Below are 72,089 nucleotides of genomic sequence, written 5' to 3' on the forward strand. Positions count from 1 at the left end.
TTTTATTTTCTCCTAGGATAAACACTTTCTAGTCTGAGACATTTATTTTCATTTTCTCCTAGGATAAACACTTCCTAGTCTGAGACGTTATGTTTTATTTTCTCCTAGGATAAACACTTCCTAGTCTGAGACCTTTATTTTCATTAGGTTAAACAGTTCCTAGTCTGAGACTTTATTTTTTACTTTCTCCTAAGATAAACACCTCCTAGTCTGAGTCTTTATTTGCATTTTCTCCTAGGATAAACACTTCCTAGTCTGAGACGTTATTTTTTATTTTCTCCTAGGATAAACACTTCCTAGTCTGAGACCTTTATTTTGTATTTTCTCCTAGGATAAACACTTCCTAGTGTGAGAGCTTTATTTTCATTTTTTCCTAGGATAAACACTCTCTAATCTGAGACGTTATTTTTTATTTTCTCCTAGGATAAACACTTCCTGGTATGAGACCTTATTTTTCATTTTTTCCTAGGATAAACACTTCTTAGTCTGAGACGTTATTTTATTTTTATTTTTCTCCTACGAAAAATATTTTCTAGTTTGAGATTTGTTTTTTTCTAAGACAAACATTTTCTAGTCTAAGATCGTTATTTTTATTTTTCTCCTAGGATAAACACTTCCTAGTTTAAAAAGTTATTTTATTTTCTCTTAGGATAAACACTTCATAGTCTGAAACCTTTATTTTTTATTTTTTTCCTAGGATAAACATTTTCTATTGTGAGATCGTTATTTCTTATTTTTCTCCTAGGATAAACACTCCATAGTCTGAGACGTTTATTTTTCATTTTTTCCTAGGATAAACACTTCCTAGTCTGAGACTTTTATCTTTCATTTTTCTTCTAGGATAAACACTTCCTAGTTTGAGACCATTATTTTTATTTTTTCTCCTAGGATTAACACATCCTAATTTGAGACGGTTATTTTTTGTGATTCACAATTGCTAATGACTCATAAAATATTTCTAGTGAAAGCTAGGGAATTTGTTTTTTAATTTCTATGATTTGTAATGATTTGCAGGTTTCATCAAGCGAATGATGGATTTAAAATTCAGGAAAGAAGTCTCAACTCTTTCAAATGTTCATTCTCATGACAACCAAAATCAACTTTTTAATGCATGCAAGTAGCCTGACTTCCTAACATTTGCTTCATTCAGTTACTGATCAAGAAAGCATGCAGGCATTCAAGAACCTATTTGAATTATCATTTTGAAGAGTGTCAAAAGCTAAGTGACAAGTTAAGTCTTTAATTCAATTCAAGATCAAGATACTCATTAAAAATCAAGGTGATATCTGAAAGTCAAGACTCAAGAGAAGCTGCATAGATAGATGCTTATACTTTTATTTCTTTTTGACAATTAGCTTTCATTTTTTATGTAAGGATAGGAGTTGCGACCTGAAACCTCGATAGGACCTCACTTAACTTCCAACTCATCATTTCATCTCTTTGAACTACACATGACCTGATTTCCTTATAACCCAGGATATGGAGGGTGTCCAAAACAAGGACTCGATCGTAGATTTTTCTTTCACATAAGAGTCCAGTCAAAACTTGTCGCATTGTCTACTTCTTTGTCTGAAAACTCTTCGTGTTTCCATTCAAAGAGGGGCAAACTGTAGACACGTAATTTTTGACCGAATATAAGATTTTACACCATTTTTATTCCTTTAATATTTCTTCTAGGTCTAAATTAAATATTATATTTTTCATCGTATTTTATTAAGTTTATTATAAAAGATTTGAAAAGGACAAAAATATATATATGTTTCCTTTTAATTTAAATTTTAATAAATAAGCTAGTATTTCTTAATTATATTTTTAGACTAGCTATTTGACTTTTCTTATATTTTATTAGTTCAAAATAATTAATTAATATTTTTATTATTATATTTTTTAGGCATAAGGGTCTGAAAACTACCCTAATTTTGGTCGGATTTGTTGTTGCGATACTATACTTTCATGAGGACCTATTACCTCCCTGAACTATTTAATACCATATTTTAAACATATATGTTTGCCCACGTGGACATAAAAAATAATGCAAAATTATAAATAGTAATGTGTCCACGTGGACACATATATACCTTTAAAATACACTATTAAATAATTCAGGGGGGTAAAAAATACGGTATTAAATAGTCTATGGAGGTAATAGGTCCTTATGAAAGTTTAGTATCGCAACAGCAAATCCGACCAAAGTTGGCTATTTTTCAGACCTTTATCCCTAATTTTTATATGTATATTTAATCTAAAAAAGTTAACCTAAACTACCCACACTCTCCCCACTACACCTATCCTCACCCCACTTTCCCTTCAAATTATTCCACAACACTCACACTTCCCACTATCCCCCTATAACTCCCACATACAACACGCACGTACTATATACATATATATATACAACACCACTACTACAGAAAAGAGCACACCAAGAAACCATTCTGCAAAGTAAAACAATATACCAAAAAAAACTCCACTTCCCACCTACGCTCACCCTTACATTACCATCAGCAAACAACCTTCCCAAACACTCACGCACAACGAAAAAAGAGAGTCAGAAAATAATATTGTGAGTGTTTTAATCGAGATTTGGTCAAGATTTTGCGATACTTATTTCTTCATTTGAGGTTCATCTTTACCTTATCTCTTTCATTTATTTATGAAATTTAATGTGATTAAGCGATAAGTTTTTCTTATAGTTTTGTTTTATTTATAATTTGATTGAAATGATTATTGGATTAAACTGTTATATCTCTATTTAATGAATGAAGTCTTATTATTATGTAAAAACTTTTTGTTGTTGTTGTTGTTGTTGTTTAACTTTATCGTGCCTAAGCCACTATTTTTATGACATTGTTGTAACTTAATGTTAATGCCAATTGCCTGGTTTAATTTACATATTTTTGAATGACTGTCATTACCCAATAAATAAACAAATGAGTTATGTTGTTAAACTTGAATTTACTCCATTTTAGATTAGTTGAATCCTTTGATATGGAGCTTAATTTAATTAAAAATATAATCAATTAATATAATAATGGATGAAAAAGATTAGTTGTCTAAAAATCACAGAATTAAGAGTAAGTACTTTTAATACTAGGTGAGTTTTAGGCACGTTAGAAATATTTGTTTCAATTAAGAATGTTGTTACACATCTTTTTTGAAACATTAAAAAACAAAATCAAGGATGTGGTGACGCACCTTGTGCAGTAATATAATTAACTTTCATTAATTTAAAGTAGAAACGTATAGACAAAATTTTTTAAGTGTGATGCAAAGAAGGGAGTTATGCCTCTAAATGTCAAGACCAAAAATGTAGTTACGCATCTAGGTTGAGACTAATAAAATTCAACAATAAAAATTTGATCAAATCATGGCCTGTAACACAATTTGTCAATTATTAATTTAAGACAATATAAGTTGATAAAAGAAATTGTGCTAGACACATGAGACTCGAGGGATGCCTAATACCTTCCCCTCGGTCAACAAAATTTCTTACCCGAATTTCTATTTCGCAAACCAAACTAAAGAGTTATTTCCTTTTTTTTATTAGGGATTAAAAAGAAAAAGTGACTTGGAACACCATAACTCAATTCAAGTGGCGACTCTAAATAAAATAAAATAATCCTTAATCAATACCGTCACTTAAATTGGAAAAATACTTTCTGTTGTCCAAAAAGGGGTGTGACAACGCCTAGCCGTACCCCTGTAGTTCTTATCATATGTTGTTTATTGTATTTTGATTATTACACTATTTTGTTGTTGTTGTTGTTGTTTCTCTCTGGTAAACTTTACTATGATTTTCTTATTAACCATTATACTTTCTCCATTATTTTCTTCTTCTTTTACTTGGGTTTGATGCACTTGAGCCGATGGTCTTTTGAAAATATTCTCTAGCTTCACTAGGTAGTGGTAAGGTCTGCATATACTCTATCCTACCCAGACCCCACTTTGAGAGATTTCACTAGATATGATGTTGTTTCTCATTGAAATCAAATATAAAAAGTTTTCAAAATCCTCCTACATACATATGAAAAAACTATATTTGAAACTAAATTATGATAAATTTCCGTTAGAATCAAATTAAGAAAAAAAAAAAACTCATTGAAATCTAATATGGGAAGTTCTTTGAAACAGCACTTAATATTTGCGCCAGAATCACAAGTTTTATATCATCAGATCAAGCTTCTGGATGCAATATTTGTTCTTAGGATTGACAATTGTGTAATTGACGACCAAATAAAACTATGATTTTTTAAAGTCTTGATAACATCGTTTGATACAAAACATTATTTATCAACTATAAAATGACAAATAAATGCCATGCAATATTCTCCATAAGGTGGAAAAAACTCAAATCGAAAAAATGATCGAAAGTCATTTCTTGTAAATTAGATAATACCGCTACAAAAAATAAAAGACTCTGACATGTATTAATTCGGATGGTTCCAACATGTCGGCAATCGATTGCAACACAATGAAAATGTTTGAAAATAGTAAAAGTCATTCAAGTTTCAATATTTTAAAAGAGGTCGATAACAAGAAGTAAAAATAATAATATTTGCTTCACTAATACTTCAAATCCTGTCTTTTAAGGTTTGACAAGTCATGCGCCTCAACAAGCATTGAAGCTAAAGGGCATTTGTAGACATTTATTTATTTTTTGAAAAAATTATATTAGAATTAAATCTTAAATTCATAATATGTCAACAAAGTCAAAATTACTGGCTAATAAAATTGCATTAATGTTTAAATAAAAATTATTTGACTTAAATGAAGTTCAATTGCATTTGAGTCAATTTGTTAAGTTGACAAGACGAACCTAACCCATGCTCTTCAAGCCAAAGGTCAACTAAAATTACTTGAAGATCAAAATACCTTCAAACCCTAGCTTGTGCAGTTTCCTATTTAACGGGTCTTCATAAGACCAAAAAAAAAGAAGGGAGAAATACATAAAGAAACTCTACTCTTCAGCGGGGTTATGCAAGTTCCGCATATAAAGAAGTCTTTGTCTCCAAGTGGTGATCCGCAAGTTTTGTGCATATGAAAAAGTCTTTGTCTCCAAGTGGTGATCCGCAAGTTTTCTACATACAAAATATTCTCTGTCTCCAAGTGGTGATTTGCAAGTTTTCCGCATACGAAAATTTTTGTCTCCAAGTGGTGATCCCCAAGTTCCATACTATCACGATTGTGATCAAAGTTTGCCTCCACATTCGTGGTGAAATTCCAACAAGCATTTTGGAGATTGAAGAACCAAGCAAATCTCTTGAGTTGATAATCGTGAGGAGAAGAATCAGAGAATTACATATTTTTATATAAGATTTTATAAAGAGTGTAATCCCCTGCATAAATCATTGAAATCAAATATTATTATTTGTCGCTTATTTTTTCTTAATTACTATTTCTTAGAAACAGAATTCAGTCGATTATAGGGTGGCTAGAAGACAATTAATATGAGATGTCACTTGTGATACTTATTTTTTCTATTTTTATTGAAAAAGTTATTTTCCCACTTTTAATAGAAAAAAATCCTTTTTCCAAATTTTGACCAATCAAATACATATTAAAAAATGGTTTAATTTTCTAATCCACCTTTGGTGCCTTTGAGGATCTAAATATGTTTCTCCCTAAAATAATAGCAATTTATTGTTTGGATTCACGTGACCACGAACAGGTTTATTTTCTATCCCCTAATTTCTTTAAGAATATCAAATGCAGAAACAATACTAATTAGTTTTAATCCAGCTATTTAAGTTATATCTATTTTTTTGTCAAATTATTTAACTTGTATTAGCTAATATTAACAAACTTCAGATAAAAATGTTTCTCCTCCCAAGACTTCATATTCGGAGAACCAATAGAAAGAAAGAATTAAATATTTTCTTTGTCTCAGTTTATATGACTCACTTTTTTTTTCCAGTCGATTGTATAAAGAATGACACATTTTTATATTAAGTACTCCCTCCGTTCCATTTTATGTGGCACTTTTCGGATTTCGAGATTCAAACAAGTCTATCTTTGATCGTTATTTTTCATGAATCTTTTAAACATTTTGAATTTTCAATTACTATGACTTATAGTACTTTTTATGTTGTTTACAAATATATAAATTTCATTTCAAAAAAATTGAAGATTTCATGCGCAAATTTTTTGTCAAACTTAAATAGTTTGACTCACGAAAAACGAAAAGTGCCACATAAATTGGGACAGAGGGAGTAATAATTTAACTTTAAATTACTATTTTACCCTGAAGGAAATTATTTATAGTCACACAAACATCTATCACTTATTTTAGATCACAAGTTTCAAATGTTTTTTTAAAAACTTTGTGTTAAATCAAACTAACTCATATAAAATGGGACGGGATGACGTACTATGTTTCACTTTGAGGTGGAAACAAAAGAATTTGGATTTTCAAAAGGCTCACAATTCAATCCTCCCTCTACTTATGTTTCAACAAGAAATTCAATCACATCGCCAGAAACATTGTGAGATAATCGCATTGATATCAGAGAAAATATTAATGAAATGGCCGGTGCACTTGAAAAATACTCCTTTTAATTTTTATTAAGTGAATAGTTGGAGTGTGCCACATTTTAAAAAATATATATTTTAATTGAGGACATAAATCACCGATTGTTTTCCACAATTACTCTTTTCATTATTCTCAAATTATCTTATTAAAAAATAAAAAATAATTAAGAATCATAATAAACAAAGACTATGTATATATATATATATATATGCGCGATAATTTTCTTGAATTTTTACTAGTTCATTTATTTTAAACTATAAAAAAATATCAAACAATTCACTATGGACTGGAGTAGGACTGTTCATGGTTATGGTTAAAAACCAAACCGATTAAAAAATCGATATATGGTTTGATTTGGTTAGGTTTGGTTTTAAATTTTGAAAAACCGATACTACTTGGTTTGGTTTTGGTTTTACTAAAATTTAACCGCAAAATAATCAAACCGAACCGAGAAGTTATATATATAAATTTATAATTATTTATAAATAAAATATAAGTATTTTGATAAATTTTAGTAAGTCTTTAATTTTACTATTTTTTGAAGTCCAACACTTAAAATGTTAGCCAAACTATTAAAACCGTAAGTCTAAATCCCTCAACATTCATTACTTTAGAGATCACACTTTCTCTGTTCTTTATAAAATTTTCTAACGCAACATTGAATAATTTAAAGTTCAAGCCAAAGAAGATGGTAATTGATTAGTTTTGACTATGGAATATTAGTTACTTTTTTTAGAAGTAATTTCTCAATATTTTAAGGTGTAATTTTATTGAAAACTCTATTGATAAAATGTTGAGATCTCCAGAATATTGAATCAAATTTATGCTATTGACAATGAATATTTTTAGTTTCTGAAATTTGGTACATGGATGAATCACTTTGTTCGTGTAATAGCTTTTTTGTGAATTATTCTTATACTAGGTATTTGTATCTATCGAGATGCGTATGTCCTTAACAAACTTATTACTTTCATATTAAAAAAATCGAATCAAATCGAACGAAACTGACAATAATTAAATTAACAATTATATTTTTTATTTGGTTGATTTGATCTTAGAAATTTAAAAATTAATTTAATTAATTTAATTTTGATTTTAACTAATAATTAATCCAAATTAAACCATGAACGCCCCTAGACTGGAGTACCAACTCTCCGTCCAAAAAGTAGGACTTGGGAGTTGGGAATACTAAAGGATAGAAGTATGGTTTTGTCAAATTTAAACATGCTCTCACATGCAAACAAAGGGCGAAAAAAAAAAAAAAGACAGTTTGTCATTTGTCTTATACTACAGCTAAGGGTGTAATCCGTTTATTTCATGTTATTCCTTTCAATATTATTTGTTTATATTATTATATAAAAGTAATATATCATAAATTATTTATTAATTTATAAATTAAACAGAACTAAAGTTTTAAAAGAAATTTCTTTATTATTAAATTTGATGTTAATGTATAAAAAGCATTAAGGGGGTAAATTAATAAAATATTCTTTTTATTTATAATTTTTTAAATGGCATGTAAAAATAAAAGTAGACAAATAAAACAAAATAACGAAAGAAAGTCAAGGTAACTGAAAATCATGTCACATCAGATTTAAATTTTAATAGAGACGAAAAGAAATTAAATTCCTTTTCTATGTCAAGTTGTAATACGACAAAAGGTAACAAATAAAAATAAAAATAATTGATCTTCAAAGACAAGATAAAATAAAAACAGGAAGCACATAATAAAAACATAGAACAATGCAAATGCAGCCCAAAAATATAATAAATATTTTCTTTATTTTGTCCATGATAATCCTACCATTCTATAAAAATAAAAAAGTATCTCGTCCATAAATATATTAATAGAAACTCTATATTTCCTATTTCATTGTGAACTCTTTCTGTATCATGTTTTTTTGTTTCTTTTTCTTACTGTAGGGGTACTAGTGGATGGCGGAGCTAGAATTTTTAATAAGGGGTTCAAAATTTGTAGAAGTAAATACACGAACTAATCGAAGACTATTCGATATCTACTATATATGTCACGACACAGGAATACCCACTAGATGTAACATGGCATATAGAACCCCGAAGGACTCCATACTAGCCACTTAACTATCATAACATAAGAAATAAAACAAAAAGAGTAAAACAATAGTCCAAATCCAAAACATTTTATAAAACAAAAAGCGGAAATCTAGACTCATGTCTCATCATAGCCATCTATTACAATAGAATGAAATTGGGCTAGCCCATACATCATGTTCAAAAAAGGAATACATGAAAGAAACTAAAACAATAACTCCGTCCTTGAAGCATGAGGACTCACCAAAGCTCGGAAAAATCACAAATCTACAACTAGCCACGAGCCTCAGAAACCTGTCTGTCGGACCCTACATTTGGGGAAAATGTAGGTAAGAGTATGCGTTAGTACAAAACAATGTACCAAGTATGATAGCTATGCATAAAACATTTAAAAGATGCTAAAATGGGACATTCCATTTCATGACATGCAATTGAGCAAATTAAACATCATATGAAAGAGTTATAAAATATAAGTCATAAGTCATGGTCAATGCAAGCTAACTTCTTCTTTAACATCTTTGAACACTACGTGATACTTCTTTAAACATGCCTTAGTTCATTATTCATCTTGTTGTGAGAAATATCCTTAACCGACATGAGACCATCTGAGCTATAGCATGAAGTTGGGTGTCTACCCCACACCAAAAAGAGGTGTTCTACTTACCTAAGGTAGAACCTTGAACTTCTAGCTTAAGTGGATCCACTAGCTAATGAACCTATGTGGGAATATAGTTATGAGATAAGGAGATTGCTACTAGAAACCTGGCCTCTACTAACGGGGGAGCTTCCATCTCATGAGATTACTTTGGAAACTCGGCCTCTACTAACGGGAGAGATTCCATCTCACTATCAATATCCACTCGGTGCTAAGCATAAATTCCCACGGAATAGTCATTTCTTACTTGACTTCATTACTCATGAAAGGGTGCCCTTGGCCTACCGATTCAAGCTAGATTCATTAAGATAGGTCCTACTCTTTGATTCAATTAGATGAGAAAGTCTTTTAATCTAAGAATCCTTTCTATGTGAGAACACCTTTCACATCATGCTAGTATGTGTTTAAGTGAGAATATCCCTTCTCAACACAACATCATCATAATTGGTACTTTACTCTCAAAGCACATCTAAAACAATTGCATAGATTTCATAAGAAAATTCGTAAGTCCATAATTTACCTCCTTGAGGTCAAAACCTACTTTCAATCTTCAATGCTTAGAGAACATAGGTTAGATATGAATTTCATCATAAATTCATGTAAAACTAGTAATACATGCTCAATTCCATAAAATTCTTCCTTGAAGATCAAAATCCCTTAACTTAGGGTTGATAACTTGAAAATATAGGTGTCACATGGGTTCATAGGGGAATTCATCATAAAAGCATTACAATTCATCAATTCATGCATAGAAGATCACAATTAACTCATTTAAATCAATAATCATAAGAACACATGATAATAGACCAAAACCCTACTCAATTGGGGAAATCTACCTTTTGAAATAGAGATTTAGGAACTCCATGGATAGAAGGGATCCATGGATGAAAACTATCATACCTTGAGTTCAAAAGCTTGCCTTCAATGGAGAGATTGGAACTTTAGCTTGAAACCCCAGGTGAATCCTTCTTCTTCAAGTTTCTAGAAATAGAATATTTGAGTGGAATTGGTTTTCTTTTGGGAATTTGAAAGAATGAATTAAATGGGGTGAATTTGGGGGTAAAAAGACTCATATAGGGGGTTCTAAATGAAGGCAAAACAACATAGTATAGGAATTAATTATTTAGAAAAAGACCCAACTGCCCCTGAAAATAACTGCCAGCAGCTGACCCATGACCACCACCGACGGACCGTGGGTGGACCTACGGTCCGTCCTACACATCTATGGTTGGTGGTCAGAGAGTTTTGTCCATTCAACGGGCCACTTGACCACGGGGCGTGGTCCTACCTACGGTCTATAGGTTCTACTATGGTCCATGCCTGGACCTTTTCTAAGCGGTCAATCCATGGACCCACCTACGGTCCGTGGCCCACACCACGGGTCGTGGTTGACCCCTGAAAGGTCTGGAAAAGCTGATATTTTTGGTCTTTTGCATACAGGGTGTTATAATATCTCCTCCTTGGGATCATTCATTCTCAAATGAGATTTAAACAGGTTTTAAAAGAGTATGAGAGGAACTAACAACCCAACCTACAATGCAACAAATACAACCAAAGAGGAACTATCGACTCCAAGCTAGGACGTTCTCAAACATCAAAAGAGGGGTGAACTAACTCTATCAGCTCATTATGCATGCAATGCACCTAAATAAGTAGGAAACATCAACTCCAAACTCAACATACTGAAATGCAACATAAAGAAGTAGGAACTACATCTAGCAACCAATATGCATGAATTTTCAAAATTCCTTATGTTCTAGGAGAAACTATCTTCTCCAAGCTAAAAGCATGCTCAACACAATCTCATGGAGCCTCAAAAAGCATAACTAATGCATGTTCATTAATTCATCTCATGAAGTCTATAGGAAACTCACACTCAATGCACAAAAACATGAGGAAAATCAATCATATAAACTAATTTTCTTCCAAAACATGAGTTTTCATTAACATGCATAATCATAAGGAAATCATGGAAAACACATAAAAACACACGAATCACAAAACAAGCACAACTCAAGAGGAACTCATTACCTCAAGCTAGAATAGGAGTAGAAGGAAAGATATAAGGGTATTAGGACTTCATATCGGCCTCGTTCTCCCAAGTAGAACCCCCAACTAATTGGTTCCTCCACAAAACCTTCACGGAAGCTATTTCCTTGTTTCTCAATCTCTTAACTTGCCGGTCCAAAATCTCAACCGAAACCTCCTCATACGAGAGTCTCTCATCAACCCCCAACCCTTCTAGGGAGACTATGGATGTTGGATCTCCAACACACTTTTTAAGCATAGAGACATGGAAAATGGGATGCACGGTTGCCAAATCATTTGGCAAATCTAACTCATAAGCAGCCTCAAAATCTGATATGGGCCTACGTACCGGAGACTAATGTAACAACCCGTAATTTAGTGAGTTGAACTAGTGAGTTCTAGAGCCTTTGGTAAGAGTTTTAGAGTGTCGTATGAGAGTTAACACTTGTAAAAATGGTTCCCATACTTAGAATAGGGGTCTTAGGGGTTAAACATCGGGGTACGAACCCCCAAGGACCACCCAAGGGGTCCTTGAGGAGGACCTCGAAACAGTCCCCAAAACAAAATTTTGGTGACCTACGGATGGCCATCTACAACCAGTAGATCAGTCCACACCCCGTAGGTCAAGGCCTGAGTTGACTGCAACATTTAGGCCTCAGACCCCAACCACGAGACCAAACCACGGACAGTAGTCCCATCCACAGTCCGTGGATGGGTGGGCATGAGTCATGAGCAGTTTTCATCTTTCAGTTTTTAGTTGAGTGTTTAGGGGTTAAGTTAGTTATTAATTAGGGGTTAATAATAGGTAGGTTAATAGGTTATTTAACCACCTATATAAGCTTAAATAAACCCTAAAGTAATCATTAGAAATCATTCATCTAAAGACCCCAAAACTCTCTCCAAAAATCATCTCTCTAGAATAGAAGAAGAAGAGAAGAGAAGAGGGCAGCAACTTAGGGAGATTTTCCCCACTGATTCAAGCTTTGTGTAGGGATTTGATTGAAGGTATGTGAAACTTAATCATCTATGGGTTCTTCCACCCATAGAGCCCCCATAGTTCCCCCACTTGTGAAATCAAAAACCCAATTCTAGCTAGGGTTGTGCTTGCATTGTGGGTAGGGTTTGGGTGTGATTCCAATCTAGTGGATATCACCCAATTATGATTGATTTAGCTTTGTTTAGTGATATTATGATGAATTCATGTGATTTCTATGGTAAATCCTAATTTAAATTGATGAATGTGATCTTTGTGGGTTTATGCCACTAGAGGCAAAGTTGAAGGTTCAAAGGTGATCTTCCTAAATCAATGTCTTGTATGCTAATTGATCATAGTTAGGATTATTTAATCATGAATTGAACTAGACTTGATTGAATAGGAAGGATCTTGACTTGTAAATTTAGAATTGAACCTTTATGAATCATCTATGACTAGAATCACTTAGTAGCAAAGAATGTGATTGAATAGCTTGTAATTTAGACATGAATCATGATAGAATGAAGTTAAGCTTGAAAGTAGGGCTTGTAGCCATCATTGTTAGGGATTTGGGGGTAAAGTCAATATGATGTGATCTTGTTGTGTATTCTCTTTCTCTTACACACTTAGGCATGAATTTCTAGGAGATCAAAGGGTTCTCTCACATAGAAGGATTCTAGGTTTGCTTAATAACCTAAAATGAATCAAAGCATATTAAACTAGAATAGCTTGAAGTTGTGACATATTTTCCCTTCATGTATAGCTTGGCTTAGTAGGATAAGACCAACGTTAATAGATTGGGATGGAGGATATATACTCTCCTAAGGGATAACTTGACTTAGCATTGTAGAATGCAGGTCATGGTAGCATGAGTTAGTAGTAGCTATCATAGCCTAGGATTGAGGATTTATACTCTCCTATGGGTAGCTTGAACTAGCATTGTTAGGATGCTTTCATGGTAGCATGACTTGGTTTGGCCAAGACCATTTCATGGTAGCTTTGGGATAGAGGGATTATACTCTCCTAAGGGTAACTTAGGATTGAGGATCCATACTCTTCTAAGGGTAGCTTGACTATGCATTGGAAAGTGCATTTCAAGGGTAGCTTGAGTTAGGTTAGTCATGGTAGCTTGGGATTGAGGACTCATACTCTCCTAAGGATAGCTTAGGGTTGAGAATCATACTCTCCTATGGATAGCTTGCATTTGTAATATAGTATACTTGTAAGGGTAGCATGACTTAGTTGGTTTAGGACTATTTCATGGTAGCTAGGATAGGACACTTGTACCTTTCCTAGAGTAGCTTGGACTTTCATGTTAGTGTGTCTTCCAAGGTAGTTTGCATAGCTTAACCTAGTTATGTTAGTAAGATGATAACATGGTCTAGCCTATAAGGGGGTTATTCCTTGGTAGCCTTGAATTGAGAAATAGAGTTCATTCATGGGTTATGACTTGCCTAGTACTAAATAGAGAAGTACCTTATATGAAAAGAGACAAATAGGATAGAGGGACTAGACCCCAACTAGTGAACATTCATGGTAGTCTAAAGGAGTACTTAGTGTGGGTAGTAGTATGGGATGCTATCCATACATGGCACAAGTATGACTTGAGGTTAGTTGTGAAGGGTTCCCTTATGTAGTATGACTTAGCTTGGGTTGTTGCCATAGTTTCCTTCCAAGATATGATTGACTAAGGTGGTAGTTCCCTTGTCTATATGAAGTAAGCTTATAGCAAGACCAAAAGGAGGGTGAATATGACTAAGATGACTTCAAGGCTATGCTTAGTGTGAAGGGTAGTATGGGATGCCTTTCATGCATTGCACAAGTGTGTCTTGAGGTTACTTGGAAGTATGGTACCCTTATGGTAGAAAGACTTATGACTTGACCATGTATGTAGACTATGATTAAGATGACCAAAAAGGGATACTTGGCTTGGGTGGTATTATGGGATGCTATTCTTGCTTTGCACTTGTATACTTTTGAGGTTACTTGAGAATGGTTTTATTATGGTAATGATGACTAAGAGTCAATTATGTTTATATGATTATGAATTGTATCCTATGCTCATTAACTATGTCTTATGTTGACTTATGTTTATATGATGCTTATGTTGGAGACCATGATATGACTATGATGATTATGCTATGAATATGTTATTATCTCTTATGTTTATGTCTTATGTTGACTAACTATTTGAGATGCTCTTATGATGTTGTGCTAGCTTTCATACTTATATTTTGTACTAACGCATATTGCCTACATTCTAACCAAATGTAGGGTTGGAGACTTGAGTTGCTTTGGAGGCTAGGTTTCTAAGAGGCAAGAAGACTTGAAGATTTGGTGAGTCCTCATAGCTTCGAGGACGAACCCATATTTCCCTTATGTCATTTCTTTATGTTTTAGACTTTGTATGGGCTGCGTCCCAAGAGTTTTATTCAAGAATTATGTTAGATAGTTTGAGACAAAGATTTAGTAAAGACTTCTGTTTGCTTATGAAAATGTTTTCGATTGTATGGTCTTAAAGAAGTTTTAAATTTTCCATACTTTTCTATTACCTATGTTATGATGCTAAGGGCTTGTATTAGACCCATTCGGGGTTGAGTACGCCGTTTTACGTCTAGGGGTACCCCTGGGTCGTGACAACTAAGCTTCCCCTTCTTGCCAAACCTCATTACACCCTTCATGGGTGAGATTTTCAATAAACCCAATCGTCGACCTCAAACTCTAGATCCCTTCTTCTCACATCGGTATAAGACTTTTGCCGACTTTGAGCTGTTCTCAACCTCTCTCTAATGAGTCAAACTTTCTCAATAGCCTCATGAACCAATTCGGGACCTATTAGTGAAACCTCCCCCACCTCAAACCAGCCTATGAGAGATCTACAGCTCCTACCATATAAGGCCTCAAATGGAGCCATACCGATACTTGAGTGATACTTGTTAACGTAAGCAAACTCAATCAATGGCAAATGGTCATCCCAATTGCCTTAAAATCAATCACACAAGCCCTTAACATGTCTTCCAATGTTTGAATCGTACGCTCCTCTTTCCCATCGGTTTGGGAGTGAAAAGTCGTGCTAAGCTTAACCTTAGTGCCAAGCCTCTTTTGGAATGACTTTCAAAACTGAGAAGTGAATTGGGTACCACGATCACAAATAATTGATAAAGGCACTCCATGTAGTCTCACCATTTCTCTCAAGTACAACTTGGCATAGTCCTCTGCCGAGTAGGACACCTTGACTGGAAAGAAATGAACCAATTTCGTCATCCGATCTACTATCATCCAAATAGAGTCATGTTGTCGCCGGGTGCGAGGAAACCAACAATAAAGTCCATATTCAAAGCTTCCCACTTCCAAGAAGGAATAGCAATGTCTTGGGACATACCTCTCGATTCTGATGCTCAACCTTTACTTGTTGGCAATTTGGACACTTAGCCACAAATTCCGCAATATCTTTTTTCATCCCGTTCCACTAATAGACTTCCCGTAAATTGCGGTACATCTTGGTGGCTCCCGGGTGAATAGAATACCGAGAACTATGAGCTTCCGTCAAAAAAATTTCCCTCAAGTCATCCACATTTAGAACACATAAACGACCTTGGTATCTAAGTACCCCATCTCTCCTTTGGGAGAAAGCCTCAACGGACTTCTTGTGTACCGCCTCATTCAATCTACCAAAGTTGGATCAAGACCTTGCTTGGCTTTCACATCCGCCACAAAAGACGATTTGGACCCATTGTGAACCATAGCACCACCTTTGGTAGAGTCCACTAGTTGAACACCTAATCAAGCAAGTGTATGCACATCTCGAACAAACTCTTTCTTTTCTTCCTTGATATGAGCAACACTACCCATCGACAATCGACTAAGAGCATCTGCTACCACATTAGCTTTGCCGGGGTGATAAAGAACACTCATGTCATAATCCTTCAATAACTCGAGCCACCTTCTTTGGTGAAGATTCAAATCCTTTTGATTGAACACATATTCCAAGATCTTGNCACCTAATCAAGCAAGTGTATGCACATCTCGAACAAACTCTTTCTTTTCTTCCTTGATATGAGCAACACTACCCATCGACAATCGACTAAGAGCATCTGCTACCATATTAGCTTTGCCGGGGTGATAAAGAACACTCATGTCATAATCGTTCAATAACTCGAGCCACCTTCTTTGGCGAAGATTCAAATCCTTTTGATTGAACACATATTCCAAGATCTTATGATCGGTAAACACATCTACATGTACTCCATACAAATAGTGTCTCCAAATCTTTATAGAAAAAATGACCGCCGCTAATTCAAGGTCATGGGTAAGATAATTCTTCTCACGTATCTTAAGTTGCTTTGAAGCATAGGCAATAACTTTCCCATTTAACATAAAAACACACACTCTAGCCCAATTCTTGATGCATCACAATACACCACAAAACCATATGTACCTTCTGGTAAGATCAACACCGGAGCGGAAGTAAGTCTATCTTTCAACTCTTAGAAAATCTTCTCACAAGCTTTAGACCATATAAACTTAGCATTATTTTGAATCAAAGCAATCAAAGGAGGACCAATAGAGGAAAACCCCTCAACAAACCTTCTATAGTAACCAGCCAAACCCAAAAAGCTTATAATATCCGAAGGAGTCAGAGGTCTAGGCAAATTCTTGGCCGCATCCTTCTTCTTAGGATCTACCTCAATACCCTTACTTGAAACAATATGACCAAGGAAAGCTACGGACCTTAACCAAAATTCACGTTTGCTAAACTTTGCAAAAAGTTGTTGGTCCTTAAGAATTTGTAACACGATCCTCAAATGATCAACATGTTCATCCTCACTCCTTCAGTAGATCAAAATATTATCAATGAACACAATTACAAACATATCAAGGTATTGTTTAAGCACCCTATTCATCAAATCCATAAACCCCGCTGAAGCATTAGTCAACCCAAATGACATTACCAAAAACTCATAATGACCATACCTAGTTCGAAAAGTCATCTTCGGAATGTCATCATCTTTCACCCTCAGTTGGTGATAACCCGATCGGAGAGAAATAACTTTCCCCTTGAAGTTGGTCAAACAAGACATCTATCCTTAGGAGATGATACTTGTTCTTAATAGTTACCTTATTCAACTGTCTGTAATTGATGCACATATGAAGAGAACCATCATTCTTTCTAACGAACAAAAACTGGAGCACCCTATGGAGAGATACTCGATCGGATGAAACCTTTATCCAACAAGTCCTTCAACTGTTCTTTCAACTCCTTAAGTTCTGATGGAGCCATACGATATAGAGATATGTTGTGTACCTGGGAGAAGGTCAATACCAAAGTTTATTTCTCGCAGGGAGGAATATTGGGTAAGTCATCTGGGAACACTTTCGAAAACTCATTAACAACAGGGACCAACTCGAAAAAAGGGGTTTCGGAATCTACATCCCTCACCCTTACTAGATGGTATAAGCAACCCTTAGAAATCACCTTTCTAGCTTTAAGATAGGAAACAAACTGACACTTAAGCATAGAATTTCCCCCCATCCACTCTAGGATAGGCTCATTCAGGATTTGAAACTTGACTACACGAGTTCTGCAATCAATAGAAGCATAGCATGAGTATAATCAATCCATACCCAAGATAATATCGAAATCTAACATGTTAAGCTCTACCAAGTCAACAAGAGTAACTCTATGGGACAAGGAAACGTGACACTTTCTATAGACCGTCTTAGCCACCATAGAATCACCAACAAGAGTAGAAACAGAAAAAGGTTCTAAGAACACATCAGGGAGCACATCAAACCTCATGGCCACATATGGTGTCACAAAGGACAAAGTAGCATCGGGATCTAACAAAGCATAGACATCTATTTGAATTTTTTTTAACATACCGGTGACCACGTACGGAGAACTCTCCTTTTCACCTCAGGATTGGAGAGCGTAGAATTGGTTTTCCTTGGGAGCATTGGAGTTCGAACAACTAGGAGGAGCTTGCTTGCCCCCTCTCCCCTTTTCCATAACCATTGGACAATCCCTCATTTTGTGACCATTTTTACCACAACCGTAGCAACCATCTGAGCCGACTAGGCACTTACCATCGTGCTTCCTTTCAGACTTAGTGCAATTAGACCTAGGCAATAAAGATCTGTTACCATTACCTCCTTGAGGCTTAGGGTTAGACACCCTATCTTGGCTGAACTTTTGAGGAGCATTGGAGGGACCTTGATCGGAAAACCTTTGTTGGAATCTTGGACGACCTTGTCCATCGGACCTTGCTTTAGAGAAATTACCATCACCTGTCTTAGCCCTTTTTGCCTCCCTAGACTTTTCCTTGATTTTCTCCTCCTTAATTTTTTGTGCATGTACCATGATACGAGAGATATCCATATCGTGAATGCGCATTGCAGTTCGGCACTCTTTAACCACCATTTCGGACACACCCGATAAAAACTTACTCATTCTCGCCCTTGAATCCGCATTCATTGATGGAGCATACTAAGACAATTGTGTGAACTTTAGAGCATATTCCCTCACACTCATAACCCCTTATCATAGGTTAATGAACTCTAGCACCTTAGCTTCCCTTATCTCAAGGGGAAAAAATCTATTAAGAAATGTGGCCTTAAACTTCTCCCAATCAAGAGGACCCCAATCTTCAGACCTTCCTTCTTTCCATTGGTTATACCACACTTGAGCCACACCTTTCAATTGGTAAGTGGACAACTCCGCCTTTTCCACCGGCGTAAGTCCCATGATCATCAAAATATTATAGACCTCATCGATAAAATCTCGAGGATCTTCCTCGCCTTTCAAACCATGAAACCCTAGAGGGTTCATCCTTGTGAAGTCCCTCACTCTTGAAGCCGCCGAATTCACATGTGAGCTTGCGCGAACAACAACCTCCCTATTGGCTTGGGTCATAACCGCTTGAGCCAACACTTGAAAAGCAGCCCTAAACTCCACATTAGAAACATGCTCGGCCAAAGGATCAACCGGAACTTGAGGAGCTTCTTGTTCCATATTCTCCCTCGCATTCCTTCTAACATAAACTCTTCGGGCAGCCATGTCCTGAAGAAATAGGATAAGGATTAGGAGAGAGACCTTATAGAGTCAAACACTATCGCACAACTTAAGAGTAATGAAAGAAGTGGAGTTTCCTAATCATCTTGTAGCCTCTCATTCATAAATGTGGCGCGCTTCACACTCATGAACAAGACACTACTAGACATGACTTATGAGACATCTGAGGACCATTTTAAACTGTGTGCTTTGATTACCATGTTTGTCACGACCCAGGGGTACCCCCTAGATATAACATGTCGTATAGAACCCCGAAGGACTCCATACAAGACACTTAGCTCTCATAACATAAGAAATAGAAAAATAAGAATAAAACAATAGTCCAAATCCAAAACATTTTATAAAAAGAAAAGCGGAAATCTAGACTCATGTCTCATCATAGCCATCTATTACAATAGAATGAAATTGGGCCTAGCCCAAACATCATGTTCAAAAAAGAAAATACATGAAAGAAACTAAAAAAATAACTCCTTGAAGCATGAGGACTCACCAAAGCTCAGGAAAATCATGAACTGTACAACTAGCCACGAGCCTCGGAAACCTGTCTGTCGGACCTTACATTTGGGGAAAATGTAGGCAAGAGTATGTGTTAGTACAAAAAATTGTACCAAGTATGATAGTCATGCATAAAACATTTAAACTATGCTAAAAAGGGACATTCCATTTCATGACATGCAATTGAGCAGATTAAACATCATATGAAAGAGTTATAAAACATAAGCCAGAAGTCATGGTCAATGTAAGCTAACTTCTTATTTAACATCTTTGAACACTACAAGATACTTCTTTAAGCATGCCTTAGTTCATTATTAATCTTGTTGTGAGAAATAACCTTAACCGACATGAGACCATGTGAGCTATAACATAGAATCCGGTGTCTACCCCACACCAAAAAGAGGTGTTCTACTTGCCTAAGGTACAACCTTGAACTTCTAGCCTAAGTGGATCCACTATCTAATCAACCTATGTGGGAACATATTTATGAGATAAAGAGATTGCTCCCGGTCTCTACTAACGGGGGAACTTCCTTTTCATGAGATTACTTTGGAAACCCGGCCTCTACTAACAGGAGAGCTTCCATCTCACTATTAATATACACTCGGTGCTAAGCATAAATTCCCACGGAATAGTCATTTCTTAATTGACTTCATTACTTATGAAAGGGTGCCCTTGGCCTACAGATTTAGGCTAGATTCATTAAGGTAACTCCTAGTATTTGATTCAATTAGGTGATAATGCCTTTTAATCTAAGAATCCTTTCTATGTGAGAACACCTTTCACATCATGCTAGTATCTGTTTAAGTGAGAATATCCTTTCACAACACAACATCATCATAATTGGTACTTTACTCTGAAAGCACATCTTAAAACAATTGCATAGATTTCATAAGAAAATGCATAAGTCCATAATTTACCTCCTTGAGGTCAAAACCTACTTTCAATCTTCAATGCTTAGAAAACATAGGTTAGATATGAATTTTATCATAAATTCATGTAAAACTAGTAATACATGCTCAATTTCATAAAACTCTTCCTTAAAGATCAAAATCCCTCAACTTAGGGTTCATAACTTGAAAACATAGGGGTCACATGGGTTTATAGGTAAATTCATCATAAAAACATTACAATTCATCAATTCATCCATAGAAGATCATAATTAACTCATTTAAATCATTAATCATAAGAACCCATGATAATAGATGAAAACCCTGCTCAATTGGGGAAGTCTACCTTTTGAAAGAGAGAGTTTTATGAAATCCATGGATGGAAGGGATCCATTGATGAAAACTATCATACTTTGAGTCCAAAAGCTAACCTTCAATGAAGAGATTGGAATTTTAGCTTGAAACCCTAGGTGAATCCTTCTTCTTCTTCTTCTTCTTCAACTTTTTAGAGAGAATATTTGAGAGGAATTGATTTTGTTTTGAGAATTTGGAAGAATGAATTAAATGGGGTGAATTTAGGGATAAATAGACTTATACAGGGGTTCTAAATGAAGGCAAAACGACATAGTATAGGAATTAATTTATTAGGAAAAGGCCCAACTGCCCCTTAAATTAACTGTCAGCAGCTGCCCCACGACCCACCAACGATGAACCGTGCGTGGACCTACGGTCCGTCCTGCACGTCTGTGGTTGGTGGTCGGAGAATTTTGGCCAGTCGGTGGGCTACTGGACCACGAGGCGTGGTCCCACCTATAGTCCGTAGGTGCCACCATGGTCCATGCCTTGACCTTTTATAAGGGGTTAATCCACGCCTACGGTCCGTGGCCCACACCACGGGTCATGGTTGGCCCTTCCTGGTTGTCTCTTCGTGATTGACACCTGGAAGGTCTGAAAAAGCTGCTTTTTTTTTTATCTTTTGCATATGCGGTGTTACAATATACATATATTTATATAATATATATATATATATATATATATATATTATATTATATATATATATATATAATAATTTTAATTATGTATAAATAGTAATATTTTCCATTAAAAGGGGTTCGGATGAGCCCCTTAATAATATGTTGTCCTCCCCTAGACTAGTTCTTTATTATTTTTGTAGTCATTTAAAATTTATTAAATATAAATTTATAAAATGAATCAGATTATATTAAATTTATGTATATATTAGTGTAAATAAATATTATGGATTAATATAATTGAGTAAATTAATTAAATCTAATAAATATAGATTTAATTAAAGCCCACTCCATAATGCCCATATGTCATGTCACTTAAATCTGATTGGCCAAAGGGAATCCTACTAATATCACAACTCCTCTATTTTAAAACTATAAATAGGGGTCTTCATAATTTTGAAAAGAGAATCAAGAATTCTAACAAGAAGCTAGAGAAAGCTCGTGGATCAAAAGCCACAAATTTCTCTACAAGCTACAAGTTTAAGAATTCAAGTGTTCAAGTTCAAGAATTGAAGAATTAAATAATTCAAGCGTTCAAGTTCAAGAACGATCAAGATCAAGACCGCTGGATTCAAGATCAAGCTCGAAGCCCTTGGATTCAATTAGAAGTCAAGATCAAGATAAAGTTTAAGTTCAAGAACGATCAAGATCAACACCGCTAGATTCAAGACCAAGCTCGAAGCCCTTAGATTCAACTAGAAGTCAAGATCAAGATAAAGTTCAAGTTCAAGAACGATCAAGATCAAGACCGCCAGACTCAAGATCAAGCTCAAAGCCCTTAGATTCAACTAGAAGTTAAGATCAAGATAAAGTTCAAGTTCAAGACAAACTCAAGATCAAGCTCATGAGTACTTGAATTATATCCGAAAAGACAAATTCAGAGGACTTATAGAGATTGTAACACTTGCACTTTAAATCAATAAAACCATTGTTGCGATATATTTCCGTTCTTATTTATTAATTTTTCGACATGAATTTTACTGTCTACAAATTCTGGCACGCCCAATGGGACAATCTCTACCTTTCATCTCAACTTTTCACATCAAATAATATCAAAATGACTTACACTATAGAAGAACGACTAACAAGCTTGACTAAAGCAATTGAAGGCTTGACAAAGTGTGCTCACGAACAAGATGCTAAACTTTCCAAGCTAACAAATAAGATGGATAACATGATCAAAAGAAGATCGAGTTAAGAATCTTTGAAGCTTCCTAGAATTCAAGACGAAGGAGAGTCTTGCATAAAGCAAACAAGGAACAAAGAGATTCATCTCTCTGTTGGAGGTTTGATTCCCATTTATCAATTGAAGGACTTTATCACATAGGCTATCAAAGACAAGTCTGAGTCCCCATCCAAGTTTTCTCCCACATATGCAAAGCCATATATACAAAGAATTGATAACTTGAAGAAGCCTGAGGGTTATCAACCTCCTAAGTTTCAAGAATTTAATGGCAAATGAAATTCCAAACAATATATCTTTATCAAAACTTGTAATGAAGCTGGGACGTATGGTGATTATCTCGTTAAAGAGTTCGTTCAATCTCTTAAAGAAAATGCCTTTGATTGGTACACAAATTTCAAACCAAATTCTATAGATTGTTGGGAGTAGTTAGAGCAAGAGTTCCTCAATCGTTTCTATAGCACAAGATGTGTTGTTAGTATGATTGAACTTACAAAGGTCTGTCAAGGTGAAAATGATCTAGTTGTTGACATTATCAATCGCAGGAGAAGTTTGAGCCTCGACCAACTACAAAGATCGCCTTAGTGAAACTTCTAGTATTGAAATGTGCATCAAAGGCATGAATATGGGTCTTCACTACATCTTGCAAGGATTAAATCTCAATACATTCGAAGAGTTGACAACTCGTGCACATGACATGGAATTAAGCATGACTTTAAGTGAATATCAATGATCTCGTGTCTATGGACCTTGTGAATATGAAGATATAGAAGAACTTCAAAGTGGGGTCAAGTCTGCATCCGAAGATGACTTTGAAGAGTCAATGTATATCTAGACGCTTCTTAACGCGTAAGCTTAAACTGCAAGTTACAATGCTCCTCATCGCATGAGCCTAAATCTTCAAGTTACAATGCTCCTTGAAATACAAGCTGAAACTGCATGTCACAAAGCTCTTCAAATTGAGTTAAATCTTCAAGCTGAAATACTTTTGAAACACGAGTTTAAACTGTATGTCACAAAGCACTTCAAATTTGAGTTAAATCTTCAAGTTGAAATACTTCTTGAAACACGAGTTTAAATTGTATGTCACAAAGCTCTTCAAATTTGAGTTAATTCTTTAAGTTGAAATGCTCATTGAAACGTGAGCCTAAACTATATATCACAAAGCTCTTCAAATTTGAGTGAATCTTAGAGTAAAAAATGCTCCTTAAGGTACGAGCCTAAACTATATGTCACTCCTGGCCCGCAAGAGTATAAACTGTGTATGGCACAACAACAAAAAAAAGTAAAAAATCACTCACTCCTCCAGAACTACGTTGTGACTTGATCCTCTTCACTTAGGTATGCAGGCGCTTAGAATCATATTCTAAGTTCAGTTGCATAAGTGTCAAAAAACCAAATGTTCCCACTTGATCTGTCTTATGAAAGTTAAAGCTATGAGTAATCTTTCATAAATCTTCAAACTTGCACCAAATGGTGGTGACTCAATGGGGGAAACCCCTATGAATAAAATTTGTTTCAAGATGAAGTTTTCAAATTCTCCAAGTATACAAGTTAAATTCTTCAAAATCTCCAAGTTTGCAAGTTGAAGTCTTCAAATTCTCCAAGTCTGCAAGTTGAAGTTTTCAAAAAATTCTTCAAGTTTGCAACTTGAAGTCTTCATATTCTTCAAGATCAAGTTCAAGTCTTCAAATTCTTCAAGCCTAGTCTTTAAAAGATAAAATATCTCGACCAAACTTAAAGAAGGGGGCATTTGTAGTCATTTAAATTTATTAAATATAAATTTATAAAATGATTCGGATTATATTAAATTTATGAATATATTAGTCCAAATAAATATTATGGATTAATATAAGAGTTAATTATTTAAATCTAATAAATATAGATTTAATTAAAGTCCGCTCTATAAAGCCTATATGGCATGTCACTTAAATCTGATTGGCCGAATGGAATCCTATTCATATCACATCTCCTTTATTTTAAAACTATAAGCGTGGGTCTTCATAGTTCAGAAAAGAGAACCAAGAATTCTAACAAGAAGCTAGAGAAAGCTTGTGGATCAAAAGCCACAAATTTATCTATAAGCTACAGGTTTAAGAACACAAGAATTCAAGTGTTAAAGTTCAAGAATTGAAGAATTCAAGCATTCAATTTCAAGAACGATCAAGATCAAGACCGTCGGATTCAAGATCAAGCTCGAAGCCCTTGGATTCATTTAGAAGTCAAGATCAAGATAAAATTCAAGTTCAAGTTCAAGAACGATCAAGATCAAGACCACCGGATTCAAGATCAAGCTCGAAGCCCTTGGATTCAACTAGAAGTTAAGATCAAGATAAAGTTCAAGTTCAAGAACAATCAAGATCAAGACCGCCAGACTCCAGATCAAGCTCGAAGCCCTTGGATTCAACTAGAAGTCAAGATCAAGATAAAGTTCAAGTTCAAGACAAATTCAAGATCAAGCTCAAGAGCCCTTGAATTATATCCGAAATGGCGAATTCAGAGGACTCTTAGAGATTGTAACTCCCACACTTTGAATCAATAAAACGATTGTTGCGATATTTTTCCGTTCTTGATTATTATTTTCTCGATGTGAATTTTATTATCTACAAATTCTATACCCACATTGATTTATCAATAAAATATTTATGTTTCATCATATTTTATTTGTGTGGTTATTTTCTATATGTTTAAAATTTGTTGTAAACAAATTGGCACGCCCAGTGGGACCAAATTTGTCATTCATCTCTTCTCTCATAAATGAAATCTTAAAATCTGAAGCTGCAAAGGAGGAAGAATGATTACTTTAAGCCTTGTATTTGAGTTTCTTCAAGTCTACACTCTGACAAGCCTTAAAGCAGGGGCATTTGTAGACATTGAAATTTTGTGGGCCTCTACAAGACATGTTCAATTCAAATTGGGACTCTAAAAGTGTGTTCAGTTTCAATTAGAATTCTTGGAGACTACTCAACCCTAAACCCTAATTCATGCCTATATAAAGGGTACTAAATTCCCTTAAAAGGCATCTCAAATATCCCATAAACTCTTAGGTATTTTTAAAGATCAAGATCTCGAATATTCCCCAAATTAATGGAATATACATATAGAGGTCAAACCTAAATCATCCTAGTTCGAAAAATATGCCACTAGCGGCCCTCGAATCATGGATAAATCTTAGGAGAGTAGAATCAAGGGAGGAACAGCATTGTACCCGCATTGATTTATCAATAAAATATTCTTGTTTCTTCATATTTTATTTGTGTGGTTATTTATTTTCCATATGTTTAAAATTTGTTGCAAAAAATTTCTTTTCGTTACATTCCCATCCAATTTGAGAGAAATTGGCATCTAATGCTTAGCGGGAAAAGTAAGAGCAAATTGAATCAATATATGATATTAAACAAGTTTTAAGAATAAAAATAATATTTGTAAATTTTAAATTTAAAAAATGTTTGTAATATGAAATTTTCACGGGCTTGTTAGTAACTGTCAGGTCTATCTTAATAGGTCTGGGGTTTAAAGTTAAATTTCGTAAAAGAGATTTTATTTTTTTAGTTGATATATATAAATTGAATAATTATAACATATAAAGTGTAATCATACATGTGAGGTCTAGAGATGGTAGGATGTGTGCAGAACTTATGAAGTAAGAATATAAATAATTTTAATTTTCAATGAAACAATAATATAAAGTTAGAATAATAAAACTTGACTAATAAATTTTAAAAATTTATATAATAATATCAATAAAGTGTTTTGTTGAATTTGATAAGTTGACATAATAATAGTAAAATAGTATATATTTGATTTGTGTGGTGCTTGAAATTTAAAACAGACATAAGAAACAAATTTAATATTTTTATAAAGACACAATAATAAATTTTCTTAATGCAAAATGTTTGATCATTTAGGAGACTTTAGAATATTCAATAAAAATAGAATGAAAATAGTCAAAGAGGAACAAAAAAGGTAAATATAAGAAAATAGTAATATAGTTCATGATAATCGTCAGGATATAATTGAGACGACAACAGATGTAGCCACTTAAGAAACGATGTTACAAAATACAATTAATAAACAATATTCTATTTTTTAATTATTAAAAAAATAACCCACACATTAAACAAGGTAAAAAATTATCATATATTCTATTAAACAGTTTATTTTAAATTTATCAATTTACATAAGATTTTTTAAATATATAATACATCTTTAGAGAAATTGGGGACCATGATATTATTTTAGTGGCCTTATGATCGAACTAGCCTTGATTACTTTATAGATGTAACGAACTATTCCCTTCGTTATAGAAAAGCCAACGAGGAAAAAAATTTGGGCCGAAAAACTTTTTCGTTGTAACTTGGATTTTCCCAACCTAGTCTAGATTTTGAAAAAATTGGAGTCTTTAAAGTCTAGGGAAATTTGGTAACAATTGCATGATCCAATTATGAATTTGATCACATGAGTGGATGGCTAAGACATTAAGGAACTCGTATGACTTTACGGAATTGAATTCGGGAGGGTAGAACTCTCGGAATCGGTCTTAGCATGAGCGGGTATTTTCTGAGTGTCATGGGATAAAGGTGTGTTGTGAAATGGGAGTTTGGAATTCTTAATCGACTCACTAGTCCCGTGCAAGCCGCTAAGGCAGGATAATTATCGCTAGGGCGGGGCCGCGATAGCGGGGTGAATACCGCTGTGGCGAGACTCTCACGATTTAAAGTCGGAAATAAACCCCAAAAACATTTTATTCTGCAATTTTTGAACTTGGGAGCTAAGGAACGAACCTAGGAGTTTTCTTGCCAGTTTTTCACCATTCTTGAGGCTAAAGATAAGATTTTAACTCCCCGAATCTATTTTTTGATATGTAGAACGTAATCTAATGGGTAATTATTGATAAGGAAGGGTTTCAATCTGTAAATTATGGTGAAGAAAGCCCTAATCTAGGTATGGGGATCATGGGTATGATCTAGGGTTGATAAAATTGTTAGTAATTCGGGTAATTAGTTATTGTTTATTGATTCCCGTATTATATTGATCGTTTCTAGACCAAGAACAAGCGAAACGAATTTGAAAAGGGAAGAATCAAGTTTCTTAGGAGATTCGAGCTTGTTTCGAGGTAGGTGATGGTTGTGATTTCATGATTATGTGATATATGTATGATCTTGCTTCATTATAATACGTGTATGTATGCGAATGTTGCATTATTGATCACACTAGTTGAATATGAGGATAATTGAATAATTGTATGCCATGAATCACCTCTTGTTGTATGATTGTGAGAATATACATTGTGATTGTGATTGTGGTTTGTTGAATGGATCGGGTGTTGTGTTCCGACATACTAACTTGAATCGGTTGCACGTTACGGCATAAACATGGGATCGGTTGCCACGTTCCGGCATAAACATTGGATCGGGTACCACATTCCGGTACGTTAACAGTTTGGGTATGGGTTCCATGAGAGGACCATTGATTTGACATAACTGTGATATTTGAGAATTGTGAAATTGTTCGTTGTTCGTAAATGATATTGATATTGTATATGTTCGAGGTATGCATGTTATTATTGTGTTGTAATGGCTTATGTATGTTGCTAGTGGGATAGCCGCATGATCCTACCAGTACACTATTGTTATGTACTAATACTGCACTTGTTCTTTGTTTGTTGAGTACAGGACATCTTCCAACGGTTATTGACAGACCTCGCTTAAAAGACGTTCGAATTCAAGGTGAGCCAATTCTTCCGAGGTGCCATGAGTTCTCTTTCTGTCTATGTCCACATTTCAGACTTAGACTATTTCTTTAGATTTCTATATTTAATTTGGGGTTGTACCCATCTTGTTTAGACTTATGATTGAACTTCAGATGTTTTGGTACGTGACTTTCAGGTTCTAGGTGTTCTTTCTGCAACGTTAGTTTGGTTGTTAGACTTTTTATTGGAGTTTATGGGAACTCCCTATATCTTTCCTTAGCATTTAAACTTGCTTCTGTAACCTTAAATGCCTTAGTTTTGATTAGGTTTGTTAGCTAATTAGTATGATTGGTTCTCCCATCGGAGGATTAGTGTGGGTGTCAAGCATGACGGTTTGGGTCGTGACAAAGTTGGTATCCGAGCCTAGGTTCNCGAGGTGCCATGAGTTCTCTTTCTGTCTATGTCCACATTTCAGACTTAGACTATTTCTTTAGATTTCTATATTTAATTTGGGGTTGTACCCATCTTGTTTAGACTTATGATTGAACTTCAGATGTTTTGGTACGTGACTTTCAGGTTCTAGGTGTTATTTCTGCAACGTTAGTTTGGTTCTCCCATCGGAGGATTAGTGTGGGTGTCAAGCACGACGGTTTGGGTCGTGACAAAGTTGGTATCCGAGCCTAGGTTTGTTGATCTCGATGTACCAAAATGAGTCTAGTAGAGTGTTGCGGAACAGTACAGAGACATCTGTACTTTTCTTCGAGAGGCTATAAGACTTTAGGAAATCTTTTTGTTTTATCTTCTCTCCTTTCGTGCTATAACTTGATTCCAATTGGTATCTGGCGATTCAAATTGGTATCTAACCTCTTTCACTCTTCTGTCCGCAGATGGTTAATACTAGATTCAATGGCATCAGGCTCGTAACTCCCATCAATGCTCCAACAAAGGAATCTGCAGTGAGAGTTCGCAGTCGAGGCAGGGATAGAGGCCGAAGAAGGGAGGCGCCTACTAGGGATGGAGCACCGGTTGAGAATGCTCTCAGAAATAAGGTTCCTCCTGCGCATCATAAAGAGGTAGAGGAGAACATAGAGGTTGAGAATGAGGAGAATGCTGGGCAAGAGGAAGAGGTGCAGGCTGAGACTACAGGTATTCCTCTTTTGGACCCAGTGTTAGCTCAACAGATCATGTCATTCTTGAAAGGGTTAGTTGGTCCTGGAGTGCTTCCCTCTATTCAAGCAACTCAAGCTCCTGCCAATTCCCTTGTTTCTATCACTGCGCCCAAGGTGGGTGGAACTGAAGGTAATGATGCTTTCTTCCATCCTTTATTGGGTCCTGTTATGACTGGTAATGAGCATGAGATGTTGACTAAGTTCTTAAAGTTGAAACTGCCTGTGTTCCTTGGTTCTAAGAGTGACGATGCAAATGAGTTCATCCTAGATTGCTATGAGAGGCGTCATAAGTTGGGAATTGTCCATTAGTATGGGGTTGAGTTCGTGACTATTCAACTTCAAGGAGAGGCTTGATGTGCCGCGAAATCGTGGCACATTTGAGGTTTGAAAACTAAGAATTGATACTAGAATCGAGTGTTGTCCGTGATGTAATTTCCAGTGAACAAGATTTGAGAAGGCAACTTGTGGCAATGCTAAGTAAGGACCACGGGAGACCTGACAGACCGTAATACTTATGACGGGTCGTGATGCAGTTCGTGAAGTTGAACCAGTGAAGAAACTTTGAGAAACTGAAGAGTGAATTGGCCCAAGTGAAGACCACGGGCACCTTTACGGACCGTGGTCAATACCACGACTCGTGGTGACGTTCGTGACAAGTTACAGTGTGCAAGCCTTGAAGAACTTGTTTTGGGTGAATCCAAGTGAAGACCACGAAGGGCTTCACAGATCGTGAAGCCCTTGACAGGTCATGGGAGCAGTCATGATAGGTTTGATTGTTCAGTCCTACTTCGAGAAGGACTCTCTTTAAAACACATTATTTGAATTAATTAGGTCGTTTTTTATTTTTTATCCTATCTTACCTTGAATGACGAACGATTTTCCATTATTCTTAGTTTTTGGTTTTGGAGATTAACATCGAATCAAAGTTTGAAAGTTGAATTCGGTTTTTGAATCATCTACAAGCTTATCAATTTGCTTATCTTTGTGAGTATTTTAGCATTATGTTTTCATTACATACTTCTGCAAAGTTATGTGAAATCATGAGTGGATAAAACTGGAGTTGTGGGATCCATGATGTAATTCTAATTGTAATTTCGTAAAATGAGTGAAAGGGGATTTATGTTTACAAATTGTAATTTAGCTTTCGTTATTCATGTATTCTGATGAGTGCATGCATTAAAGTGAGCCTGTATCTGTCATTTTTTCGAGAGAAAAATGATAGTTAGGAAAAAGTTAAATTAATCTGACAAAATGGGGTCAAGGTTTAAGTTCGAGAGAAAAGAATCTTAACACCTTTGTAAGTGAGGGTAAATCGTGTAACACTCTAGGACCGAGAGGACTTGAGTGAAGATTATCTGAGTAGACTGAGAAGTGTCAGCTATAGCTAACTCGCATGTATTTTGTAGAGGTAAATTGCCTAAAACTCAATTAGGGAAGAACATTAAACGCAACGTTATGGGGAACACAATCCTAGTTTCATTGAATTATTGAAACAACTTATAAACTGATATTATGTTAATTGTTGAATTAGACTTTAGTTTACAACTTTGGTTACCAAAACATTAACGTTAAACCCATTTTACTTTCCGTAATTATTTCTTTAGGAAATAATAACGACATTTGATTAAAACACGACATTTAAATCATTTCTGTAAAGAAATTTTCTGTGGTATCGACCTCAACTCACGTTGAGTTCTATAAATTGACTTTGACCATTTATATATCTTAATTGAGGTGTAAGTTTGGATGTATCAAATTTTGGTAGCATTGATGATTTTTGTGTGGGTAAGATTAGGGTATATGTGTGTTTGATGAATATTGTTCTTTTTAGCATCTTGCTTGTTGAAATTCACTGGTGATAGTAAGTCACTTGTGATCATGTGTAAAAAAATGGGGTAACCTGTACTATGGTGAAGTTGGGGGAGAAAATAATGGGATGAATGGTTAAGTATAAGATCACGAGAGGCTTCACAGACCGTGGAAGCCACAACGAGCTGTGAAACCACTCGTGGACCACACTTCAATTACATCCACCCAGTAAATAGGTTCACGAGCATGATTACGGACTGTGGTTCACTCCACGGGCCGTGAAAACGTTCGTGAACAACACTTGGTCAGTCCATGTTGCACATTGATTCTGTAAGAACTCCACGAAGGGTTTTATGAACCGTGGTACCTACCACGGCCCATGTGAGCTCTCGTACAGTTTACTTGTTTTCTAAAATTTTGTTTTTTCTGTACTTCTATTTCTGTTCGTCTTTTGATTCTGTGGCCCTTCCCAATGATAGATTGGGTGAAGACATTCTTAAGGCAAAGCATCACGATGTAATTACACAGTGGAAGTCTGAGTACCCGATAGTGTGTCATTTTAGGGATTTGCGTACTAATGTAGGTTCTATTTCTCATGTACTATGCCTCCGTGAAGAAAGAACACAACCCCACAGTCTGCACCCACTGCTTCTCAATCGGAAGGCCATAATGTTTCTGAATCTAGTAGTTCGGAGGTACATATGAATGTTACACCTGAAAATCATCCACTTCGAGCTACTAGATCTAGAGCAGCGAGGGCTATCCTCCAGGACACTCCTCCTCAGTCAGAATAGAGAGGTAGTAGTTTCGATAGCGGGGAGGAATCAGGAAGTAAATCTGATGCTGCTTTGGGAAGCCAGTCGGATGATGGTTTGGGAGGCAGTGCAGAGTCTGAAAGTGGCTCTCAGGAAGAAGCAACCACACCCCCACCTGTAGTACACATAGCAGCTGAAACAGGAGTACAAGAAAAGACAGGTACAGTAGGCGAAGATTCAGAGATCACCAGCGGTGACACCATGGTTTTTCATGTGAACATCCATGAACCTGATCCCACAGCGAGACAACAACTGATTGATTGTTTCTGCTCTATGTGGACTGTGGATAGATATGAGGATTTCTTTAATAATGGGATTGTCAACTAGTCTGGCAGTTTAAAACTAAACCAATCATGCCTGAGACCAGAGTGGTGGTAGTTGATATCAAAGCATCCCCAGACATTTACCGGACATTTCAGTTTCATCAGTTTGATAGGATGAACAATGCACCTGGAGAATATTCCAGCCACCTAACCAGAGAGTTTTATTCATCTTATTCTGCCACGCTGATGAACTTTGTTGCAGACACAGAGACAACTAAACGTGGGCAGAAGGATATTTCCATTACTTGGGTCCACTCAACTCAATTATGGTGCGGGGAAAATTGATAGATATCTTCGAGGCGACTATCAACAAGATGTTACATGGCCCGAAATACACAACACCAACTTCAGTGGGCCTTTTTTAGGGTAAACACCATGAGGTCACCAGTGATACTACGATGGAGGATCAAATTTCTCGAGAGAGGGTCTTGCGCTGGATTGCTAGGTAAATTTTTGTAGATGGGGAAAATGCAGTTTGGGTCACAGTAACACCAACACTCATTACGAAATCGTCACTATCTTTTCTAGCTAAGGTTTGGTGGGATGTTGTTCGGGATCAATTGCGAACTATAACAAATGATAATACCTTGTCTCCTTCACTGGCTTCTTTGGTAGCATGTCTCATGGTTGATTACTCGATAAATGTGGGGAGGATTATAGCGACCAAGATGAGAGATCGGGCACTAAATGAGAGAGCCGAATTTCCATTTCCCTATCTGATAGGGAAACTATGTCGACAAGCGAACATTCCCCCAAACAAGCTAGTTGACAGATGGGGTGAAACGTTTAGACTCACCCAAGCTTCTAAAATCAAAGATGTCTCGAACTATCTCTTTGGTGCGAAATGTAGAGCTGCCGGTTCTTTAGTTGTCGTTCCTTATGTCCCACTTCATATTCCACATGCAGACAGAGGGCCAGATAAGGGGGGTCATCCCAGCCATCCAGAGAGGCACCACCACCACCAAATTCCTCCTCATAGGCTCCATGTACCTATTTCACTATTCCTATGATTTTTCTTAAGAAATTGTTACAGATCAACGCCAAACTAGGACCTTAGTCGACCAGATTGTAAACTGGATGCCTCAGCTAATAGAGAGAGATGTGTTAGCTGCAAAGAAAGAGATTAAGGATGAGATACGAAAGGAGTTAGCTGTCTTAAAAGACAGGATGGATGGTTTGAAGAACCTTGTCCAGGATTGATTCCAAGCTACCGGTTCAGTAGATACTAAAGATTTCAAATCACAATTGACCGAGATGCGAACTCAGGTTGCTAAACTGGCTGAAAAACCAGTACATGTACCCACTCTGATTATGCCAGATTCTTTGATGGAATTGCTCAATCAGGCACCCTCCACTCAATCACTTGACGATTTATGGAGTGAACTACCCAAGAGTAAGTTCGGCAAGAGGAAAAACAGAGCCAGAGAATATGGTAAGAAGATACATGTTGACCTGTCCATAGAGGAAACAAATCAAGAAAAGAAAGCACGCAAGACATCAAGGAAGGCAGTTAGAGAAAAAGAAGCACATGAGCAACAAAAACGAGATGCAGTGTTAGCTAGAGCTTCTGATAGCGGAGTACTTGTCTTGGCGAGTGGTAGCCAATTTGATCATATGCTGATTTCTGAGAGTGCATCCGTTGATAAGAGTGCCGACGCTGATCTAACTACCGGCGCCTAGAGCGCCGTATGTATGACCCCTCCTCACAGCCTTGTTTCATTTTTTTTAATGACTTTGAGAGAAATATCCTTTTGTTTAGGGAAGGGGTGGTGATAAAACTGCCATTCAAGTTGTTAGGATGAATGGAGGTTGACTATGTGTTTAATGTGAACATGGTTACTGTCTTGTGTTTTTGTTGGTGTATTGAGCTGTGCAGCAGCTAATTTATATGACATGATTACCTTGACCTAAGATTTGACTGTAAGGATCTTTAAATGACAGCTTAGATACTTACATGTTGATCATTGCTAGTCTGATAAATAAATTGGTAAACCAAGAAACTGGAGAATGTAGTCATGTGTCATATGTGTGTGAGTGTTGTTCGAAGTCTAACACTAGGAGTAGTAACTAGAACTTGCCCGAGTAGTCTTGCTTAAATCTAAGAATAACCGGATAGGAAAGGATCAATAGGCCATTTTAGTTAAGCCACTAAAAATCCAAAAATAAAACAACCAAATAAAAAGCTTATCACTTGTAGCTGATTTGAGCCTAAAAATCAACTTTTGTTCTTACCCAGTAAATATCATATCCTTTGGTCTCCGAAGATACGATGTCACAACTCAGGCCAAAAGCCTAAGTTGAGGGTACTGCAATCCGAGCAGAAAGAAGAAGTGAAAAAGAAGGTTCAACCAGTGAGCTGAATGCATAAAAATTGGGAAAAGAAAAGAGAAAAGAAAAGAAAAGAAAAAAAGAAAAAAAAATAATAGTTGTTGGGATGTGCTGAAATGAAGAAAAAGAGGGAATAGCTCAGAAAAGAGTTGTGTGCAAAGAAATTTTGGAGAACCAAGGGACTAGTCACTCACAATCCCAAATATCCATTCCCTAGCTTGAGCCTATGTTACAAGCCGATAAAGTCCTACAGTGATCCTATTATAGGTGTTTGAAAGATTGCGCGTAGAAAGCAATGGCAAGCTTATGGTAACTTGTTGTTAGTGTTAGAAGTTCTTTGAGAGTGCGAGAGTAGTACTTTGTCCTAATTATCATAAGTGAGGGATTTTTTGGTGTGAGGACACAGTGATTGCATTTGAGAGTAGATTGTGTTAGCTGATAATTCACAAGCATAAGCATAATCTAGCGTGAGTAATGAGATGTCATAGATTGATCCTTGCATGTTAGATTCATGGTTTTGGATACAAATTGTGTTTGAGGTGGTTGTTGCGTAGTGTTAAAAGTGTTTGAATGACTTGAGGGCTGAATGTATTGTTTTCCCATCACTTGGGGACAAGTAATGGTTCTACGTTGAGGGTGTTGATGTGCCGCGAAATCGTGGCACATTTGAGGCTTGAAAACTAAGAATTGATACTAGAATCGAGTGTATTTATGTGGATATAATGTGTTTGGTAGTGTTTGTACAGGTGAAACAAGTGCAAGGGAAATAAGATAGAAAAGATGAAAATGCAAGTTGAAATCTGAAGTGCTGACAAATGAAGTGAAGATCATGGACGCCTTTACAGGCCGTGAAGCTTAAGACGGATCGTGATAGCATCCGTGGTACCATTTCCAGTAGGCCAACATTGAAGACCCAAATGTGGGGAGTTCTAAGTGAAGACCACGGATACCCAGACGGACCGTGGTTTCTTCAACGGTCCGTGGTGTTGTCCGTGATGTAATTTACAGTGAACAAGCTTTGAGAAGGCAACTTGTGGAAATGCTAAGTGAGGATCATGGGAGACCTGACAGACCGTAATACTTATGACGGGTCATGATGCAGTTCGTGAAGTTGAACAAGTACAGGGACTTTGAGAAGCTGAAGAGTGAACTGGCCCAAGTGAAGAGCACGGGCACCTTTACGGACCATGGTCAATGCCACGACTCGTGGTGACATCCGTGATAAGTTATAGTGTGCAAGCCTTAAAGAACTTCTTTTGGGTGAATCCAAGTGAAGACCACGAAAGGCTTCACGGACCGTGAAGCCCTTGACAGGTCATATCCGACAGTTCAGTCCTACTTCGAGTAGGACTCTATTTAAAACACATTATTTGAATTAATTAGGTCCTTTTTCAATTTTTTATCCTATCTTACCTTGAACGACGAACGAGTTTCCATTATTCTTAGTTTTTGGTTTTGGAGATTAACATCGAATTAAAGTTTGAAAGTTGAATTTTGGTTTTTGAATCGTCTACGAGCTTATCAATTTGCTTATCTTTGTGAATATTTTTGCATTATGTTTTCATTACATACTTCTGCATAGTTACGTGAAATCATGAGTGGCTAACCACAACTGGGGTTGTGGGATCCATGACGTAATTCTAATTATAATTTCATAAAACGAGTGAAAGGCAATTTATATTTACAAATTGTAATTTAGCTTTCGTTATTCATGTATTCTGATGAGTGCATGCATTAGAGTGATCGTGTATCTGTCATTTGTTCGAGAGAAAAATGATAGTTAGGAAAAAGTTAAATTAATCTGACGAAATGGAGTCAAGGTTTAAGTTCGAGAGAAAAGAATCTTAACACCATTGTAAGCGAGGGTAAATCGTGTAACACTCTAGGACCGAGAGGACTTGAGTGAAGATTATCTGAGTAGATTGAGAAGTGTCAGATATAGCTAACTCGCATGTATTTTGTAGAGGTAAATTTCCTGAAACTAAATTATGAAAGAACATTAGACGCAATGTTATGGGGAACACAATCCTAATTTCATTTAATTATTGAAACAACTTCAAAACTGATATTTTGTTAATTTTTGAATTAGACTTTAGTTTACAACTTTGGTTACCAAAGCGTTAACGTTAAACCCATTTTACTTTCCAGAACTATTTCTCTAGGAACTAATAACGACATTTGAGTAAATGCGACAGTGAAATCATTTTTGTAAAGGAATTCTATGTGGGATCAACCTCAACTCACGCTGAGTTCTATAAATTGACTTCGATAGTTTATATCTCTTAATTGAGATGTAAGTTTGGACGTATGAAGGCTAAGCAGTGGTGGAGAGCTTATGTGGAATGCAGATCTTCAGCTTTACCTCTACTTACTTGGACCCAATTTCATGCTCTGTTTTAGAGTAATATGTGCCTAGGACCTTGAGAGATCGTAAGAAGGATGAGTTCACGGCTTTGGAGCAAGGTGGTATGTATGTGGCTGCTTATGAGGCCAAGTTCCATACCTTGTCTAGATATGCTACTCAATTGGTGACTACTAAGGAGGAGAAGATCCGTTTATTTATTAGGGGACTAAATTCTAAGTTACAGGTATTATTTGTTCATATGACCTCTGCAGGGAGGAGCTTTAATGAGGTAGCAGACTTTGTGAAGAAAGTGGAGGGAGTGAGGTGAGACGGTCAAGCTAAGACATTGGCTAAAAGGGCCAAAAACTCGGGTAACTTTCAAGGTTCTTACTCCAAGGGGTCCGAAAAGTCAACGCTTGCAGCCAAGCCAATTCAGTCTGCTATGCCCATCTCTACAGGTAATCACTCGGGAAGCCACCTCATAATTTAATTCAAGATAGCCAAGGAGTCACACCTTCGGCAGGCATCAGGCCATATTTTGATCGTACTTGTTACAACTGTGGAGAACTTGGGCATATGAGGAGAGATTGTCCCCACCCACGCATGTCGGATTCCATGCAGTAGCAGTCTAGAGAAGTGGTACCTGCGAAAAAATGTAATAATGGTCGAGGGCATCCACAAGGTGGGTGAGGAAGAAATCAACGAGGCCGCGGAGGTAGAGAAAATGGTAATCCAGGCAGAGGTACAGTGCAGCCAGGCAGGGAAGTAGCTCGTCAAAATGATAGGGCTCAATGTTATGCCTTTTCGAGCCAGAGTGAGGCAGAGGTGTCTGATGCAGTGATCACAGGTACTATTCTTGTCTGTGACCGGATGGCTAATGTGTTATTAGATCCGGATTCCACTTATTTTGATGTATCCGTGCAATTTACCTCAGAATGTGCTATGATTTGTGATATACTTGATGCCCCCATCCATGTTTCTGCTCCAGTTGGAAAGTCTATCATAGTCACCTATGTCTATCGTGTTTGTCCTATTTTGTTTATGGGTTTTCACACTTTGGTTGATTTGGTGATTTTGGATATGACCAACTTTGACATAATCTTAGGCATGACTTGGTTGTCCCCCTATTATGATGCGCTTAATTGTAATACTAAGTCTGTGACTCTAGAAATTCTGGGAAAGGAAAAATTAGAGTGGGAAGGGGTGTACAAGCCTAAGCAAGCTAAGATCATATCCTCTATTCGGGATCGTAAATTGGTAAGGCAGGGTTGTTTGGCGTATTTGGCTCATATTAGAGATGTTGAGGTTCAGTCTCCATCTATTGAGTCTATTCATGTGGTGTCAGAATTTAGAGAAGTGTTTCCTACTGATTCTCCTGGTATGCCTCCGGATAGAGATATAAATTTCGGCATTGATTTGGAACCTAGTACTCGTCCCATTTCTATCCTTCCATATCGCATGGCTCTGATGGAATTAAGAGAGCTTATGGCTCAAATCCAAGAGCTTCTTGATAAGGGATTTATTCGTCCTAGTGCTTCCCCGTGGGGTGCTCCTGTCTTGTTTGTTATGAAAAATGATGGCAATATGAGGATATGTATAGATTATCGGCAATTGAATAGGGTTACCATTCGAAACAAGTACCCATTGCCTAGAATAGATGATCTTTTTGACCAATTGCAAGGTGTATCAATTTTCTCTAAGATTGATCTAAGGTCTGGCTACCATCAGTTTAAAATTAGGCCTGAGGATGTACCCAAGAAGGTGTTTAGAACCCGTTATGGGCACTACGAATTTCTAGTTATGTGTTTTGGTTTGACTAATGCGCCTGCAACTTTCAAGAGTTTAATGAATGGGGTGTTCAAGCCATTTCTTGATTTATTCGTCATAGTCTTTATTGATGATATTTTGGTTTATTCGAAAAGTGACGAAGAGCATGGCAACCATCTTCCTATTGTTCTGGGTGTTCTTGGGAAACAAAAGTTATATGCGAAATTCTCTAAGTGTGAATTTTCGTTGACTTCGGATGCATTTTTAGGGCATGTAGTTTCAAAAGAAGGGGTAATGGTAGATCCCCAAATGATTGAGGCGGTTAAGAATTGGGCTCGGCCTAGCTCTGTGACGGAAATTAGGTGTTTTGTGGGGATCGCTAGCTACTATCGTCGATTTGTGAAGAACTTTGTTTCTATTGCCACTCATTTGACAAATTTGACAAAAAAGGAGATACCATTTGAATGGACTGAAAAATGTGAGGAGAGCTTCAAAAAGCTCAAGACTCTTTCGACCACTGCACCCATTCTAGCATTACCGGTTGAGGGTAAAGATTTTATTGTTTATTGTGATGCTTCACAGTCTGGTTTGGGGCTGTGTTGATGCAGGCTAAGAATGTTATAGCTTATGCATCGCATCAATTGAAGGTGCATGAGAGGAATTACCCAACACATAATTTTGAGTTGGCAGCGGTAGTGTTCGCTCTTAAGATTATGCAGCATTATCTCTAGGGGTCAAGTGCGAAGTGTTTACTGATCATCATAGTTTGCAGCATGTGTTCACTCAAAAGGATCTGAATTTGAGACAGCGAAGGTGGATAAAGTTACTTAAATATTATGAAGTGACCATTCAATACCATCCGGGTAAGGCTAATGTGGTGGCAGACGCTTTGAGTTGAAAAGCGATGAGTATGGGTAGTTTATGTTGCTTGAGTGTATCCAAGCAACCCTTGGCTAAGTAAATTCAGACCTTCGAGTCTAAGTTCATGCAGTTGGGCATCTGAGAGAGAGGTGGGGTGTTAGCTAGCATTGAAATTACGGCCACATTTATTGAAGCGATCAAGACCAAACAATTTGAGGATGAAACTTTGAACGAAATTTAGAAGAAGACTGCGATTGGTAAGGCACAAGAGACCGCTCTTGATGCGGAAGTTGTGCTCAGTTTTAAGGGAAGGATTTGTGTTCCTCGAGTTGATGACATGATTCAGAAATTGTTGACAGAATCCCATGGCTCGCGATATTCTATTCATCCGGGTGTGACCAAGCTATACCGAGACTTGAAGAGAATTTATTGGTGTCCAGGCATGAAGAAGGATATAGCGGAGTTTGTGGCTAAGTGTCAAAATTGCCAACAAGTCAAGTATGAACATCAAAGGCCTGCAGATTTGCTTCAGAGAATGTCAATTATGGAATGGAAGTAGGAAAGGATAGTCATGGATTTCGTGGTTGGTCTTTCCAAGACTTTGGGGAAATTTGATTCTATTTGGGTTGTGGTTGACAGATTGACTAAGTCAGCCCATTTTATTCAAGTAAGAATAGATTATAATGCTGAATAATTGGCTAAGGTGTATGTGAAAGAGATAGTGATGTTGCATGGGGTGCCCCTCTCTATTATCTCAGACCGTGGTACCCAATTCACATCCAAGTTTTGGAGGAAATTGCATGAGGAATTGGGCACACAACTCATTTTTAGTATACCCTTCCATCCATAGACGGACGGGCAATCGGAGAGGACTATTCAAGTGTTAGAAGNCCAAGCTATACCGAGACTTGAAGAGAATTTATTGGTGTCCAGGCATGAAGAAGGATATAGCGGAGTTTGTGGCTAAGTGTCAAAATTGCCAACATGAAGTATGATATAGCGGAGTTTGTGGCTAAGTTGTGCTCAGTATTGATTTTGGAGGGCATTGGGATAAGTTCTTACCTTTGTGTGAGTTCTCTTATAAGAATAGTTACCACTCCAGCTTAGATATGGCACCGTTTGAGGCACTTTATGGGAGGGGATGTAGATCACCCATAGGGTGGTTCGAGGCTAGAGATGTGAAACCTTTAGGAGTTGATTTAGTAAAGGATGCTCAAGATAGGGTGAGAGGTATTCAAGCTAAGCTTTTAGCAGCCCAGAGTAGATAGAAAAAGTATACAGACCATAAGGTAAGAGATATGGCATTTCAGACCGGTGAGACTGTTCTTCTTGAAAGGGGTGATGAGATTTGGCAAGAAGGGCAAGCTAACTCTGCGATACATTTGTCCCTTTAAAGTTCTTGAATGTGTAGGGCCAATGGCTTATAGATTGGCTTTACCTCCTAATCTATTCGGAGTTCATCCGATATTTAATGTGTCCATGTTGAAGAGATATCATGGTGACAGGGATTACATTATTATATTGGACTCAATTGTGTTAGACAAAGACCTCCAATATGAAGAGGAACCGGTTGCAATTCTTGATCGTGAAGTGCGTAAGTTGAGGACCAAGGAGATTAAGTCCATGAAGGTTCAATGGAAGCATCGTCCAGTTGAGGAAGCTACTTGGGAAATCAATAAGGACATGCGAGACAAGTATCCCCAATTGTTCGTCGATTCAGGCACTACTCCATTCTTTCGTTAGCCTGCTTTCCTAAGTTTGTCACTCGGGGACGAATGATGGGTAAATTGGTATCTATTGTAACGACTTGTTCCCATCGTTATAGAAAAGCTAATGGGGAAAAATTTTGGGCCGAAAAACTTTTTCGTAGTAACTTGGATTTTCCCAACCTAGTTCAAATTTGGACGATATCGGAGTCTTTAAAGTCTAGAGAAATCTGGTAATAATTGGGTGATCCAATGATGAATTTGATCAAATTCGTGGATAGCTAAGACGTTAAGGAACCCATACGACTTTACGGAATTGAATTCGGGCGGATAGAACTCAAGGAATTGATCTTAGTGTGAACGGATATTTTTTGAGTGTCATGGGATGAAGGTGTGTTGTGAAATGGGAGTTTGGAATTCTTAAATCGACTCGCTGGTCCCATGCAAGCCAGTAAGGCGGGATTATTCCCTTCAGGGTGGGGCCGTTGTAGCGTGGTGAGTACCGTTGTGGCGGGACAGTCGCGATTTAAAGTCGGAAATAAATCCCAAAAATATTTTATTCTGCAATTTTTGAACTTGGGAGCTAAGGAACAAACCCAGGGGTTTTCTTGACAGTTTTCACCATTCTTGAGGCTAAAGGTAAGATTTTAACTCCCCGAATCTATTTTTCGATCTGTAGAACGTAATCTAATAGATAATTATTGATGGGGAAGGGTTTTGATCAGGAAATTATGGTGAAGAAAGCCCTAATCTGGGTATGTGAATCATGGGTATGATCTAGATAGAATTGTTAGTAATTCGGGTAATTAGTTATTGTTTATTGATTCTCGTGTTATATTTATCGTTTGTAGACCAAGAACAAGCGGAACGAATCCGGAAAGGGAAGAATCAAGTTTCTTAGGGGATTCAAGCTTGTTTCAAGATAGTTGATGGTTGTGATTTCATGATTGTGTGATATATGTATGATCTTGCTTTATTATAATACGTGTATGTATGTGAATGTTGCATTATTGATCACACTAGTCGAATATGAGGATAATTGAATAATTGTATGCCATGAATAACCTCTTGTTGTATGATTGTGAGAATATACATTGTGATTGTGATTGTGGTTTGTTGAATGGATTGGGTGTTGCGTTCCGACACACTAACTTGGATCGGTTGCCACGTTCCGACATAAACATGGGATCGGTTGCCACGTTCCGATATAAATATTGGGTCAGGTACCACGTTCTGGTACGCTAATAGCTTGGGTGTGGGTTCCATGAGAAGACCATTGATTTGACATAACTGTGATATTTGAGAATTGTGAAACTGTTCGTTGTTCGTAAATGATATTGATATTGTATATGTTCGGTGTATGCATGCTATTACTGTGTTGTAATAGCTTATGTATGTTGCACTTAGTAGGATAGCCGCGCGATCCTACCAGTACACTGTGGTTGTGTACTGATATTGCACTTGCTCTTTCTTTGTTGAGTACAGGGCATCTTCTGACGGCTATTGACAGACCTCGCTTAGAAGATCAGTGATCGTTCGAATTCAAGGGTGTTCTTCCGGGCTACCATGAGTGCTCTTTCTGTCTATGTCCACATTTCGGACTTAGAATATTTCTTTAGATTTCTATGTTTAGTTTGGGGTTGTACCCATCTTGTTTAGACATATGGTTGAACTTTAGATGTTTTGGTACGTTCACTTTCAAGTTCTAGGCGTTATTTCCACAATGTTAGTTTGATTGTTAGACTTTTTATTGGAGTTTATGGGAACTCCCTATATCTTTCCTTAGCATTTAAACTTGCTTCCGTAACCTTAAATGCCTTAGTTTTGATTAAGTTGGTTAGCTAATTAGGATGAATGGTTCTCCCACCAGAGGGTTAGTGTGGGTGCCAATCACGGCGGTCTGGATCGTGACAATAGGCGGTAAAAAATAATTTCAACCAAAATTGCTGCATGTCATGTAATGTATGAATATTCTATAAATAGTATATCATCGTATATATAATGCATAACTATATATCAGAGATGTATATGCATCCATCTATGCTAATTCCTTTACACTTTGTTTCAAAATGATGTAATTTTTTAAAAATTTTTAATATTATTTATTTTTAAAATATTTTTATTTTATCTTATATGTAAAAGTGGTTATATATGCTCTACTATGATTTTCACCGTGGGATTATGGGATACTGAAACAATTCGAACATATGATGATAAATGCATTTCGCATGAAACAAAAGTGGGCCGCTGGACTATTTTTAAGAGGAGTAAATTTTAGGTTTAGCAAATATAAAAATTATATATTAGAGCTTTATAGCAATAATTTTGCTATTTGTTCTCCATAGCAAACATAAGCATCAGATTTGTATAAAAATTGCATTGATTTGTATAAAATTGCAGGCATCTAATTTGTATAAATTGCTGCGATTTGTATAAATCAAGCGTCGTGTCTATGAAAATTGTGTTTGTATATGTATATGTTCTTTGTGTTTGTATATCTGCATAGAATTTAAATTAGTATACAATTGAATCGAGTTTAAACAGTTGTATTTGTATATCAAATCTCTCTCTCGCTTTATACAAACACAAATTATACATTGTATTTGTATAGTTTGTGTATGTATAAAGGAGAAAGAGAGAAAGGTAATAGAGAAGCAAAGGAAGATTTGTATTGTATAATTATAAGTGTATAGGATGAAGAAATATGTATTTGTATTTGTATTTGTATATACATTTATCTCTCATTTTATACAAACACAAACACAATATATACATTTATGTTTGTATAAAGTGAGAGAGGCAAGGGAGAGTGGCGAGCACGATCAGGGAGAGTGGAGAGCGAGATTTCTGGGAAGAGAGGCAAATGGCAAAGTGTTTGCTATGGATTAGAATTAAATAAAACTGTGATTATAATATTTAATTTGAATTAATAATTTGTTATTTTATACAATTTTTCCAATAATAACTAACAAATGATATATTGAGTTATTTTGAGTAGGAAATTTTAATCCAACGGATATTTTATTTAATTTTTTATATTTTTGTTTTTGCTGTGACTCATAGTTACGGAGGATTTTAGCAATAAAAGTAGCAACAGAAAATAAATAAATAAATCGCAAGTGTTGCCGTCATTTTTCTTACGAAAATCTTACACTGTTTAGAAAAGTTCTTACAATTTTGAGCCACTTGTGTGGATAAGATATTATCTAGATAGAACTATGAATTGCCAAATATTTCGAGAGTAAACAAAAGGAGAGATTTATTATTTTAATCATGATTAGAATCTTACTTTGAATAATTAAATATATAATTCTTAACTATGACATATGTATAGAATAATGGGAAGGAACCTCATTCGTATTTATCAGAACAAAGCAGATAAAATTAAAAAGGTTTGAAATCCCTTTCAACGAAAAAATTACATAATTGAAATTATTTGTATGTACATATAATAAATATTACATCTTATTTAACTTTTCCATGTGTTTATTATATATATTTTAAACCTTCTTAATAAAAGTTCCAACACCGCATATTTGGGGAAACAAGAAGAAAGTAGACAGCTCAGCTGAAGAAATTATGGGGTGTGAATGAAGATTTTATTTGTGGGTAGAGAGGAATAACATTATCAGACACAGTAAACTGCATGTGCTTGATGGAGCCATTTAGCTATGGTCTATGGATAGGGTGGATATAATTTATAGACATCACCGATTTTCCCATGATATTTAAGTTGAACAATATGCATCACGTTTAAAATAATTTATGCGATATTATTTGATCGACTCGATGTTAGAAAAAGATAATAGAGAAATTATGAATTTGATGCGTGAAAGATCACTTTCTTTCAAGAGTTATTTTTTATATATTGTTTTAGCTACTCAGTAGCAATAAATGACAGAAATATAGATAAATCACTAGTATTATACTGGCGAATGTCAGGGATAAAACTAGCCCCAGAAAGTAAAATATTTACAGCTAGATGTAAAAACTTATATGTTCTAACAACAAAACATAAAATAACAGCAAAAAATAAAATAGATAAAATAAAAATAGAAGATCCCTTTGAAAGGATAGTCACAGTCATAGACAAAAATGACTATAGTTATAATGAAATTGATATAGAAGAAGATTTAGAAATAGTAAAAGAAAGACTAAGTACATCAAAAAAAATAAACAATGAAATACCCCAACTTTCATAAAAAATGAGTACCTCAAGAAGAATAGAGAAAACCCCACAAAAATCCAATTGAATACGCTACTTTAGAAATGTTTTGTATTTAAGGAAAGATCATTTATACACCACAAAATAAAATATATACCTTTAATGAGTCATTACTTTCATACTTTTTTTTTATTTTCAAATGACGTATATTTTTTTTTTATTTGCGTGCTGACATGAGCGCCCACCCTTTTTTTCTTCTATAATATACTTTGGTTGTATGAATGAGTAACTGAACAACGTTTTCATTGAGGTTTGTTTAAGTCCTTTTACTCAATCATTCATGAAGCAAGGTAGGCCTTCATTGACAAATGGTTAGCCGCACGTTGTTTCAGTTTATGTTGAATTAGTCACAGAAATAGTCACCAGGTTTTCCTTCCTTCAAATATATATTCAATCAAACTCTAAATTTTCTATCTTCTTTGTTGAAAGTCCAATCTTGAGCCCTCCACAAAGAAATCCATTATCAAAAAAGAGCTAGCTTCTTCATTTTTCGAAACCTAATTAACGCATTTATTTTTCTTCAAAAGCATGAAACTTATGCTTTTCACCTTCATATGCAGGTTTGACTTAGACCTCTATACTAGTAATGGTGGCGTCAAAATTTCCATTAAAGGGCGTTGAAACACAACGAAGTAAAATTGAGTGAAAGTCATAAAATGTCTCTCTCTCTCTATATATATATAATATTTTTATCTGACTAAATAATATAATTTTTTAATGAAAAAATATGTAGGTAAATTAGGAGCATATAAAAATTCAAACATGTGCAAGAGGTGTATGGTGCCTTAATAACCTCTTCAAAAAAATTCAAAGGTGATGGATGGACCCATTGCTCTACGTACATCTTAATTGACATTCAACACATTTTTTTTAATGACATTCAACACATAATCCTGGGAACTTCACAAAAAATTGCATGAAACTTTTCATTTCATTAGAACACTCGCTACAATAAAAGAGACATTTAGTGGAGTATAAATTTATCTTTTAGATGTTGTTGCAAAAATATTTAACGATAATTAATCTGTTAATATCATTATATTTAAAATTGTTAAAATATATTCATATTTATTATTGCCACTAAATATAGTTTAGCAACAAGTATAGTGACTAAGCCGCCATTTCAAATTTGATTACTTTTTTGGGATTATGTTGAATTGTATCAAATTCATCTTAAAGTAAATACTTCTAAAACTAGAAAAACATTTTTTTTTTGTTTAATTTAAGTTTAACTTTTTAATTCTACTAATATATTAATTAATAAATTCACACAAAAACTTAAATAATTGAGGAGAAAAAGTTATTACATGATAAATAAACATGACTTGTTAAATAGGCTAGTTTTACCATAAGTTTTAGTTAATACCTCAAATCTCTCAAAATTATCGATATTGTATTAGCTTAGCATTTAAATTATGAGGTGTTACTCTTAAACACAACCCACACCTCCCTATATAACATTTCCTATTTATATCACCCTCTTAGGGTGTCATTAGCATGGAGAAATAATTACACTTTCTTTATAGGAATTTTGGGCCACAACATCTTAAACTATAAGAGGTCGTTTGGTGTGAAGGATAATATCAAATAGTTATGGAATTAAATTATAGTCGCACTTAATTTGTTATTTGGTTAGTAAGTTCGGGATAACTTGCTCTGGAATTAATAAGTAGTATCGGGATAAGTTATCCTTCTCCTTGGGTGGTATAATCCCGGAATAACTTATCCCGAAATAAAATAGGTAAATGACAAAGATACCCTTTAAACCCTATTTATACATCACTTTTTACATTTATGTATATTTACATTATTTTTAATATCATGTATGATATCATTCACAACCTTCACTGCTCCTTATTTTTATGATATTTTTTTATATTTTTCTATTAAAAATTACACTATATAAATATAATTTTTATTTATGAATTTGTTTGACTAATAGTGATGTTTATTTATATTTTGATTTCTCATAAATGCTTTTTTATTTCAACAAATCTAATATGAAAGTTCTATTTTTAAGCTAAATAAGAAGGAAAAATTATTTTTAAATACATACGGTACCATCATGAGAATGCATAGCTGCACACACAAAAATATTTAAGCTAAATAAGATGAAAGAAATTTTTTTAAGAATGAATAACTAAAAACTTGCAAAGAAAATATAAAAAACTGAATAAAGTCAAAAGTATTTTTGTAAACAAACAATATGTTCTTAAAATATATGCAATACATATTATTTTGAATCCAATAAATCAAACACTCAATAAGAAATAATTTGCATAACTTTTCTCATCATAACTAATTTCACCATAATTTATTTCATCATAACTAATCTCATCATAAGTTATCTCATCATAATTAATCTCATCATAACTAATTCTATCATAACTTGTATTCAAGCTGAACGACACTAACATCCTTAATTTATCATAGTGAGCAATAGACATTTGTAAACTATTCAATATGTGGCAGCTTTCGTCCTTTCTCCTGTCACGACCCATGCGGGTCATAATTGGCACCCATGTTAACCCTCCGGTGGAAGAACCATTACTATAACCCAACTAAGCAATTAACAGAAAACTAAGCATTTAAAGATACGGAAGCAGGTTTAAATGACTAAAAGAAATTATGGTGTTCTCATAAACTCCGAAGGTCTAACAAAATAACTAATGCGGAAATTCAACCCCTAGAACTAAAAGTCATTGTACCAAAACTCTGATTAACTAACAAGTCTAAGAAAAGGGGGCACAACCCTGAAAACTAAACAAAACAGCCTAAACCAATAGTCTGAGTCCGAAAGAGTGGACTTAAACAAGAAAGATTCATGACAGCCTGAAAGAACTGACTCACCCTTGAATCTGATCACGCTCAATAGTCTCCTAACTCAAGTCTGTCAATAGCCACCTAAAGATGCCTTGTACTCAACAGAGAAAGAGCAAGTGCAGTATCAGTACAGAAAACACAGTGTAATGGTAGAATCACGTGGTTACTCCCATAAGCACAATATACAATGAATAATTACAACAAAGTAAGCACACATACACATAATACAATTCAGTTATCATTTTACGAGCAACATACAATTTCCCAATTTCAATGACAATTACATATAAATGTAATCATCACAAGTAGTCCTCTCATGGAACCCATACCCAAATTGTTAGCGCATCGGAACGTGATACCCGATCCAATATATGTGTCGGAACGTGACACCCAATCCAATATATGTGTCAGAACGTGACACCCGATCCAATCTATGTATCGGAACGTGACAACCGATCCAATCAGCACAACCACAATCACAATCACAATCACATCCATAATGAACAATACTCAAATCATACAATNACAATTACATATAAATGTAATCATCACAAGTAGTCCTCTCATGGAACCCATACCCAAATTGTTAGCGCATCGGAACGTGATACCCGATCCAATATATGTGTCGGAACGTGACACCCAATCCAATATATGTGTCAGAACGTGACACCCGATCCAATCTATGTATCGGAACGTGACAACCGATCCAATCAGCACAACCACAATCACAATCACAATCACATCCATAATGAACAATACTCAAATCATACAATCAAGTAACAGGTTTATGACATGTACTGTTCACACATCATCATTTCATTAGATTGATTTACATTCCTTATTCAAATATATGCACTCATACAATGAAACAATTTTCAGGCATATATCACACAACAGGAAATCAAACTATCACCTGCCTCGAAACCAAGCTTGAATCCTCCTAAGACACTTGAGTCTTCCCTTTCTGGATTCTTCCCACTTGTTCGTGGTCTATAAACAAGTAATTTAACGTACGGATCAATAAACAAGGTCTATTTTACCCGGATTATAACAATCCTAATAACCCAAGACTAAACTCATGATCCTAATGTTCAGCTAGGGCGTTTTCCCACCACTAACTTCAGGCCAAAACCCTTCCCCAATGATAATTACCCAAAATTCTATGTTTTTGGGATCGAAATACGAATTAGGGGTACCACGTTCTGGTATGCTAACTATTTAGGTTTGGGTTCCATGAGAGGACCAATGACTTGTCATATTTGTGTATCTTGAGAAATGTGAAGTTGTTCGTTGTTCGTAAATGTTGATAATATTGTATATGTTCGATATATGCATGTGATTATATTAATGTATAGACCTATGTATGTTGCACTTAGTGGGATAGCTGCGTGATCCTACCAGTACAATGTGGTTGTGTACTGATACTGCACTTGCTCTTTCTTTGTTGAGTATAGGGCATCTTCAGGCGGCTATTGACAGACCTCGTCTAGAAGATCAGTGATCACTTCAAATTCAAGGGTGAGCGAATTTTTCTGGGTTGCCATGGGTTCTCGTTTCGTCTATGTCCACATTCTGGACTAAGACTATTCTAGTTAGTTGATTAGTTCATTAGTTTGGGGTTGTATCCCTTCTTGTTTAGATTTTTTGAACTTTAGATATTTTGATACATTGACTTACAGGTTCTAGGAGTATTTTCCGCATTTGTTTAGTTGTTAGACTGTTGGTTTGGAGTTTATGGGAACTCCCTATTTTCTTTCCTTAGCATTTAACTTACTTCTGTAACCTTAAATGCTAGTATTTTGATTAAGTTGGTTATCTAATTAGTATGAATGGTTCTCCCACCGGAGGGTTAGTGTGGGTGCCAATTACGACGGTCTGGGTCATGACAAAGTTAGTATCAGAGCCTAAGTTCGTTGATCTCGATGTACCAAAAATAGTCTAGTAGAGTCTTGCGGAACGGTACTGGGACGCCTTTACCTTTCTTCAAGAGGCTATAGGACTTTAGGAACTCTCTCTGTTTTCTCTTGTCTCATTTCGTGCTATAACTTGATTCCAATTGGTATCTGTCGATTCAAATTGGTATCTAACCTCCTTCACTCTTCTGTCCACAGATGATTAACACTAGATATAACGGCGTCAGGCCCATAGCTCATGTCAATGCTACAGCTGAGGAATCTACCGCGAGAGGTCGCGGTCGAGACAGGGGTAGAGAAAGAACTAGGGGTAGAGTTCATGGAAGAGGTGCACCTGTTGGGGATGGAGCTCCTAGGAATGAGAACCCTCCTATGCATCACGAAGAGATAGAGGAAAATGTTGATCTTGAAAATGTTGAGGAGGTTGGACAAGAGGAAGAGGTGCAAGCTGAGATGATCGGTGTTCCTCCCATAGACCCAGTGTTAGCTCAACATATCATGTCAATCTTGAAAGGGTTGGTTGGTCCTGGAGTGCTTCCTTCTATTCAAGTAACTCAAGCTCCCGCCAATCCCCACGTTGCTAGCACTGTGCCCAAGACGGGTGGAACGGGAGGTAATGATGCTTTCTTCCGTCCTTTGTTGGGTTCTCTTATGACTGGTAATGACCATGAAATATTAACTAAGTTTTTGAAACTAAAGCCTCATGTGTTTCTTCGTTCTAAAAATGAGGATGCTTATGAGTTTATTTTAAATTGCTATGAGAGATTTCATAAGTTGGGAATTGTCCATTAGCATGGGGTTGAGTTTGTGACTTTTCAGCTTCAAGGTAAGGCCAAGCAGTGGTGAAGAGCTTACATGGAATATAGATCTTCAGTTTTACCTCCGCTCATATGGACTCAGTTTCATGCTCTGTTTTTAGAGAAATATGGGCCTAAGACTTTAAGAGATCGTAAGAAGGATGAGTTCATGACTTTGGAGCAAGGTAGTATGTTGGTGGCTACTTATGAGGCCAAGTTTCATGTGTTGTGTATATATGCTATTCAATTAGTGACTACTGAAGAGCAGAGGATCCGTTTATTTATTAGGGGGCTAAATTCTGAGTTGCAGGTATTATCTGTTCATATGACCTCTACAGGGAGGAGCTTTAATAAGGTAACAGACTATGTTAAGAAAGTTGAGGGGGTGAGGCGAGACGGTCAAGCTAAGGCACTGGCAAAAAGGGCCAAGAATTCAGGCAATTTTCAAAGTTCTTAATTCAGAGGTTGAGGGAGTCCAACTATTGCAGCCAAGCCAATTCAGTCCGCTATGGCCGCCTCTACAGGTAATTACTCAAAAACTCCACCTCATAATTTGATTCAGGATAGCCAGAGAGTCGCACATTCAGTGGGCAACAGTTCATCTTTTGATCTTACATGTTACAACTGTGGTGAACCGGGGCATGAGGAGAGATTGTCCCTACCCGCGTGTGTTAGATTCCACACAGCAGCAGTCTAGAGCAGTGGTACTCTGGGGAACAATGATAATGGTCGAGGGGGTCCACAAGGTGGGCGAGGATATAATCAGCGAGGTCGTGGAAGTAGAGTAAATGGTAATGCAGGCAGGGGTAACGTGCAACCAGGAAGGGAAGTGGCTCGTCAAGACGATATGGCTCAATGCTATGCCTTTTTGGGCAATAATGAGGCAGAGGCGTCTAATGCGGTGCTAATGTGTTATTTGATCTGAGTTCTACTTATTTCTATTTATCCGTGTGATTTGCCTCATAATTTGCTATGATTTGTGATATACTTGAGGTCCCTATCGATGTTTCTACCCCATTCGGATAATCAGTCATAGTCACCCATGTCTATCGTGCTTGTCCTATTTTGTTTATGGGTTTTCAGACTTGGGCTGATTTGGTGATTTTGGATATGACTGATTTTGATATAATCTTAGGCATGACTTTCTTGTCCCCCTATTATGTTGTGCTTAATTGAAATATTAAGTCTGTAACTTTAGAAATTTTGGGAAAGGAAAAATTAGAGTGGGAAGAGTCTACAAACCTAAACAAGCTAAGATCATATCCTCTATTCGGGCTAGTAAATTGGTAGAGCATGGTTGTTTGGCTTATTTGGCTCATATTAGGGATGTTGAAGTTGAGACTCCATCTATTGAGTCTATTCCTATGGTGTCAGAATTTAGAGAAGTGTTTCCTAATGACTTGTCTGGTATGCCTCCGAATAGGGATATAGACTTCTGCATTAATTTAGAACCTGGTACGCGTCCAATTTCTATCCTTCCATATCGCATGGCTCTAGCAGAATTAAGAGAGCTGAAGGCTCAAATCCAAGAGCTTCCTGATAAGGCATTTATTCATCCTAGTGTTTCTCATGGGGTGCCCCAGTGTTGTTTATTAAGATAAAGCATGGTAGTATGAGAATGTCTATAGAATATTGGCAATTGAATAGGGTCACTATTCGAAACAAGTATCCGTTGCCTCAAATAGATGATCTTTTTTACCAATTGTAAGGTGCATCAGTTTTCTCTAAGATTGATCTAAGGTCTGGCTACCATCAGTTAAAAATTAGGTCTGAGGATGTGCCCAAGATGGTGTTTAGGACTCGATATGGGCACTATGTATTTTTGGTTTGACCAACGCACCTGTAGCTTTTATGAGTTTAATGAATGGGGTGTTCAAACCATTTTTTGATTCTTTCGTCATAGTCTTTATTGATGATATTTTGGTCTATTCGAAAAGTGAGGAAGAGCATGTCGACCATTTTCGCATTGTTTTGGGTGTTCTTGGGAAACAAAGGTTTTATTCTAAATTTTCTAAGTGTGAATTTTGGTTGACTTCGATTGCATTTTTGGGACATGTAGTGTCAAAAAAAAGGGTAATGGTAGATCCTAAAAAGATTGAGGCGGTTAAGAATTGGGTTGACCTAGCTCTATGACGGAAATTAGGAGTTTTGTGGGGTTCGCTAGCTACTATCGTCGATTNTTGATTCTTTCGTCATAGTCTTTATTGATGATATTTTGGTCTATTCGAAAAGTGAGAAAGAGCATGTCGACCATTTTCGCATTGTTTTGGGTGTTCTTGGGAAACAAAGGTTTTATTCTAAATTTTCTAAGTGTGAATTTTGGTTGACTTCGATTGCATTTTTGGGACATGTAGTGTCAAAAAAAAGGGTAATGGTAGATCCTGAAAAGATTGAGGCGGTTAAGAATTGGGTTCGACCTAGCTCTATGACGGAAATTAGGAGTTTTGTGGGGCTCGCTAGCTACTATCGTCGATTTGTGAAGAACTTTGCTTCTATTGCCACTCACTTGGCTAATTTGACAAAAAAGGAGATACCATTTGAATTGACTGAAAATGTGAAGAGAGCTTCCAAAAGCTTAAGACTCTCTTGACCACCGCACCTCCTAGCATTACTGGTGGAAGGTAAAGATTTTATTGTTTATTGTGATGCTTCACATTCTTGTTTGGGTGTTGTGTTGAAGCAGGATAAGAATGTTATAGTTTATCCCTCGCGTCAATTGAAGGTGCATGAGAGGAATTATCCAACACATGATTTAGAGTTGGCATTGGTAGTGTTTTCCCTTAAGATCTGGCGGCATTACCTCTGTGGTGTTAAGTGTGAAATATTTACTGATCATCGTAGTTTGCAGCATGTGTTCACTCAAAAGGATATGAATTTGAGACAATGAAGGTGGATGGAGTTACTTAAAGTTTATGATGTGATCATTCAATACCATCTGGGTAAGGCTAATGTGGTGGCAGACGCTTTGAGTCGAAAAGCGGTGAGTATGGGCAGTCTAACTTGCTTGAGTCTAACCAAGTGACCTTTGGCTAAGGAAATTCAGACCTTAGAGTTTAAGTTCATGCATTTGGTCATCTCAGAAAGAGGTAGGGTGTTAGCTAGTATTGAAGTAAGGGCCACATTCATTGAGGAGATCAAGGCCAAACAGTTTGAGGATGAGAATTTGGAGGAGCTTAGAAAGAAGATTGTGATTGGTAAGGCACAAGAGACCAATATTGATGCAAAAGGTGTGCTCAATTTTAAATGGAGGATTTGTGTTCCTCGACTTGATGATTTGATTCAAAAGTTGTTAATAGAGTCCCATGGTTCGCGATATTCTATTCATCCAGGTGTGACCAAGATGTACCGAGATTTGAAGCGAATTTATTGGTGGCCAGGCATGAAGAAGGATATAGCGGAGTTTGTGGCTAAGTGTCAAAATTGCCAACAAGTGAAATATGAACACCAAAGGCCTGCAGGTTTGATTCAAAGAATGTCAATTCCGGAATGGAAGTGGGAAAGGATAGACATGGATTTTGTGGTTAGTGTTCCCAAGACTTTGGGGAAATTTGATTCTATTTGGGTAGTGGTTGATAGATTGACTAAGTCAGCCCATTTTATTCCGGTAAGAATAGATTATAATACTGAACCATTGGCTAAGGTGTATGTGAAAGAGATAGTGAGATTGCATGGGGTTCCCCTCTCTATCATCTCAGACCATGGTACCCAATTCACATCCAAGTTTTGGAGGAAATTGCATTTAGAATTGGGCACACAACTCACTTTTAGTATACCCTTCCATCCATAGACGGACGGGCAATCAGAGAGGACTATTCAAGTGTTAGAAGATAGTTGAAGGCATGTGTGATTGACTTTGGAGGGCATTGGGATAAGTTCCTACCTTTGTATGAATTCTCCTATAATAATAGTTATCACTCCAGCATAGATATGACACCTTTTGAGGCACTCTATGGGAGGGAGTGTAGATCATCCATAGGATGGTTTGAGGCTGGAGATCTAAAACCATTGCGTGTCGATTTAGTGATGGATACTCAAGATAAGGTGAGGTGTATTCAAACTAAGCTTCTAACAACCCAAAGTAGATAGAAAAAGTATGTGGATCATAAGGTAAGAGACATGACATTTCAAACAGGTGAAAATGTTCTTCTTAAGGTACCACCCATGAAAGGGGTGATGAGATTCGGCAAGAAAGGTAAGTTAAGTCTGCGATACATTGGTCCATTTGAGGTTCTCAAATGTGTGGAACCGGTAGCGTATAGATTGGCTCTACCTCCTAATCTATCAGGGGTTCATCCGGTATTTTATGTGTCAATGTTTAAGAGATATCATGGTGATGAGGATTACATCCTTAAATGGGACTCAATTGTGTTAGACAAAGACCTCCAATATGAGGAGGAACCGATTGCATTTCTTAATCGTGATGTGCGCAAGTTGAGGACCAAAGAGATTAAGTCTGTGAAGGTTCAATGGAAGCATCGTCCAGTTAAGGAAGCTACTTGGGAGACCGAAAGGGACATGCGAGACAAGTATCCCTAATTGTTCGTCGATTCAGGTACTGCTTCATTCCTTTCTTAGCCTATTTTTCCTAAGTTTTTCACTTGGGGACTAGTGATGGGTAAATTGGTATCTATTGTAACTATCGGGTTCCATCGTTATAGAAAATCCAACGGGGTAAAATTTTAGGTCGAAAAACTTTTTGTAGTAACTTTAAATTTTCCAACCTAGTCCAGATTTGGACGAAATCGGAGTCATTAAGGTGTAGGTAAATATGGTAATAACCGGATGACTTATTTATAATTTTGATTACATGAGTAGTTAGATAAGTCGTTAAGAAACCCGTACGACTTTACGGAACTGAATTCGGGTGAGTAGAACTCCCGGAATCGATCTTAGCTTCAACGATATTTTTTGAGCGTCGTTGGTTAAAGGTGTGTTGTGAAATGAGGGTCTTGGAATTATTAAAATAGCTCACTGTTTCGTGCAAGCCATTTCGGTGGTGGTTTTGGTCGTTCTAGCGGTGTCGCTCAAGCGGGGTGAGGGCCACTGTGGCGGGCCAAACGCAACTTAAAGTCGTAAATAAACCCCAAAATGACTTTATTCTGCACTTTTAAGTTTTTAGAGCTAAGGAACGAACCCCAGGCGATTCTTGACAGTTTTCCACCATTCTTGAGGCTAAAGGTAAGATTTTCACACCCCGAATCTGTTTTTCGATCCGTAGAAGGTAATCTAATGGGTAATTATCGATGGGGGAGGGTTATAATTTAGAAACTATGGTGGAAAAATCCCTAGTTTTTATACTTGGGATCATGGGTATGATCTAGGGTTGTTAGAATTATTAGTAATTCGGGTAATTAGTGATTATTTATTGATTCCCGTATTATATTGATTATTTGTAGACCAAGAACAAGTGGAATGAATCCGGAAAGGGAAGGATCAAGTATCTTAGGATTTCAAGCTTGTTTCGAGGTAGGTGATGGTTGTGATTCTATGATTGTGTGATGTATGTTTGTCTTGCTTCATTATGATGCATGTATGTACGCGAATATTGCATTATTGATCACACTTGTTGTAAATGAGATAGATGAATGATGGATGCCATGAATCATGACTAAATTGTATGAACTTGAGAATATACTTGTGATTATGATTGTGGTGTGTTGAATGGATCGGTTGCCACGTTCCGTCATAACTAACTTGGATCGGTTACCACATTTCAACATAATTATGGGATCGATTGCCACATTCCGATAATCATTGGATCGGGTACCACGTTCCAGTATGCTAATTGTTTGGGTTTGGGTTCCATGAGAGAACCAATGACTTGTCATATTTGTATATCTTAAGAAATGTGAAGTTTTTCGTTGTTCGTAAATATTGATAATATTGTATATGTTCGATATATGCGTGTGATTATATTGTTGTATTGACTTATGTATGTTGCACTTAGTGGGATAGCCGTGTGATCTTACCAGTACACTTTGGTTGTGTACTGATACTGTACTTGCTCTTTCTTTATTGAGTACAAGGAATCTTCAGGCGGCTATTGACAGACCTCGTCTAGAAGATCAGTGATCACTTCGAATTCAAGGGTGAGCCAATTTTTTCGGGCTGCCATGAGTTCTCCTTTCGTCTATGTCCACATTCCGGACTTAGACTGTTCTAGTTAGTTGATTAGTTCATTAGTTTGGGGTTTTATCCCTTCTTGTTTAGACTTGTTGAACTTTAGATGTTTTGGTACATTGACTTTCAGGTTTTAGGCATATTTTCCGCATTTGTTTAGTTATTAGACTGTTGGTTTGGAGTTTATGGCAACTCCCTATTTTCTTTCTTTAGCATTTAACTTGCTTTCGTAACCTTAAATGCTTTACTATTTTGATTAAGTTGGTTAGCTAATTAGTATGAATGGTTCTCCCACCGGAGGATTAGTGTTGTGCCAATCACGATGGTCTGGATCATGACAAAGTTGGTATCAGAGCCTAGGTTCATTGATCTCGATGACCAAAATGAGTCTAGTAGAGTCATGCGGAATGGTATGGGGACACCTTTAATTTTCTTCGAGAGGCTATAGGACGTTAGGAAATATTTTTGTTTTCTCTTGTCTCCTTTCATGTTATAACTTGATTTCAATTGGTATCTGTCGATTCAAATTAGTATCTAACCTCCTTCACACTTCTATCCGTAGATGGTTAACACTAGATACAACGGCGTCAGGCCCATAGCTCCCGTCAATGCTCCAGCTGAGGAATCTGCAGCTAGAGGTCGCGGTCAAAGCAGGTGTAGAGGAACAGATAGGGGTAGAGGTCTTAGAAGAGTAGTGTCTGCTAGGGATGGAGCTCCTGTTGAGATTGTTCCTAGGAATGAGAACCCTCCTGCACATCATGAAGAGATAGAGGAGAATGTTGATGGTGAAAATGTTGAGAATGTTGAGGAGGTTGGACAAGAAGAAGAGGTGCATGCTCAGATGACCGGTGTTCCTCCCATAGACCTAGTGTTAGCTCAACATATCATGTCAATCTTGAAAGGGTTGGTTGGTCATAGAGTGCTTCCTTTTGTTCAAGCAACTCAAGCTCCCGCTAATCCCCCTGTTGCTAGCACTGCGCCCAAGACGGGTGGGACTGGCAATGAGCATGAAATGTTGACTAAGTTTTTGAATCTAAAGCCTCATGTGTTTCTTGGTTCTGAGAATGAGGATACTTATGAGTTTATCTTAGATTGTTATGAGATGCTTCATAAGTTGGGAATTGTCTATCAGCATGGGGTTGAGTTCGTGACTTTTCAACTTCAAGGTGAGGCCAAGCAGTGGTGGAGAGCTTACATGGAATGCAGATCTTCAGTTTTACCTCCATTCACTCCGACCCAGTTTCATGCTCTATTTTTAGAGAAATATGTGCCTATGACTTTGAAAGATCGTAAGAAGGATGAGTTCATGGTTGAGGAGCAAGGTAGTATGTATGTGGCTACTTATGAGGCCAAGTTTCATAAGTTGTCCAGCTATGCTACTCAATTGGTGACTACTGAGGATGAGAGGATCCGTTTATTTATTAGGGGGCTAAATTCTGAGTTGCAGTTATTATCTATTCATATGACCTTTGCAGGGAGGAGCTTTAATGAGGTAACTGACTATGTTAAGAAAGTGGAGGGGGTGAGGCGAGACGGTCAGGCTTAGGCATTGGCAAAAAGAGCCATGAATTCAGGCAATTTCAAGGTTCTTATTCCAGAGGTTCAGGGAGGCCAACTCTTGTAGCCAAGCCAATTCAGTCTGCTATACCAGCCTCACATGTAATTACTCAGGAACTCCACCTCATAATTTGATTCAGGATAGCCAGGGAGCACCTTCAGCGGGCAGCAGGCCATCTTTTGAACTTACATATTACAATTGTGGTGAACCTAGGCATATGAGGAGAGATTTTCCCCACCCACTTGTGTTAGATTCCGCACAACAGCAGTCTAGAGCAGTGGCACCTGCGTGGAATGGTAATAATGGTCGAAGGCGTACACAAGGTGGGCGAGGAGGTAATCAGCGAGATCGTGGAGGTAGAGGAAATGGTAACGCAGGCATGGGTAACGTGCAACCAGGAAGGGAATTGGCTCGTTAAGATGATAGGGTTCAATGTTATGCCTTTCTAGGCAAGAATGAGGTAGAGGCGTCTGATGCGGTGCTAATGTGTTATTTGATCCGGGTTCTACTTATTCCTATGTATCCGTGCGATTTACCTCATAATTTACCATGATTTGTGATATACTTGATGTCCATATCCATGTTTCTACCCCAGTTGGAGAGTCAGTCATAGTCACACATGTTTATCGTGCTTGTCCTATTTTGTTTATGGTTTTCAGACTTGGGCTGATTTGGTGATTTTGGATTTGACTGATTTTGATATAATCTTAGGCATGACTTGATTGTCCCCCTATTATGTTGTGCTTAACTGTAATACTAAGTATAACTCTAGAAATTTTAGGAAGAGAAACATTAGAGTAGGAAAGGGTGTACAGGCCTAAGATAGCTAAGATCATATCCTCCATTCCGGCTAGTAAACTGGTAGAGCAGGGTAGTTTGGCTTATTTGGCTCATATTAGGGATGTTGAGGTTGAGACTCCATCTATTGAGTCTATTCATGTGGTGTTAGAATTTAGAGAAGTGTTTCCTAACGACTTACCTGGTATACCTCCAAATAGGGATATAGACTTCTGCATTGATTTAGAACCTGGTACGCGTCCCATTTTTATCCCTCCATATAGTATGGCTCCAGCAGAATTAAGAGAGTTGAAGGCTCAAATCCAAGAGTTTCTTGATAAGGCATTTATTCATCCTAGTGCTTCTCATGGGGTGCCCCAGTGTTGTTTTTTAAGAAAAAGGATGGTAGTATGATAATGTATATAGATTACCGGCAATTGAATAGGGTCACTATTCGAAACAAGTATCCTTTGCCTCGAATAGATGATCTTTTTTACCAATTGCAAGGTGCATCAGTTTTCTCTAAGATTTATCTAAGGTCTGGCTACCATCAGTTAAAAATTAGGCCTGAGGATGTGCCTATGACGACGTTTAGGACTCGATTTGTGCACTATGAGTTTTTGGTTATGTCTTTTTGTTTGACCAACGCACCTGCAGCTTTTATGAGTTTAATGAATGGGGTGCTCAAGCCATTTCTTGGTTCTTTCGTCATAGTCTTTATTGATGATATTTTGCCTATTCTAAAAGTGAGGAAGAGCATGCCAACCATCTTCGCATTGTTTTGGGTGTTCTTAGGAAACAAAGGTTTTATGCTAAAAATTTTTAAGTGTAAATTTTGGTTGACTTCGGTTGCATTTTTGGGACATGTAGTGTCAAAAGAAGGGGTAATGGTAGATCCTCAAAAGATTGAGGCGGTTAAGAATTGAGTTCGGCATAGCTCTGTGACGGAAGTTAGGAGTTTTGTGGGGCTCGCTAGCTACTATCGACGATTTGTGAAGAACTTTGCTTCTATTGTCACTCACTTGACTAATTTGACCAACAAGGAGATACCATTTGAATGGACTAAAAAATGTGAGGAGAGCTTCCAAAAGCTCAAGACTCTCTTGACCACCGCACCTATCCTAGTATTTCCGGTGGAAGGTAAAGATTTTATTATTTATTGTGATGCTTCACATTCTGGTTTTGGTGCTGTGTTGATGCAGGATAAGAATGTTATTAGCTTAGGTGGATCCATTAGCTAAAGACCTATGTGGGCTAGCAAAGCTCAACTTTACCTCAACTAAGCTCAACTTTAGTACCAAGCCCTTTTTGGAACGACTTCCAAAAGTGAAGTAAATTGAGGACCCCGATCCTATATAATCGATAAAGGAACCCCATGCAACTTCACTACTTCCCTTGTATACACTTTGGCATAGTCTTCCGCCGAGAAGGAAACCTTAATCTAATATTTTACCTCTACCTTAGGCAAGTAGGACACCCCTTTTCGGTATGGGGTAGACACCGAATTCCATGATTAAGCTCTCAAACTTCATTCTTGGGGTTGGCCATAGGTACACTAGGAAACCCCCCTTGTTGTCTCGAGTTTAAATGAGACGAAATCTGACCCATTTGGGTCTCCAACTATTTGATATATAGAGATGGAGTGAGAAGTAACCATCTGGCTAAGGGTCTACACATCTTCCTTCATCTTTTTCAAAATTTTATCAGACCCCTCAACCTTGTTGAGAATACGAGACAGCATATCCTCAGACCGGCCACCCTCAGAATCTTTTGGCTTTTGACGCTCGTGGGGAGGAATGTACATGTCCTTCTCCCAATCCCTTTCCTTCCAAGTGGGGTTACGATTCCTCCACTCTCTATCACGATCTTTCCAGCCTTCATCCCTGTTCCAACCTTGGTTACCACCATGCCTCGGGTAGTTTTAACGATAACCACCTCCTTGGTTGGCCAGGAAGTTCACCTCTTTGTTGTACAATGCTTCAAACTTGGCCTCATATGGATTAACACACCTAACACCCACAACATTGACACTCCTAGCACCAGTTCCCATGGCATTTTTGGACAAAATGTCAAGTTGGGTCATGATCTTTGCCATGTTTTGGTCCCTCTCCTGATCTTTCTCAAGCTTCTCATTGGTCAGTTTAAACGTGAGAGGGGAGACCTGATCTTCACGGGTGTACCAAGCCCGATTAATTGTGGTCATACCATCCAAAAGTTGGGCTGCTATAATGTAAGGTTGTTGCATCAAACCTCCTGGAGAAATTTGGTCAGCTACACCCTTGTTCACCAAATTAAGTCTTCGGTAAAAATACTGCAGCAAAACGTTATCAGGCAAACCATGAGTTGGGCATTGTAGCACCAACTTCTTGAATCGTAGCCAAGTCACATGAATTGGCTCACCCTCCAAACGCTTGAAACTTTGGTAGCTGTCCCAAAGTGTCATCATCTTCGAAGGAGGGAAAAATCGCACTTGAAATGCGGTGACAAGCTCTTCCCACGAAGTTATGGAGTTTCTTGGCAATTCAGCCAACGATTTACATGTTTCTCCCATTAAAGAAAATGGGAACAACCTCAACCGGACCGACTCTTGGGATATGTTCTTGAAGGAAAATGGCCCGCAAATATCAACAAAGTTTCTAATATGCTCATGGGGATCCTCATGTGCCAGCCCACCAAACAAACATTTTAATTGCAAGAGCTGCAACATAATATTTGTAATATGGAACACAACGTTCCCTTCAGCTGGAGGCAAGCGAATGGCACCAATTCCACCCATTAGATGAGGGTCATTAACATTAGGCTCATTGACATCGTTGAGGTTGCCGATGTCATCTTGGTGGCCAACTTGGCTACCATTGCTTCCGTTCACACTCATTTCCTTTGTTCAAAACAGCAACACACAAACCAAAACTAAAAGTAAGTAGATTCAACTATGACTAAAAAGAACAAAATTCAACTTAACCAAAGAATCTTAACCAACACCACTCCCCGGCAGCGGCGCCATTTGATTAACGTTTCAATGACACTTCATCCAATTCTAAGTGTCAACGATCGCTAGTCAGTATATAACCCAACTAAATGAGTTGGGGTCGAATCCCGCAGGGAGTGGTATGTGTTTAAGATTCAATAGGAAAGTACGAGTATGATCAAGTCAGTCATAGGAATAGACATTTACGAATAAAAGCATAATTCAAATTAGGGGGTGACACAAATGTCAAATAAGGGGGTTTTGGTTTGAAATTATCAACTACTACAGCAGCAAACAACAGAAAAATGACAATAATGAGACGGGTTCCTGGGATGTGATTCGATTATAGGATAATGTAGACAAATGGGTAATTGCAACTATTATGAAATAGTTGTATAGTTGTGAATAAGCTAGACTATAGAGGAGGTAAGCTTTCTCTCGAACAATTTACCATGAATCAAGTTGATTTCTCTCGAACATCAACAAGCATGCAAAATAAGAACAACCTACCCTTTAGTCAATTCACTCTCTTGAGTTGAATGTGTGGAAAAGGGTTTAGGATTCACTCTCTCGAGCTGAACCCATGACAATCCAATACCCATTGACCATCAATCAATAATCTTAGTTTTAAAACCTCTCTCTCGAGCAAGCCAAAAACACAAGGGTAGAACTGCATTTGCAACTACAATTCTTAAATTGAACAACAATTAATGATTGAAATCACTTCTAAACAGCATTTAAACTAATAATTAGCAATACCCGTAAACTAAATCAGCCCATAATCACATAATCACACCCCAAGAATTAGGGTTTTAGCTAGACATTATAAAAAGATAAAAATCGTTACCAAATTGAGTTTCCATCAACTGGGTAAGATTGATTTCGTCTTTACAAAGGTCCAAATTGAAAAATCTCAAAAACCCACTTCCAATTTCTCAAAAGTGAAAAACTTTAATTCTTCAAAGCTAAGGAAAACTTGTCTCAATACTCAGAATTTGATATCATGAAAGTATGATACTTGCTAATTGATAAAAAGATCCTAAACTAAATGTTCAAAAACGTATTTATAGTCGACAAAAATGTGCTGCGAAGAGTCACTCGGCGAAGTAAGTCGGGCTCGCCGATCAACTCGGCGATCCGCCCTTTGGTCAATTTCATTGCCTTTCTGCTTTGGCCTTCAGCATCCTCAAGGTTTGTAACTTTGGGCGATCCAATATTGCATCGCGGAACCACTCGGCGATCCGTCGACTGCTTCTTTCTCTCACCAACTTGATTCTTTCCTTCAGGGCTTGGCACACTGGAACTTTAGGCGGTCAAATGGCCACTCGTCGACTCGCCAAATGGACTTGGCGATCACCAGGCTCTCTTTTGTTCCTTCTTTCAGTTCACTTTGTTCCTCTTTGCAACTTAGTGTCCTTGCTTTGCTCTTTAATCCATAATCCTAAAAATCAAGGATTTTACATTAGTTATTGGCACAAAATGAGCATTTGCGGACACTAACCCTATACAAATAAAGCCCTAAATGAGTCCAAATCTCAGACTCATCAACCGCCTTCATAAGTCATTTACCATAATTTGAACAATCCAAACCAACATAAATCCTTCCAAATGCTTAGTATTAATGCAATCAATCATTTCTTACCTTACAAATCCATATCTTGACAAAACATACCACCACAAATGTAGACTTACAATAAAAAAACTTGAATTGTGAATCAAACTGTGTAACCCAATCCCTTTATCTACCAACATTAGCTTATACCTTAAAGATTTTTATGAACTCACGTATCTTAGATTATCATTGACCGTCTCTTTTTTTGACTTTATCATATTCTTCGCTAAAAATTCGACCGTACTCATTACCAAACTCAAAAGCACAAAAGAACTTATCATCTAACTCGAGTTGAACGTCTTTACACTCCTTTCTCAAATCTTATCCAATAATATTTAACCAATTGGATTAACCCGTAATACTATTACCATAACTAGAGCAAAACGGATGAGACCACGCGTGTCTGAACCCAATTCTCACCCCCTTGAAGATACCTCTTCATCCCTTACAAACAACAAAAATATTCTTGCTCTCACCTCTTTCCGAAGGCTACACTACATCCCACTAATTATTTTTTTCATTATGACTCTCCTTCCTTTAAATTCTATTTGAGCGGTGTCCCAACATCATCTAAAACTTTCCATACAACCACATTACTCACTAAATGGTAGAAAACCACAACCTTAGATACTCGCAAGTCGTTATTACCATACAAAATTCATTTAACCAACAATCCTTATTATATAGTTGTATTTCAAGCACAATACATCATGAACTCTTATTATCATCATGCTCAGTTAACCCTTTTCATCACCATGAAGTCAACATTTTCATCTACATGATACCTCAAACCTAGTTATACCAATCAAATTCAAAAGACTAACCGAATTTTATACGACTTTTTTACTAAAATCTTCAATTGCATTCACCATACTCACTGAGACTTACTTTACGCATAAGCTTGTCATTCCGGTATCAATTCACTCCTTTGGAGCTTAAGATAAAATCACTCGTCCTCATTTAGAATCCTCAAGATACGCTTCACAACCTAAATGCATTAGTACCGTACCAAGGATCCATCACAAAAATCTTCCTTAAAACAATGCTTAACCCAAGTGCCCGTGTAGTAAACTAGTTGGTTTCTCTAATGTGAATGCAACACCGAATCTCATTATCTGAACATGTCATACCACTGATAACTCCTTAAGTATTTAGTATTCATACTTGATAATCGACGTATTCGTTTCCACATAACACTAGCACCACACCTTGAAAGTTCGTTAGATCCATCATTAGAACACATCATACATATCAATAAGATCGTACCCGAATAGCCCACGTTTGTATCCATTGAATAGCTACAAAATATTATCAAATATTTTCTATCTCTAGCCCAAGCGATTTGAAATTTTTCTTACATCAGNTATGAGGCTTGTTTGGGGTTCCTTCGGGTTCCCCATTCGCCGGTCACGTCTAGGCCCTAGGCTTGGGTCGTGACAACACTTCATAAATCTAACCAAGTAGGCATCGGTACTGTTCTAGTAGTCGTATCATGACCCTTTATGATATACACTCAGTCTATGAAATCGTAGTAGAGACTCTAACCTTAATTAATGCAACATAAGTTCACCATTCACTAAGGAACCCATACCTGTTATGATAACTTTACCATTTGTATTTTCCAAAGTAAAGGTGTTCATTATCTATTCGTCCCTTACAAAACTTATTAAATGTTGTCACCTTGGCATAGTCATCTGGCTTCACCCCTCTACCTCCATCACAAAGTCAACAACTTTCTGAAAATATTTTGTTGAAGCAGCCACCTATAAAATCAAAATCTGTAAATTTGACCTCAATCCCTTCATAGAGCAGTGAATCCTCTCTTTCGTACTAAAGCAAAGTTGAGTCGCATATCTGGATAAAGTATGAAATTTGGCCTCATAAGCTGGAACAAATAACGTTTGTTGGTCTATATTCAGAAACCCACCTCTCCTCTTATCCCTCAAAGTTCGGGGAATATACTTTTCCATGAAGAAACTAGAAAATGTTGCACAAGTCATAAGTAGTATCTTTACTGGTCTACACTCAACATGAGACCGCCACCACAATTTGGCATCTTTCTGAAACTAGTATGTCACAAATTCAACACCAAACTTCTCCACTATATTCATCTTATGAAGCAACTCATGACAATCAACAAGGAAATCATAAGCATCTTCATATTCAGTACCTACGAAGAATGGGGGTCTTAACTTTAAGAAATTAATGGAAAAATCATGTTGGTCACTAGTCATTACAGGCCTTATAGTCAACTAGGAAAATATGCCTATTTCCAAGGACACATTTTCTCTTACTAATGTTAGTGTTTCCACTTCTACTACTCTAGTACTAACCATATGTGAAACTAAGTGAAGGAGGTCAGATACCAATTTGTATGACCTAGATATCAATTGGATTCAAGTAATAGCACGAAAGAAGAAAGAATGAAGTTTTCCTAAAGTCTTATAGTCTCTTGAAGAAAAATAAAGGCGTTCCCATACCGTTCCGGTAGACTCTACTAGACTTGTCCTTGTGTGAAGGGATCACCGAATCTAAAGCTTTGATATCAAGTTTATCACGACCCAAAACGAGTCATAAGTGACACCCTCACTTAACCTCAGAGGTGGGTGAACCAACAAATTCAAACCTCAACTTTTATTAATTATTCAACTTATGAAATACAAAGTTCAAACCTTATTAAAGTAAATAATAAGAAAAAAACTTCTAGAATCCATTACATATTAAGAGTGAAAATTAGAAAGGTGTGAGTTATGAATAATTACTTCTTATAAATTGGCATGTCAAGAGTTTTTTTTGTTGTAAATATACCTCCAATAATAAAATATTTATTTGTAATAAATTAAGAAATTTAATTTTATAATAAAATAATTGATTTAAATAAATAAAAATAATCGAAAAAAGGAGAAAAAAGATAAATACAAATAGAGGCCATAGGAAGGTGCCACATCACTTCTTCTATATTCAACTTTATTATGTATATAGATTTCTCAGATGTTTTATGTTCTCCTTGTCACGGAATTTCCGGAAAGGTCTTCAACAATTTATTTATAATCTTAAGGCTTGCAATATGAAGTTTAATTTTCTATATTCCCTTTGTCTCATATTTGTAGATCATTATGCTAAAAATAGTTGGTTTATACTTCCTTCGTCTCTAATTACTTCTCCACTTTTTAATTGACACACCTATTAAAAAAACAATGATTAACATAGTGGGTTTATCTTTTTTTTTTCCCTATTAATTAAAAAGTGGATGAATTAAAAATTTAAGATTTTCAAGAAGTTATATATTTTTCAAAATTAATTAACTGAGGGAATACGAGGTAAATTTTTTTTGTCCTTTCTTGATTAGTCAAAATGGATAAGTTAAAAGGGACAAGTAAAAAAAGAAAATTAGACAAGTAATAAGGAATAGAGGGAGTATTAGTTGATCACCTTACTAAATACAGAAAATATTAATTAAATGTTCCTATAATACCCTTGCAATTAATTCATTTTGAAAGTGTTCACATTTATTTGTAAAATTTCAATAATTTTTTAGGGAGTGAATTACTAAAATTATCTTCTTATTTATGATTTCTTAAGGGTCATTTAAAATAAAAAGTGATCAACTAATATTGGATGGAAGAAGTAACCGATTTGAATGTTTTGGAATTCTCATGTATGATGATTGACTTATGATCTATGAAAATGAAAAAATGTACCGAAAAGCTTATGATCATATTTATCACGTAGAAATTACATCGGATTAGTTGTTTTGAAACTGTCCTACAAGCAAATCGGATGTCACTCTCTGCTCTTTAATATCATTAATTATGTTATTTATTATGAGTTATGCAAATCAATTATTAGCAATTAATTATGAAAAAGACTACTTCATTCGTCTACTTTTCATGGATAAAGATTCGGTTAAGTATAATTAGGTCAAGTAATGTTCAATGGCTTCATAGATTCATGTCATGTGTATTATATAATAATTTATGGTTGAGATCCATTTAAATTATATATTCATCTTAATAATAAAAATAACAAATCCGTCAACTATTTTTTTTTTAAAACTATCAAATAAAGAAATTAAGTGTACCCTAGCTAATATTTTCAAGAAAAAAATAAGATTGACGGGAATATCCGGACTTCTCGACTTTTTTATCCGCCAAACCTCGTACTTGTATTGAATTTTTAAAATTATACTAATTTTAAAGAATCCGACACTTTTGAAGAATCCGAGTAAATATATTTTTATTATTATTTGAAAACTTTCAAATAAGTTTTCTTTTAATGTATTATCATGTTCTTTACTTGAATTATTATTTAGAACTCAATGATGTTTTTAAGTTTGATCTATTTTTGGAGATTACTTCAGAATTTGGAGAAAGCATGTGTGAAATTACTCCTGAAGAAGTTTGGCGGGTAAAAAGTCAGGAAGTCTGCATATTTCCGTCAATCTTAATCTTTTTTCTTGAAAATATTAGCTTGGGTACACTTAATTGCTTTATTTGATAGTCTTAAAAAATAAAAATAGTTGACAGCTTTATTGTTTTTATTATTATAATGAGTATATAATTTAAATGGATCTCAACCATAAATTATTATATAGTACAAATGGCATGAATCTATAAGGTCATTAAACATTACTTGACCTAATTATACTTGACCGGATCTTTATCGACTTTTCATTGTCATGATTTTCTTTTTTAGAATCAAACGATAAGAACTTTGACTAACATTTTACGATGTATTTTTTTCATCATATTGATATGCAAAAATTGCAATTATAATACTTATTGTATAGTTTTTGAATATGTAACTTTTTTGTTTAAAATATCAAATTATTGTAATCTGATTTAACTTTAAAAATTAATCATGCAAATTGACTTTCAAAAAGCGCAACATGACAATTAAAAATGGACAGAGGGAGTACTTAAAAATTTCTGTACAGAAGGTAATTTCAATATTTCGTTTAAAGTTCATGTGATAGTATTTTATTAGGCACACAATTTACAATTTTCTTTAAAAAATTTGTAGTTTAAAAATAAGAAATGATGATAATAAATTATTTATTAAAATAAAATAAAAATAAAAATAAAATTATTACTAAATATAAAGATATTTTTTTAAAAAATAATTTTAAATAATCACATTTATTGGTACAAAGTTTGACTTTCCCTGAATACATAAATATGCCTGGTATGTCGTATTATAAATAAATAAAAATATGCTACTATTATATCTTTTTTTTACCAACAAAATGCACATCATGATGACATTCAGAAAAAAATTCAGTACTAGCAAAACAAATTGTAGAAATTAAGTTGCAGTAAATATTACACTTCCTCCATTTTAATTCAATTTATTTTATTATTTTTTTAGTTCATTTAAAAAAAAATTATGGATAGAAAAGATATGCATAGCCCACATGGACTTTTAGCTGTACAAATATGCTCTAATAATGTGCCAAAACTTGAGGTTCCGTCAAGTGAAAATTACAACAATATACTATTTAAGATCTTAACTAACAATATATGTATATACTCTTTTTTATTTTCAAAACTAAGTTTTAAATTATAAATATGATAGACTATTTAATTTTGATTTAAAAAAATATATATTTTAATATTCGATTTATTTCCTTTTTTGGGGGGTTATGCTAAATTTATGGGATTGATAATTATTGTTTACTTTTGATTTTCCAATCATAATTTTACTTTTTATATATTTTTTTTTCATATCTTGAATTTCCATTTTTTTTTGTATATTTTAGTATACGATTAATTTCCTATATTTGGAGATTATGTGCTAAATTTATGGTATTGATAATTATTGTTTACTTTTAGGCTTTCCAACCATAATTATATTGTTTTATATTATTTTTTTACCCATATAATGAATTTTGATTTTTTTTTTGTTTATTTTAGTATCCGATTTATTTTCTTTCTTTTTTTTTTGGAGGGGGGAGGGGGGTTATGTGCTAAATTTATGGAATTGATAATTATTGTTTACTTTTTGACTTTCCAACCATAATTATATTCTTTATTAATTGTAGTCTTCTCTCACCTCTTTAAAATTGTTTTTATACAAATATTTTTTTCTTGTATTGTGACAAAAAAAATTCTGAAATTTATCTACCTTATCTTTTTTGAAAAATTATTTATTTTGTATGGCATAACTTAAATAACCATTTAAATCTAGAAAGTTTCATAAAGTAATTAAAAACTTGCCTATTATATAAATTTCCATACAACTTTGATGTTAAGTCGTATATAATATGTTAATATTATATTACACCTAAATATATACCATATAATATATCAAAATTCTGTAAAAGAAATATATAAACCATATAATTTATCAATATTGTATCATCTAAAACACCAAGTTATACCAATATATAATCATCTAAATATCAAAATTCTATTAGCATTGTATCATCTAAAATACCAAAATTATATCAATATTGTATTTTGTGAAATACAAATATTATAGCTACATCTGCACTATTTAATAAATTGAACTTGTTGATATTTTTTGTCATTATTTTTTTCTCAAATTGCCAATTTATAACAAAACAAAAAATATTATTTTGATAATATTATCTTTTAAAATTAACACTAGTACAAACCTGAGAACTTGAAATTATACTAGAACTATATGACACCATTTATGAATAACATCAAAAATTTCTAATATCAAAATTGTACCATATAATATACCAATAATTATTGAATTATACCCTATATAATATACCAATTTAATTGATATTTCGTGTCATTTTATTTTTTCAAATGACATTTTATACCACAAGGGAAACCAACATAAATAATAGAACTAGTTACATCATATGATTAAATATGATTCTGAAAAGAATGTTTAATAAACAACGAATAAAATTCAAATCCGCTAATATCATTCAATTAGATTCTTAACTCAACAATGTTAATCCTCATATAAATATTCGGTACAAGTTCTCTTGTTGTGGTCCTCAATAGGCTATAACACATTTTCTACAATTTACTTTAGATCTCTTTAAAAAAAATCAATTGGTATTTGTGGCACATATCACTCCTTCAATCTTGAAATCCACATACCTTCCTACAATACATTTCAAAAAAAAATTAAAGAACCTACTAAACAACAGTTATAACAATCAAATTTGAAATATACAATCATAATTTTTTTATATCACCAAAAAAAGTTATATACGAAATGGTGCATAATGTGGTTAAAAACTTTGTTATTTATGCACACTATCAATTACACCTAAATGTACCAAATCACTTCCCGCAAATCTATAAAACTATACATATTCATCAAATCACTTACAAATTCTCTTACCACGAATGGTAACTATCACTAACCAAATCACATACCAAAGCATAATTTACACTATCAACTACATCAAAGTAGGCAACTCAATAATTCTTTAAACATGTTATATATGCCAAATCAGGAAAATTAATGCACCAATAAATGTATCAAATATTTTACCAAAAATATTTGATAGTCAATTTTGAAGTTGGTGTTTACACATGGTCAAAAGTTAATAATTACACAAAATCGCA

General features: G+C 35.9%; 1 pseudogene; it reads left to right on the plus strand.

Annotated features, from left to right (window-relative positions):
- Positions 1 to 27,966: 27,966 nt before the first annotated feature.
- On the plus strand, positions 27,967 to 41,777 carry LOC125855144 (uncharacterized; annotated as a pseudogene).
- Positions 41,778 to 72,089: the final 30,312 nt, after the last annotated feature.

Source organism: Solanum stenotomum, chromosome 1 (assembly GCF_019186545.1).
Source record: "Solanum stenotomum isolate F172 chromosome 1, ASM1918654v1, whole genome shotgun sequence".
Lineage (NCBI taxonomy): Eukaryota > Viridiplantae > Streptophyta > Magnoliopsida > Solanales > Solanaceae > Solanum > Solanum stenotomum.